Here is a 72089-nt window from a genome sequence, read left to right on the forward strand (position 1 = left end):
ATGATTGACTCTGCTCTGGACTGGTTTAAACATCAAATTGTCTCAGCTGCTGATGTGTGCAAATCCCTCTTGTACACATTTAGATGTCCCATTCATTCAAGGAAACAGGGGCACCTGATTTTATATTTCAAACCCAACTCCAAGTGCTCCCCTTCTCAGTAGCACAGTGCACCCTTCAGTGCAAACATTACACTTGGCTCCAAGTGTGGAAGCTTTAGGCATTGTAGCATTAAATTGTATCTGCCTGAATCCTTTCCCAGTTCTTAAGACAAGTGACTCTGAGCACTGTATTCTCCCATTCTCCAATTTCCTTTCACTAGAAAAAAGTTACAAAAATTGCCACAAGATTTGGATTATTAGAAAAGCCATAAAAAAAGTGGCCACTCTGCTGCCTGCATAAATGAATAGAAGATGCATATGAGTTCAGAGAAAAGGAAATTACTCCTAACACCTGTGCAGGATGTATTTCAAAGAGTTTTTAGGATGATTTCACCTTGGAGATTAATGTTAAAAGTGAAATGAGTGGTTGAAGGATGGAAATATGATTTGTGAGTGTTATGCAGGATGGAATCTTTCCGTTCAGGAAAGAATTGTAGTATGCCAGGGCAATCTTAGAGCTATTTTGCACTCAGGTATCACACTTGTAATTTGATGGAGAAAAAATTATGGAAAAATGGGTAAGGAAATTATTTAACTTAGGAGCAATGCAATTATTGAGACATAATTCAAACAAACAGCATCCCTGTTATTGGCTATGCCTTTTGGCTTCTCCTTGTGGAGTATAAATGCATTTCATAAAACTTCCCTCCTCACCTGTGTTTTAAGAGGTGAGACCTGTAGAAAAGGTCTCTTCTTTAAAAGGTTCAAAGGTACAGCACCTTCATTGTGATAGTCACACTGCAAAAGGAGAAAAATAAAATGCTGGCCTCTATGGCAGACATCCATTTGAGTTTTAACATCTCAGAGGCTAAGTGCAGAGTTAGTTGTCTACTCAGAAAGACAATAAATAATGCAATTATATTTCAAGATTTCAGATTATTCATTCAGAGTATTCAGCAAGCACCAAGGAAACAGGAATCAGCCTGGAAAGACTGAAGACCATGTTGAAAAATATTTGCTATATGGAATAATTCGAAAGTACACTGAAAAGAAAGGGAATAAAATGATCAGCAATAAAAACATTGACTTAATGTGTGGACTTAGGAATACTCTGTTTTTCTTACCCGGATGTTCCATCCCTCTCACCATTAGACTGGACTGCCATGAGGGAGTGCTTGCAGACTGTTCAGATAATCCAAACACTTAAAAAACAGTGGTGCCTTACCTTGCAAGAGAAAATTTGCTGTTCCTCCTTTATTTTCAGTTTCGTTGTCTTTATTGCCATGATAAGGCCATGTGGTTCCTTCAGATGAGCTTACACGTGTTTTCTTTTATTGTTGCTAAAGCCCTCATCTGCTCTCAGGTTTTTAACCAGGCTCCCTGCCGCACTTCTCTGCTCATATAAAATACAGCTGCCAAAATAGCCATGTCAGTTGATGTGACAGGCTTGCTTCTGTTCTGAAGCTCTGCCTCCTTCTCCTGTTTCTTACTACATCAGAGTCAGCCTTTATGTTTTTGCCATTGTACTCACCTTGGAACATGTCCATCTTTATTCCAGCTGCTGTGGTAGCAAACACCTTTCAAGCTCCCTCTAGGTTGCCCTTTAATGCTACAATAGTTGATCTTGACATTAACAAGAAAAGAAAACTTTAAAAAGACCTAAAAAAGAAAGAGAGCACTCTGGTATGAATTCACTAGCAAATAGAATGGCTGATATAGATCAGACTAAGTTTTCTAAAGCCATTGAGACCTGCATACGTAAATGCATGAACTTCCTTCCTCTGTTTTATTCTTATCATTCTTCTCCTCTTTTTTTGCCATCATTTACCGTATCTTGGCTCAGGCAGAACATTTCTTGTGGCAAGTTTTCCACCCGCAAGGGAATGCTCATAATGCAAATACAATGAAATTTTTGTTTTGATGGAGCCCTCCAGGAGCTTGACAAAAGATATGTTAGTTCTATAATATTTTAGAAACTGCAACAAAGTATTACATTAACCAATTAAACTGCATTTTTTAAAGAAGTGGGTTCTGTGGTCATATAGTTTTGCAAAATATCAAAAAAGTTTGAGCTACCTGATGACCCAAATCAGCATAGTCTGAGATAGGCTCTGCCCATCATCTATTAAGCAAGATATCACTCCTAACACAAAACTGTAAGTCAGATTCAACTGAATAATAAAATGTATTGTATACAAGAAGAGTACTTCAGATTTTCAGTTTGAGCAAAAATGACAATTTTTCTTGTGATGTATATATCATAGTTTAGAGCCATCAGGAAATAACAACTTCCATTTCCAGTCTTAACTTTACTATCTTCCACGCGTTTTATAGTACAGCTACTATTTACATGAATTTAAGTATTTCTCAGATAATGTAATGCACTCTAACACTATCTTTTCTATTCATAGTAGCTAACATTTTCTTTAAAAGTATTTAAAACAGCAAAAAAAAATTAAAGCTGAAAACTCAGTCTTGTAGATGCAAGAACCTTACATCTAATTATTCCATCTATGATCTCTAAGAGCATTGAGGTTGCTCACTCAGTCCCCAAGCTCACATTTGCAGGAGGAAATTCAAAAACAGCTGAACAAATGCATATGTTAAGCAACCTGACCTTGACTCTGTACTGTGTACATTATGCTAGTGATGTCTTTGTAAACTGTTGTTTCAGCTGAGTTAATGAGTACAATTGCTAGACAAGATCAGACTGAGAGCTCAGGAGAATGCAGGTGACTCAGAGCTAATGCAATATCAGATGGAGCAAAAAAAAAAGAACAAAGACACAACTCACTTTTGATTTCCCTGAGGGGCTAAACAGAAATACTGAAAAAAATAGTCTATTGGAAGAGAGGGAGTGGGAAAAAATGCCTTTAGTAAGTGTAGGGTGTTAAGAGGTTTTGCGCTGCAATTAATTTTCAATATTTTGTGTAAAAAAACTTCTCAGAACATGCAGGAGAGTCTCTCTCTGGGAAATCTCACTGTAGCAAGTAGCTGTTGATTCAATTTTAAATTAGTATGTGTTCCTGAAGTACAACTTTGGCCTTTTAAGAACACATCTAGTGAATGCTTTAAGCCAAGTGCTCCTCAGCGGCTTGAAGGTAAGGGTGTGCAGCATGGTGTTTATCCCTGGAGCTGTACAACAAGGCCTGCTGTGTGTTTGGAGCAGGCCTAGCTGCATCCTTAGCACACCAGACAGTTTCAGTGCAGGCTGCAACACTCGGGTGAAATCCTTACCCTACACACCAGCAAGTTGGGAATATTCAAAAGGCTTTGACCCAGCTTTGAAGGAGAATTTTGCATACCCCAGAGAAAACCAGAGGCTGATGAAGAGGCATTTTACTGAGAAAGTCAGTGATAGTGAACTAAGAGAAATGTTTTAGTGTATGAATCAAAACAAAAATCAAATTCTTTTCACATTTTTTAGCTTTTAAAAGCAAGAAGATTTTTTTATTTAGGTCTGGAAATACCCAGACTATAACTGAAATATTTAATGGAGTTGAGATAGCTAGAAGAGTGGGGGCGGGGGGGGAAAGCTATGAGTACAAAATAAGAAACTTCATGTTTTGTGTCTTTGGGTGGTTACCGTGAAGATCAGACTGTAGGGGTGTGACAAATACGTGGGATAGCTGGACAGAAGGACTTCAAAGAAGAATAAACATATTGTGCCTTTTTGATATTCTAATTGCATTTCTTCCTTCTGCTTCTTCAAATCACATCTGACACTTACATAGTTAGATTAATCTGATAAATTGCAAATGCATTCCAGGGTTGTAAATGCATTTGGCACATTAAAAATATAATCATATTAGTAAAAAATATCCGCATCTTGTCCTTCTAAGGGCATTCAAATTTTTTTTACCAGTAAGTCATAAATTTGGGGGGGAGAGGGGGGGTGGTAGTATAAGTTTGCACTCTTACTTTGCTCAAAACATTATTTAACATACTTGCTACATGGCTTAGATCTGTCATTTTCACTTGTCATGCCCAGTGGCTGTGATGTCCATAACTGTCATTCAATAACATGAAACTGTACTTTTTTGCATCCCTCTATTATTTTCTGTGAATTTAAGACCAGTCATACTGACAAATGTTTAATTCCCCTCAAGCCTGATAGAAGAGATTACAGTTCTGTCCTGAGAAGGCAGTTTTCCTTCATCACAGTACAATTTACTTATATTTTTGCATGGTACTAATACAATTTTAAGTTACAAAGATTAAATTATTATTTTAAAAAAATAAATACAATAAATAAGCAAATAATAAACAGCAATCTTTATTTCATATTTTCTAATTATTTTATTGTGTTATTTCCTTTACCACAACACTTTCACAAACCATTTTTGGATCTATGTTTATTGTGGACAGTTTTTATTTTCCTGGGGGTTTTTTTATTTTGTTTTGTTTGTTTGATTCATTTCATGTTTGTAAAGGCATGATGGAATTTATATCTTGAGCTTGCACTTGCAGTATTCAAATAAAAAGCTCTTCACTCTATGCAGCATCCTAGGTAGTGACACTGCCCTTTAGATTTTTATTTTGAAAGAAGGTAAAGAAGACATGTGCACACAAGAGTTCTATATACACTCTTTTGCACCCTGTTTATAACAGTTCAGGATCTATAATACAACTTAGTCTATAGTCAAGGTATAGAATGTTTCTGATATCATTGCATTTTATGCTACTCTTCATGAGAGTACATCTATGCAAACACCACAGAGCAGGATTAAATGTAGATGGGAAAGTGTACTAATCCCCTAGTTTTGTTGTGTTGTTACATATTTTGTGTGAAAGAATTTTCTCCATGCAAAATAAAATCATCTTTTATAACCAGGAAGGATACATGCACCCTCTCCTAGTTTATGATGACAAATAAATCAGGTGGGAAGTTCCACTTGCTTAGCTGAATCACATATTTAAAGAAGTTGAAGATCTTTGTCAGCACACACCAACACAAAGTAACAATGCACAAAGTAAAGCAAATAATTACAAGAAAATGTTTTCGTTAAAAAGACCATTAACCTCTCTCTGTTGGAAATTATGTAGGAAATTTTTGAAGATATTTGTTGGCAATTACTTGTTGATTCAAAATAGCAGTACTTGTTCATCACAAGTATTACTCTGTAATTTCTCTGAACAATTCATCAGCATCAATTAGAGTGCATTTGCTATCTATATAGCCTTTTTCTTGTAACTACTGCTTGAGAGGTTTGCTTAATATTCTCTCTGGGGTACCCAGATCCAGCAGCTGTGTGGGCCAGACGTGTGCTTCAGGAAGTCATCACCTGCAAAACAAATCTTTTTTGCTGCCCATGAGTGTATTCACCAGCTCAGTCAGAAGCAAAAAGTTGTGGGGTTTTTCCGTTCTCCAGGACCTGCATGCTAAGCCTGAAGACAATGAGCTCCATGCTGATTTGGGGGAGTTTTAAGCCATTAATTTGCAGGAAATATATTTTACCTGGAAGACACTCTTTACTTATCTTTCTGTTGAACTGGCAGGTACAAGCCATGGAGATAGACTTGAACATTATCGTTCTCTACTGCTTTTGAGTGTAACTTGGGCATTAATTACATGTAGAAGACCTGAGAAGGATTTTACATTTCTTGCTCAATACATTTCAGTCAGGGTAGTTGTTAGATACAGAGCTATAAAAAGTAAAGATTTTTGTACGATAAAATAGCTGGGTAAAAATATCAGAGCTTGGTAATAGCAAAAGAATGTTAATCATTCATCACACTCTGCAATCCTATCTGTATTCTCTCAGAAGATATAAATACTAAACTATTAAGGCCCACAATCTCTCAGCAAGTTGACTCTCATTATTTCCATTTTATAGAAAAACTGCAGGGCACAAAAATTAAATACTTTGGTTAAGGTCACAGAGTAAGTCTGCTGAAGATGTGCAAATAGATTCAAACTGCTGATTCCCATTTTGGTTTTTTAACCGAATAAGTTTTTTTCTGCAACATTTCTCCCACTCATTAAACATCTCTTGCATAGTTTAAATTAGGATCATCAATAAGAAGTGAAGTTAATTACCTTCTCTCTTTTTTAAAACTATTTGCTGATTTTTATATTGATAGATTCAAGCAGGTTTTCTCGTATGTTTATAATGGTAAAATATGTAAACACAAATATGAAAATAATCATGCTGCTTTTTCATGTTTTCATGCCAATAACACCCACAGCAACTTTATTAAGACAAAGATTATCAAATATAGAGGTTTAATTGGATTCTGTTTTCAAATATATCAAAGCCCTAAAAGACTAGTATTTACACTCTCCTTTATTTCTTCTTTATAGGTAAGCTTGATGTTATGAAAATTAAGTCAGTTGTTTGAACCAACAAAATTTCTGCATTTTTCTGGTGAAATGGGAAGGTAGATTTTCACAGTATGTTATAAAATAATTTCTAAAATCTCATTTTCAAAAGCAAGTACAAGGCATGGAGAAGGCAGAATTTGAAGTTAGGAATGTTAATTTTTTGTTATAATACCCAGAATCTTAAGTAAATTCCCCCTGCTGTATTATTTGAATTTTTAGGTCCTGACATAAAAGTAAAACATTTGACCTACAGGCATTTATGGAAATATTTCATATAGAGCCTACAGAGCCAAAGTCTCTTTGACGAGGACTTAGGCAACAGCTTCATATTAAGTTCAAATGTTTAGGCACCTCTGGGACATTCTACCCTCTCAGCTGCTGTGTAAGCTTTCTGTCTCTGGAGACCTCTTCATCCAAATTGTTGGTGAAGTCTCCAGCATAACAATCCACACATTGGCTCCTTGGCTCTGAGGAAACCATAGACCTTTCTACTGAGATACCAAAAGCCTGGGGACATCTCATTACCCTCCTACGATTCTCAAATCAAAACATGTTCTCCCTATAGTTTGTCTTACCCCCTCACGGTTTTTTGGAAGATTACTGAACTTCAGTTAAGTTTATAAGTCAGCATGGAGAGTGAGAAAGGAAGGATAGCTAACTGACATGTAGCTGAAAGCTCTGACTTATGATGTCACAAGATATCCTTAAAATGTGTTTTGTCTCATTTTAAAACAGATATTTACCCATTCTGCAATCTGTCACATGAAGCTGCTGTATTCTAGGATGCATCACAGATGGAAGATTTTGTCTCCACAGCCACAATGTTCTGGTGAGAATCACATTCTATTACAGTAGTCAAGTATTTAAGTCTCACCTGTGATGCACAAATACCTTAATTTCTGAATTCCTCCTTACAGCTTAGTTGTTTCTTTCCTGGAAGATAATAACCCAAATCAAACACAGAAGGTATTTGGATTTGATTCTCCTATTTCCTAGAACAGCATTTAAGACATGCTCCTTATATTCCCCACCTGCCAATCCAGAAAGAACTGACCCTACTTCATCCACTTGACTCTAAAAGAGGATTAATAACTCTACATCCCTAGAGGAAATAAGAAATAAGCATCTAATCTCCCTAAAAGACAGCTATTTTGTGAATTACTTACTGAGCAGTCTCCCTCCTTTAATATGAAAATAGATTATGCAAACAATTTAGAAAATATGCCTAACTTTTAGAAGATTGAAGTCCCAATTAAAATGTCTAGGTTAGTTTTGAAAATATTGATGGATTTTTAATACATATAGATGTCAGGTGATTTTAAAAAGCGTGACCTTATTCCTTTCATTAATAGGTTGCCAGTGCATTTCACCAAGCTTACCATTTTGACTTGGGACTCTGTAGAATTCTGAAATATATAGCTCAAGCTTAAATTACACTTGTTCTCAAAACCATTAGAACATACTAAACAAGGAATTTAATGTGCCCATCATTATTAGACTCGCATAGTAAGAGTTAACTTTTTTTCTGTGTAGAAGAGTTAATTTCATTAAGATTCTTTATATCTATTAAATTTCTAGTCCAAAGTTAAGTGATTTTTTTATACTAAATGTAAAACAGTTATAAAATACTTTGCAAGAAGCTTTAAAAATCTAATTTTGTATATGTCTTTGCAGAGAAATGGAAACACTTGCTGGCACTTAATATTTAATCTTCTCATTTTCATAACACCTTTTTTTAGCTCTTTTTTTTTCTTAGCTTCAGCAGAGAATGGATTCTGAAAGAAAATACAAATAAGAGTCTTCATTCATCCTTCTTATTCTTATACCTAAGTTTATAAAACAATATTGTGAGCTTACTAAAAGCATATTAAAGTTATAATAGAGAAAAAAATACCTGCGATCACTTTGGTAATTCATATGTCATTAAAAAGATAGCTCTTAATTGGAAATCATGTTTTGGGGAAATAATTTGAAGTAGTTGAGAGAAGAAAACAGAAGAAGAAATTTGGGATAACTTTTGCCTCAGAGACAATGGAGTCCACCACAAACAAAAACTTTTAAACTTTTAAACCTGAAAAATAACCTTTGTTAATGAGTTTTAATAGCAACATGCTACAATGGCATAACTACACTAATAATGCAGTAAGAAAGAAGTTAGCATGGGACAGAATTCTATAAATAATTTTTATTCTTTTTTCTGTTGTGTAACTGCTGAAGTCTACGTGTTCTTACTGATTTCTTTGGGTTTAGATCCATGCCAGCTTAAAAATCATTTGAAATATCTCTGAAAGTAATGAATGGATGAACAGAGATTGCTAATTCTACTCTACTATCAAGTCTCTAAACATACAGTATACAAAGGGAGAGAAAATGTAATAATAATAATAGCTCTACTGCATATCAGCTTGGGGTATATTTGCCTAGTCTGCTTTTCCTCTGTGCCCATCATGTTTATCCTTCTTCATATCACCTTGAGACTAAAAACTGCTTTTTCCAAGCTTTGAAGTCATACTAGAATAGGAACTGTATTTTCTCAACTTAAAAAACTTGTTGTCAATAAAAGAAAGTGCATTACAATCTTTCAAACAGGAAATCCTTTGCACACAAGACCCATGCTGTGTATTACTATTACCTGTACATGCCTCCTGTGAGCAAAGTTCTGATCCCATTGCCCTTTTGTGTAAAGTAGTAGAAGTGCTAACGAACTGTGATTCATGAGGACTGACACAAGCTCTGTGCTGCATAAGATCTTTGCTGCATAGTGGATCTGGCCATACTCAAGTGACCCACCTCTGCTCCATGTTTCTTTTCAGGGCATCAGTGCAGTCAAGTCCCCCCACCCCACCCCAAAACAATGCTGAAAGGTTGGATACATCAGCTCAGGAAAATTGCAGCTGGTGCTCCCATGATATCTGAACAAAAATTATTTGTTTTGGTCTTATTTGGAAAGCAAACACATTGAGGCTATGATCTGGTGATCTGGACCTACCAGAGATGCAAATCAGAGTTTCTTCTGCAATTACGACACCCTACTTTGTGCACTTGGCATGATGCTGAGATTAGGAAGCAATCTGATAGATCACTTTTTGATTTTTGCTTTTCCAGTCTGCTGAATCTCATCTGCGCTGATTTGCAAGCCCAAAGCTGTCACAGATCCCAATTACTCACTTAAAAGAGGATTCAGTCAGTACAAGGGAAACAGTTACATGACATTAGTTACACGATAATTTCTGTATCTACTTTCAGAATGCTGTACAAAGAAGGTGAGTCTCTTTAACTCCATTTTCTGTTTGAGGAAACTAAATCAAGGCATAAGATCTGACTTGCCAGTGTGTCCATCAGCTCTTTCAACATTCAAGAAGACCAAGTAAAATGTCATCAACACTCAAGCTTATAGTAGGTTGCTCTCATTTCTGTCAAAAGTGCCAAAACAGCTTCTCTTTTATGGTAGTCTAAAGTATAGTTGTATATGTAAAGGAATTAAATGATATATTTAAAGTGTAAAGAAGTTTACAGTGAAATAAATCTCTTCTTTTTAGCGTAGAGGGAGATTTTATTTATGTAGCAAAAATCTTTCATTTATAGCAAAATTTAATACCAGACCAGTCATTATGCTTTCTGCAGTTTCTTAAAAAAACAGGTTTGTTTACAGGTAACATATCTGGCTATACCAGGATTTCCAAACCCAGGCAATTGCTGTAACAGTCAGCAATCCTTTGAGAGCACTGCTGAAAAGTGATACCTTGATTAAGTAGTAAGATTGACAATCTGACGAAAAAACTGTGGAAGGGACTAGAATGTGAATGGAAGCTCCATGTGCATTTGGGAAGACTTGTTGCAGATCAGTGCCCTTTTCAGAACAGACAGCTTTGGAGGTCCAGGATGAAGTTTTCACTCAGGAACAGATTCTAGATCTGAGAGCTGTGTAAGGATCCTATTTTTTTTTTTTTTTTTTTTTAATAACAGAATAAGGAGACACTTTTTGCTATTTATAGCATAAGTAGCTCTGAAACCTTTTTTTAGACTTATATATATATTTCCACAGAAATAAAAGTTTTGTGTATTTTTTGCACAAAATAAGTGCATTCTTCATATTTCACATTTTAGGAGTAAGGACAGTGCTGGAAAACCACAGTCATTGTTTTCTTCAGCAAATGTGCAGACAGCAATGTGTATATCCAAGTTTTTGTTTCACTAGTGTTCTCACTGGTAGAGAAGTCAAGAGAGGATAGGAGTGTAAAATTAATGGTTCATTTTAGGAGAAAAACAAAAAAAATAAAATGTGCACAAAATACCACACATGAGAATTTACATAGCCCTAACATGCAGTAAAACAAGACACAAGCATCTAATCATTGGTAAATGTCTCTGAATTAGAGCAGTCATTCTGTAACAGTAATAGAGTTAGGGCTGTTCAGACCATGTTCATTCCACATCTCTGATGAGTTCCAAATCACAGAGAGTATCACTCAAATATTTTTCTACTCTGGGTCTACTCAATTGCTAAAACAGTTCCTAATGAAGCATTGTAGCCAAGTGTATCCAGCCCAACTTTTGCTCCTGACACAAAATAGTCCACAGTCATGGTTCAGACACATGTGACATCAAACTAAGAAAAAAAATTAGAAAAGGTAAAAAAGCGCATTTGTTCAAGACTATTTCAAATCTTCCATGTTAAGAGCTCTCTGCCTTGAAAGACCCAGCAGCAAGTTCTTTATACTCTATAGGAAATAGCAGTGAAATTTAGGAGCTGCTTTCCTACAATCTCCTAATAGGGTTTTTTGCAATCATTACTGTATTTTTGTTCTTGGGGTAGAGCATATTACTTTTTCAAGCCTTGCAGTACAATTGTGATTCCTAGAAATGTATATCCTTGGGAAAACGGAAGCTCTCTGAGCTCCTGAAGAACTCAGGAATCTCAGGCTTCCTGGATTTAGGTTTACCATGAAATTGAATCAAAATACAATGGTGAAAAAATTTTTAATGATTTTATGGTGTGGGGTTTTTTTGTGTGCATGTGAATTCCTATGCATCTATGCAAGCATACAGGAAAGATACTAAAAGACAGAAATTACATTGGTTATGCACTTTCTTTAGCATCCTTCAATGTTATAGGGTCCCAAGAGTGAGGTGCACTGAAGTCTGGCAGTTCTCATCCATGTTTAACTGCTCCTCAGCAGCTGTCTAATCCAGAGCAGTTCACAGCATAGGTGTACTTTCCTGCCAAGTTTAGGTGTTCAGATCTATGTTCTATATTTTGTCTGGGAAGTTGAACAAGCTAGGATTATTCAGAGTTGTTGTTCAGCTGTTTGATTGCAGTAATGCTACTTCCCTCATCACAGACATTTTGATTGGAAATCTGCAGTGAGAGTCACAAAGGACAATGTTGATGTAATTAGGATGCTAAAATGACAGTGACAGAATGTTAGTTCCGTCTAGAGCTGTGGGAATGACATTCAAATAGTGGGTTTCATACTCTGTATTTACCACCGAAATACACCTTCAGACTTATGATGCATGATAGCAAACATCTGCCAACCTTATTGCAGAGAAAGCAGGGCTTATTATTCAGTGAGTAACAACAGCTTTCAAAGCAAAAGGCAAAGTGCTGATCATTGAAGACCAAGAAAGTCCATATTTGCGCTTCCTCTATCTTTTTGTCCTTAGAAAAAAGTCTATCTATCTATCTATCTATCTATCTATCTATCTATCTATCTATCCTAGCCTATCCTATCCTAGCCTATCCTATCCTATCCTAGGAGATTTTTCCATTAAAGTTAAAGGGAGAGGGCTAAGAATTGCCTTCACTGTATCATTTATTTATTAATCTTCTCTTGCTTTGCTTTATCTAAGTGATTTAATTTCTTGGCAGCTACAGAAGGAATTACTTTAGTGTGTTGTACTCATTTAGATAATAGTTTCTATGATGTAGAATCTAAATGATTCTACATCATTCTGTGTTTGGTTTTTTTTATTATGCTGCTTTTTATGGCATCACAGCTTGACCAGTTTGGAGTATAGATAGATCAGGACTAGGTAGATGTTGGGCCAGATGCAGGGTCTGGATCAGGCATGATGAGGAACATGGGAAAAAGCAGCTTGGTTCAGAGCATCATCACTGGTCACGCTGCTGTCACCTGCAGCCAGTCTTCCAGAATATCTGAGAAGCAGGACAGTGAGGAAACTGGGTTTGGGAGCAGACAGAGCTGAACACAGACAGAAGAACATAATGCCTCTTATTTCAAATGAGGTATTTGCATGGCAATCTACACAAAGCCTTCAATCACAGGTCCAGAAAGTGTGTGCAAAATAAAGTGTTATACCCAAATTAACGAGGTTTTTAATTCATGTTCATTTACTGGGTGACAATTGCACCTGGAAGTGTCAATGATTAGATCCTGCAGTAATTTTTAATTTGGATTGTCTGGTGTTGGGGTAATGTTGGGGGTTAGGTGTCCTTTTTTTTTTAAGTTCTGTCTTGCCCGTGGAATTTTTACCCATTACTTGTGGGGACAACCTAACCGTGGGTACTTGGTGGGTGCTTGACAAAAGACAAAGAGTTTGGCCCGGGGGATAAGGGGGCAGGAAGAAAGGAGGGTGGGTACAGTTTGGCAGGCTTTGTTCAGCTTCGGAGAAGGACACGCTGGGTGCAGAGCTGTTGCAGTGGGGAAGAGGGAATTTCACCACCACCCAGACGGAGCTGCTGCTTCTTCTCCTTCTCCCCTCTTTGTTGGTGGCCTCACACCCCCTGTCCTGCCGGGACGTGTGGCAGTGCCAGGCACCGCCGCGGAGCTGCTGATCCACGTCATCCACCAGCCCAGGATCTCAGCTCATCCCTGCTGATCCACCTCATCCACCAGCCCAGGATCTCAGCTCGTCCCTGCTGTTCCAGCTGAGTGTTCCTCAGAGCCCTGCAGGAGCACCAGGACTGACTGCCCGAGGAGTTTGTGAAAACAAAGCCTCTCCTCCATCCCGTCTCAGCCAAGAAAGCTGTCATGGGTTCTGTTTTGTTGTTGATGCGGTAGTTATTGTTGTTTGCTTGCCTGGCTATACTAGTAAAGAACTGTTATTCCTATCCCCAGATCTTTACCTGAATTTGATCAAATGCCCTTGATTTCAGAATTATAATAATTCGGAGGGAGGGGGTCTACATTCTTTCATTCCAAGGGAGGCTCCTGCCGTCCCTAGCAGACACCTGTCTTCTAAAACCTAGACAGGTAACAAGGGCTAACTAGTAATGAATGAGTAGAGTGAGGCTGGTATGAAATGCAGGTAAGATTAAGAGACTACACAAAATGTCAGGGATGTAAGGCACCCTGCACCTTGTCTCCACGAAAGCAACTTTAGCACCCTTAGCGTAAGCACTCGTAGGCATGAAAATTAATTCTGCATAATAAAAACATAGCAAAGCCACGATTCTTCAATTCTGTTCAATAATACAGAATAAATAGCACAGTAGGACACATATCAATTGTGTCTTTAATAGAAAAATAACTATCAAGAAACTGCCTCTGTTCTGCCATGTTTACTCTGAATGAGTCTGGAGATCCTGTCTCTTCTGCAAATTCTCGAAGTCTTAATGCTTCCAGTTCTTTAATATTCCTTGTCTGACGACTGAAAATGTTTCCCCTTTCTTAGAGGAACAATACACAAAGGAAAGAAAATTAAATGCTTCCAAGTCTTTTTCTCCCTTTTCTCATAGATCTTTATTCCACCAATTTCCATGTATGAAATAATTGTTGTTGGATTAACATGCTGGGCCCTATCAAGAGCACTCAGAGTTCTGCTAGTGTGTCTTAAAATATGGAAATGCACAGTAAATAAAAAAACTCTAACTGATGACAAAGGATAGGAAAAGAGGAATTGGCAGTGTTATTTGGATACTTCAGTGAAGTGGTTTGTATGTTGCTGGAGCGGACAGATTTCCCTAGCTGTTTCTAGCTCTGAGAAATTGAAAGGTTCTGACATTGCTCCAAAAAGGAGTAAAGATGAAAAGAGGGTCAGAAGAATTATGAAAAGGGAACAGTAGAAAAAAAATAAAGGAGAGGCAGTTAAGAGAGCAGATCAATCTATTAGTAAGACCATGACATTTGAGGTTACAGCCATAAGGAGACTCAGAAGCATCACACATGTGCGAGTTCAGGTATAAGCTCTTTAAGGCCGGTCCTCTGAGGTGCCTTTACCTGAAATCTTAGGGGACACTGGGAAGCCTGGGGGATGCTGATACTCCTGCAGGCACTTTCTGCTAGAGCAACAGTTCTTGGATTGTCTCCTGCTAGAAAATACTAATTACTCAGGCTATGTCTGTATCAAGGTGAGATACATTTCTTCCCCTCTTACTTTCTTTTAGAACGTGATTCAGTCCTACAGCTCATGAGAAGGATGTGATGCTGTTGTCATATCCCATCCTGGCAGCATATGATGATGTGTATCTCTCCCCCAGGCTTGACAGCAGAAGAAATCTTGCAGCCATTTAGTGAACCTTAGTGATAGCTGGGATGATTTTTTTGTCCTCTGCTAATTTTTTGTGATATTGAAATGTTACCTTTTTGTTCAGAGCAAAATTGAAATCTTTCAAACTAATCTCTCCCTAATGAGTTACTACTGACATTAAAGCATCTTTGGGCTTCCGTGAAAATTTATTTCAAAAAAGACAAAAACCATCCCTGAGAAAATGTTAGCAAACTCAACTTTCCCAAGGTAGATTTTTGTCCTGACAAACTGATAGAGGAAAAGAAAAATTAAACATTTTGTGGTCAAGTTCTTTGAACTTTCATGGATCAAAATACAGTTTTATGCACAATGCATTAAAAAAATCATTTGAGAAGCAGTTTATGAAGAGAGAATAGGGAACAAAGGACACAATTCATCTTGTCCAATGAAAATAAGAAAGTCATTTCCACCATAGTTTATATCTTCTGTCCAGTAAATCTGAGTTTGTCTTCCACTGGCAGAGAATAGGTTATGCTCGCAAAATTTTGGAAAATAAATATTAAAAATTTACTCTTCAGTTCAAATTATAGCAGTGGAAAGATTTCTATTGTTCTTAAATTTTGTAAATCAATCTATTCCAAAGGTAAATTCTGATCCACATTTTCCTGCGTACTGTTATTTTTATGTAGTTTTCCTCATATGTGGCAGGAAAATAAAACAGTGATGTATAATCTAAAAGGGAAAATAAATCTAGCTAGAATAATCATATTATCAACACATCAGCACTGCAAAACTCTGTCGTGCTTCCTTGCATAAAATCACAATTTAAAGTATCTTTCCAGAAGTGTCATGGAGATTATTGCATTTTATTCTCTATTTAGGATTAAAAAAAGTCTTAGACAACCTATTTGAAGTCTCCTAGTGAAGTACTTACAGTTCAGTTCAGCATTATATGCCAGTTTCAGAGAGGTTGAAGTGTAATTTATTTCATTTAACTTTCATCAGCAAGTCAAGTTCATCCATCCAAAACCAGCTTTTCTGGATGCACACATTTCATTTGTTATCATTTTAAGTAGCACAGAGTGCAGTCAAATTCCAATATCTGTCAATCGCACACAAGTACTTTTAAGCAACGTTTTACTTTCTATTTAAATGCTTACACCATAAACATTGAATAAATGCTTGCTTGGCATTCAAACAAGCAGCTTCAAACAGAAAAACTACCTTTAAACTGTACAGAATTTTCTAACTGTTTGATGGGTATCTAAAAATTCTATTTTCCAGTTAATATTAAATTATTTGGAATCTATAAAAAAGTATTCTGCACATGTAGTTACATCTCTAAAAGTCCAAAGTAACTCAATTCTTAAAAATACTGCTCTGATCTTCGTAGCCTCCCTCTTCATTTGTTGTACCAAATTCTACTTACATTTAAGTCTTCCCTTTTGGCATTTCAGAGCATAATTTCAGAACAATAAATAACAAAACCAGATGCTAAGGTGTTGAACATGACATAGGAACCTGAATAACTCAAAAAATAAACAGAAGATATATAGAAAAACCCTGTAAAAGGCTTTATTCTAACATTTTCTTAGAATTTATTATTTTTTTAAACATGCTCATAAATCTTAGACATCTGTATTGGCAACTAAAATGAATCTACTAGAAACAGCTGGTTGAAAACAATTATGTTTGTCTTATCATAACTCAAAACCTTAAAGAACAGAAGACTTGAAAGAAACTGGCTGGTCATATAAAAGAAGTTGATAACAATTACTGATGCTGAAAATGCAGAAAGGGACAGAATACAAATGAAACTTAAACTGGAATTTAAGAATAGTTTATCTTTAAAGCTGTCTATTCATATCAGCTGTATCAATAAACATGCTTCTTTGCTTAATGGTGAGCAAATTCATTTGATTCCCCCATGACATATTTAATCAGAATTCTAGTCTGAGCAACTGCCTTTTGTTCCTTGCTAGACTTTTTCCAGAAATCTAAAGGCAGATTTCCCATCTCCAGCAGTTTATATAGAGGTTTCATGCATCTCATGCTGTAAATTATGTTCAGGATTGCGGGATTCAGCCTGCTGCTGTGTTTCTTGCTGAAATAATTGTTTCAGCGCAATATGTTCTTTCATATCCTCTGTGACAAAAGAGTTAAGGCACATTAGAAAGAAAAATATTTTATTTATCCTATAATAATATTACCTGTCTCTACTTTCTGTTTCCTTTTCCCATCTACACCTCCCTGGCTCAGTGCCCCAGTGAATTCAATGCTCCCTCCTTCTATTTGCCAGCGTTCCCCTCCTTTCTATTTCCCAGGATGGCAGTACTAATGAGTCTGTTGCCTTCTGCACCCACTATCTGTCACATAGTATGTCATAAGGACAATACAACAGTAGCACTTCCCATTGGGAGACAGCCTCCACCCAGGGCCAGCAGCTTGGGCTGTGGTGCCTAAACATTCATAAATTCGTTGTGCGGGTGTGTGAGGGTATGTGTTTGCATACCACATATGTAGAGAGGTAAGGATATGGATACAAAGAAATAGAAAGCATAATTGATAAATTACATTTCAGGGAATCTAAGGAATTCAGTGTGCTACGAATGCCACATAAATAGTGTGAGTGTGTATATATATATATATAAGTATACATAGAAGTATGTATTTATAAAATGTTGCAGGTGTGAAAACTGAGAAACACTTCAAAAAGGTGATTAAATCTTTCCTGAAGTTACAGAATGTGTGTGGCACTGTATGTGTGTATAAGGGAGGCTGTTTATTATTTGCACCTTGTTCCAGCTTTTAGATTCCTTGTGTTCTGACTTACATCTGTCCTGCCGTCTCCTGAGATGCCTTAGGATTTTTATTTCTAAGTTAACTTTAAGAAACACAAAGGAATAGCTTTTGAGCTCTCTTTTTTCTCTTCTTACATGTTGCTGCAATCCACTGAAAGAACAAAACCCAAACTATACTGAAATTAATAGGTTTTCCAGTATTTCTGTGAGCACGATTTCATCTCTGATACTTCTTGTCTTTCATCAAATCCAGCTTTGCTGGTAGAATTTCAACTGTAGTTCTGCAAAAGGGTTGTGTTTTTTCTTATTTTAAAGAGGAAGAGGTCATTGACTTTAATTGATTAAATCTTCCATTTCCTGTACTAATTTACCTCACTCAAGAAGATATGGATATGTTTTCAGAGATTTGATACCAAGATACATAAAAGAGATATCTGATCTGAGTGAATGTGATATGACTACCTTCTGGTGAAGTTTGTTTGAAGTAAAATATTCTATCCCACAGATTCAACTGTTTTGATGCAGATTTAAGAAATAGTTGTCAAATACTTGTTCATATTTTCATGATATTGTGAAATTTATTTATCTTTCCTGAACTTGATTTCCACCCCTCTTTTACTTCACATAAAGCAATTTCAGAAATAATTTTTCTGACTGTGCTGTGATTAAAACTTTATGCTTACAAAAATCCAAGAGATTCTTTAGGGAAAGGCATTTCAAAAGTGAATGTATTGTTATTACTAGAGCAGCATTTATTTTGTTTCTGTGATACTCTTAATTGATAAATTTGAAAGTATTTTATTAAAGGAAAGTAGTCTCACACTATAAGTATGAGACAGAAAGTGATTAGTGCCCAACTCAAATTAATTTCTACTCAACTAAACTCAGGTTAAACTGATAAAAGAGCCAGGAAGTTCTCTACCACTTTGTTCTATGTCCTGTGTTTACCCGGGCATCTGCAGGCTCTCATTGCCCTGGTAAAACAGTGCTGTCCAGCAGACCAATGTGCTTTTCAGTGAAATAAAGATTTCCTAACATTATTATTATTTCTTTTGATTAAATTTCCTTTAGGAGGACTTACAATAGACATGTATTCTAGCAGAAATTCTATTCAATTTGACTGGGAAGAAGTCTTGTGGTACTTCAACATTTGTTTTATGTGACATTTGACCACAACTGACCACAGAGATCAAAAGTTGCCCTCAACAACCACCACATGCTGGCCATTAGGTCTGGTTGCTATCCCAAAAGCTTCATTAGTGCTCCTGGAGCACCTACCTAATGCAGGCAATCTTTTGGGCACCTACAAGTTCAAGACACCACAAACAGTGAAAGAGGCTGCACAGGACAGAACTGGGATGTGTCTTCCTCTAGCCCTCACCAAGATACATCCAGTGCTCTAAAGGACTGGGTCCTTCTTGGGATTCAGAGAGTCCTCCCTTGAGAGCAGGGATCTAGTCCCTTCCTTTTATGAAGAAGTTAGGAAATTACACCTTTTGAAACACAGCCAGAAAATTATTCACCCAAAATAAAGACCAGTTTTTGTGATCTTTCCAGCAATGGATATTTAAACCCACTCTTTCATCTTCTCTTTACAGGGTTGTAAAGTGCATGGGAAGGGAAGCTGATTCTACCTTCCACTTCTGCAGATGTGCCCCTGGGCACAAATCATTAGGGAGTCAATAGGCAGGAGAAAGGAAGAGGTCAAAAGAAAATAGTATTGTCTTGATTAGCAACTAGGCTTCCAATGAGGAGAAAAGAATTGCTCACGTCTATTCCTAAAGCTCTTCACACATTGTAAAATCAACAGACGTTGTCTAGGAGCTAGAAAATCTTTAAGGAAATTGAAATATCGAGGTCTGAATCACTTCAGGCTGAAGAAAGACTCATATCTAATAGGTCATAGCTTCGCTTTCTGCACAAAGGGACTTCATCCTATGCCTGTTTCCTTTAAATTCAAGCAAAAAAACCACAGCTGTTACCAGTGCATTTAAGATGGAGCCTGCTCCTGTAGGCACACCTATATCTTTAGGGCTGAGAGCTGGGGTAATAGCTAGTTTATCGATTTTGAGTGGCCCTTCCTCGTGAAGAATGAGCCCCTTCTGGGGATGTGCTGGCACCAGGCAGCTAAGAGCACAGGAGTCTGAAAAGTAGAGGGTCAGAGAGAGTTTAAGCATGACCAGCACTAAAAGACAAAGGAACAGAGGTTTTCAGGGTTGCAGGGTTGCAGCAGCCTTGATCCCTACCAGCAGAGCCTGTTTCTGGTTTGGGGTTTCTTAGGGCTTGGCATAGCCTAATCAACCAGGGATTTAGGTTCCTCTTAACATTTTTGTCATCAAATTAGTCCTACCCATATTTGCTAAACGGAATTAACTGCATGGATTCTCAGTCTATTTGAAAAGGCAACTGCTTGACATCACTTTTTTTTTACACCAATATATTTAAAGCAAAGGAATGCAGAATTAAGTGCTGCTGACCTCATATCTAGACCCCTTTTAAGTCTTTAACAGTTTATTTCCCTTGCTCTTTTTCTTTCTGCCTGTGTTTCCTCCCACCTATCTCTTCAGACTATCTTTAGAAAGTTACTTTCTGAGTAAGATTGCTATATAAAGACTTTCTTGCATTGTAGGAGCAAAGGAAATCTCTTTCTTTCCACTTTTTAAGTGCCTAGTTTTAATAGGCAGTTGTTCCAGAGAAAGACTATGGGCTGCAAACCTTAAGATGGGAAAAAGACTACTTGGAAAATTGTATTTCTAGGATACAGTAAATAATTGTACATTGAATTGTTACTGTAGTGGCAAAACATTCATTAATTCATTATGGAATTATTTTCTCTGTTAAGAGTAGAATAATGTATGACACTAAAATCCAGTAACTGAACATTAGAATCAAGTGCAAATTGAATATTAGAATTAAACTTAGACTGCAAAAATTTAACTTCGCTTTTTAAGATGCTTAAAAAGACAATAAGCTAAGAAACAGCAAATAGCTTGAGCCTTTTCAAAAGAAATATTATCTCTGGACTAACTGCTGGTCTGCTTTGTACAATGTTTTGTCAGCAGCCTGTGCAGAATATTCTTCATTGCCGTGTTCTAACCTTGAGTTGCTCTCAGAGGCATCAGTGTCTATGTTAACCTGGACTGTAAGTAGTAAAAAGAAAACACCACCTTAGAACATGTCGGTGTTTGCAACTACTGGAGGATTTTTTCAGACAATTGTTCCTTCAACCCATTCCTCTTGTGTATTTGCTATTTCTTCACTGAAGGACTTCAGTTTTTTCAGAAAAAGCCTCTTCAGTGACTTTGTTAAGCTTTGTATTTCTCAGCTTCTTATACTTGTAGTTCCAGCTGTCTGCTCTTCCTTTTGTTATGCACACAAAGAGACACTCCACGAAATTAACGACTGCTTTCTCTCAACTGCAATTTTGTTTTCTCAGAAGAGTGTACAGTTTGAGAGGTTGAGGGATTGTTAGTTTTGTTCGTTTTATACTATACACTATCTAAAATATATATTTTTTTAAAATATGCCTTAATTCTTGTTTTGTCACACTTTAGGTTTTAGGTGATTAAGTTTTTGTTTCAGTTTGTGTGCATGCATACATTTAAACTTATTAGAAAAGCTTCTGAATTTACTTTTTATGAATTTCTTTTTTGCTCTTTCTCCCTGTGTTTGAGTAAAAAGACACTTGTATCAGATCTTAAGTCTTCTGCTCTTGTTTTCAGTGTCCAAATTTTGCAGCATAGTAAAATCTTTATAGTGAATTACTAATCCTGCCCCAGCAAGACAAGTTTTTCATTCAAGAGCATTTTTTAATAATCACCTTCTACCTTATACTTAACAGCTTATTCTTTTGAAATATTTGGTACTACCAACACAAGTAATCTTGAGAACATAGCTCTTGGTGCAATGAAAATGATTGGTGCTGTTTTTCCATGCTTCCAATTAGTGCTGGTGTCCTTACACACACAAGTGCTCTACAATCCATCACTTATTTGAATTGCACTTTTCCCAGATGCAAAATAAGCAGCCATTGTTTCTGGCACTCATTATATTAGAATATGAAGGATTTGTATTCTCTATGCACAGAAGCTAACCTGAAGTTTTTGATGGGCTTTTAAGAAAGCTGGATCAGTGAGGAGTTCTGCTCAAGGCATTAAGACAACTAGAAGAACCTGGATGAGGACTCTTGGCTATCCTGAATCCTCTTGACCAGCACTTAGTTTCTTCTTGGCTCAGAATAGTCAAGAAACCCAATTCTGTTGATTGTGTTTGTAAAACAAATGCCCATCCTTCCATTCTGTGATGGGAAAAAAGTCTAATTTGCAAAGAATATGGACATATTTTTAAAACATAAACCTATAAATGATCACCTCTCTTCTCTGTTAATGTAGTAGTAAATGGCGTTCTCCAATTCAGCCACAGAGTAGATTGCAACAGATTTGAGCACTTCAGTACCTTTCTCTTCTCTCTAGGGCAGTTGTCTCACCAGCAACCTGTATCCATAGCACAGAATATTTTTCAAATTAAAACAAGAACATTGACCTGCATCCTAAAAATACCAGTTATACCAGGACAGATCACAAACCTAGAGGTATAATGAGTCTCTTATGGAAAAGGTGCTGGGTAAGCAGAGAAGTGATATGTTAAGCAGAGATCAGATTATGGGGAATTTATGGTATTTCTTAAAGGCCTCTCAGGCTTTCTTTCTTGGCTACAGAGCTATCTCACAAGTTGTGTTGCCACTGGCAAAATCCTCAGATCTATGAAGCTGCATCTGCAGAAAAAGGCAGCATTAAATCTCAATTAAATTTTTCGAGCTTGCTTATGCAGCAAGATACAGCAGCGTAACTACTGCACCTAGCCTCTAATCATATCTGCACAAACAGCTGGTGCTTAGAGCTCCAGAAGACTTGCTTTGCCACAGAACTAATATGCCCTAGAGTAAGTGTTCAATATTACAAGTAGGCATCCTATGCTTCTTCCTGATTCTGATTAATCTTCTTCGCAGGAAGAGGTGTTTCTTCACTATGCAAGGGAACTACACGTTAGGAAATCAGTCAGGAGCAACTGTGATTTTTTGATGGGGAGTTTAACTTGTGTGCACAGGAATGCCTATGGCTCTTCTCCTGCCACTTCATGCTCCCTCTCTGTTTGGCTTCGCTCACGTCATTTTCACAGCCACTGTGAGTTAATCAGGGCTTTCTGGTGGGCGGGTGGCCATCACAAATACACAGCTTGTGCAGGTATGTTATTCATATTTCAGCTGGCTGGCTGCAGTTTTACAAGCTGGTCACAAAGCTGCTGAAGAGCTCTTTCTGCAATTCTGGCAGAATCAGAGAGAACAGCAGTTTGCTGTTCCCAAACCACATGGAAAGAAGGGAGGAAGAGACCACTTGCTTTGGGAGCACTTTTCTTTGATCAGCTTCATTTTGTGCAGAGCCTTTTCAGGGCTTTTGAAAGAGGCATGGACTGGCTTGTGCTGCATAACTAGGATGAGCTTTATACTCAAGAAGATAAAAAGCTCTTTCCTGACAAGGCAGATAAAATTTGCTACTAAGCCACAGTGCTGAAGAACTCCATTTTCTATACCTAGCACAGTATGAAAAGCCACCAGCCCTTTTGCAGATTGCTGTCGGTCATAAACTAGCTGTGATGTGGACCAGCAAACGTGGAGGTTAAGGTAAAAAAAGGTTCTGTCTGCATGTTACCAAGGCTGGCAAAGCTGCTGAGGTTCTGATCACTTTGCATGCCATTTATTTTCCAGTTGTACCAAGGGAAGGAAAGGGTACCTCCTGTACCCTCTGAGACAAACTTAAAACTCATGATTAGAAAGCAATGCTGCTGCCATGTGGAGCATCCTGAAACTAACTCCAGATTGTCTGGAAAAGTTTCTTGCCAATAGGACTGTATTTTTTTTCATATGTGGCAGTGCTGGTGAATATAGAATCACTCCAATACGGACAGCAGTGCTTTAGCCATTTTCCCCTGCTGTTCTGAGAGACTCTCTGTCCCTGGCTAATGTCTTTTGCTGTACAGTTGGATCACAGTAAGAAACCACTGAGCTGTTGCATAAGCAGCAGGAGAGTGACAGTGTGTGACTGCTATGGAGAGAAGGAGAGGATAGATGACAATCAGGGGGAAGGCTCGGGGCTGCTGAGCCGTAGCAGGATGCTGTGCATTGCACAGCAATTTGGAGAAGGAAGCTGAGAACAGGGATTTTTTTTCAGCAAGCGGCTAAGATTCAGATATTCACAAAAAAAGCAGCAGTATCCCATCTAGCAACTGACAGGAAGGTTTAGGTTTAGCCTCTGAAAATAAGGACTTTGTAGTTGCTGTTGTCCACATAATTTTTTACTTTACATTTTCACTCTGTACCATCTGCCTATTTCATAGTTTGCAAGATAACTTTGAAGATGGGAAATGTTATTATTCATTCTGCAATTCTTTGCAGTTTTAGACTGCCAGTTTGTGTTCTTATTAGGTGCATTTTATAAGAATCTGTGTTTAATGTTATGAGCATAAGGGAGGAAGGAATCAAGTGAGGTCATTCTAGCCCAGCCCTAGGACCTGGGGGCACAATCTGATCTCTCATTGCTTAGTGGTGCTTGTCTAACCTTGTTCTTACCAGTCTCCAGTGATAGGTTCTGCACCATCCCTAAGCAATCTGTCTTAATGGCTACTTGTCCTTGGGGTGCTTTTAGGTAATTTTTCTAAAACTGTTCAAAGTAACGTTTACCACCACTGAATGAAATGATTCTATACTGTTCTCAGAGTGCAAATACACAAAACTGGAATCTGTGGAATTAACAAATAACTCGAAAACAAAGGAGGTGGAGAGGGGAAGAAAGAATGTTGTAAACAGTAGAATAAAAATATGCAGTCTGAGATCAGCAGCTCATTCAGTTTTCAGTCTTTTAACTCTGTGCAGCTCTGTTGAGCCTTTTCATGCTGAGCTGTTTTCAGAAATCTGTGGACAGGCATGGAAGTGTGTGGAAGCAAGCCTGTGTTTGGATGTTGGGGGGGGGAAAAATCCACTGTTCTGGTTGCAAGAGAGGAAGCTTAACTGGGAGCAGTGAGAACTAATTCAAATAAAAGAGAGTACTGCAGTTTCAGAGAGCTAAAGCAAAAGCACTTGGGGGCATGCCCATGCAGCAGTGACTTAGAGATAAGAAGTTACACACTGGCTATCCTGAGGCAATCAGGTTTTCTTTAATACTGCAGGTGAAAAAGCTCCAGCTAATTGGAAGTGTGCTTTAAGAAAATCCAGCTGTTAGCATAAATGCAGATATGCCATGGCCAAGGCTGGTAATACATGCTAGAGGACACAGATAGCAATCTCAAATAAGCCTTCTTTCAGACAATAACAATTGTTTGCTTGTGATTCCTATCAGTACCCACTGCATTCAACTGTACTTTTATAGCCCTGAAGTATCTACCTTGACTCTGCTTCTAGAGGTACCTACCTCTGACACCTCTGTTAACCTTCACCCACTCTGATGGCAGGAGTGATCCTCAGAGACTATCTTGAGGTTAAGTATTTCTACCTGAGGAATCCCGAGACCAACTTGTGGTGAACACAAGGATTAGCCCCGAATGCTTAAGAATTCTAAGGTGTGAAAAGTAACATGATCTATTGTTCACTATTCAGTGTCCATGCTTTTAAGAATCTTTGCTTCATTTTTATTTTAAAATACATTAAAATACATTTTATTTTAAAATTTTCCTTCGGAAAATCTCAGTACTAGACTAGTAATGGAAGTTATACCTCTGCAAGTAGTGATATATTTTGGGATACTGGCAAAACCTTGAGGAACTGGAGAAATTGATGCTAAAAATTCCAGAGAAATAGGCATCATTATTATTGACGAGAAAGGTTATATTTTCTCCCCCCTGCAGTATTGCATAATCAGAAAAAAATCCAAAATATATCTGTACCTTCTAGAATGACTGAGAAGTCCCAATTGCAATGAAAATATGATAAAATTGTTTCCATAAAATTCTCTTTTTTTTTTTTCTTAATAAACATAATGCATTCAAAAAATAGACATATTTTTGCAAGCCTTGCCTGGTAAACTTGGGGTTAACAGGGCTGATACCCCATTACTATCTCCCTGTTTTTGTTGCTGCTAAATGCAGTTGCTTGCTGATAGAATGCCAAGATTTGCACTTTAAAAGAAGTCTTGCTAAGTTTTGTACTGAGAAAAACAGTCTTGTACTGATGAAATACTATACTTTCAACTTGAGAACAAAAGCACCTAGAAAATACTTGCTACGCCACAACACTCTGAAATGCATTTATAACGAAAATATCAAAAGTACAGAATTCTTCCAGCTGGCAGAAATCTCAGTAAACACATCTCTTTGACAAAGTTTTCCTTTCAGACTCTGACATGCATGGGGGAGGGAATCACCAGAAAGGAAATTTGTGATTCTGTGGTGGAAGGAAAGACATGAAAGAGGAAGGGTGAACTAAGGTGACTTGCCTGGATGGCTTGTAACAAACGTCTCCTTAAGTGTCACCTTTATAGTGAGAATTACAGTGGGATGTTAATGGTTATCTTGGGCACAGAAAAGAAGGACATAAATAAATATGGAAAATACTACCCATTTTGGAGATTAATATGGAAAAAATAATCTATGAATTCTAGTGCACCATATCTTTTATGTCCTAGTGGTATACACAAGCTACTTCTCAAAAAAATCCCTTCCAACCCAAACCATTTTATGATGCTATGCAAATAATATTTGTCAACAAGTGCTTAACACATGCCTTCACTGTACTTACTGCTGCCTGCCTGTGCACAGGACTCAGTCCCAAAAGCAATGAAAGCAGAGTTTTCTGGTCCATTCCATAGGTCCCTCAATCTGCCTTGTGAAGTACAGAAATTATTGAGTCTGTTAGCACTTCGTCAGGAAAAATTGCTGCTATTCCTAGTATGCATCTTAATAGTTATTACTGTATTCCACAAAATGGAATACAAAAATAGAACTCCATGAAAAAATCGTGTCCAGCTCCTCAGGGTATAGCTAAGTGGTATTTTTAGGAGTCTGCTCAGGTCCTCTGCTTCCTTGCAAGACTCTCATTCAATTTTTTAATGGGCCTTGCTATTAGAACCCTTTTCCACCATCCCATTAATATTAGTTCCAGAGCAAAGCATGCCAGTGATGCCAGTGCATCTGATGGATCCGTGGGTCTGCATAATGAATGGTTAGTTCTCCGAATCCAAAGGATGCAGGACTGTAAAGGACTATACGGCCCGGATGCAGGTCAGTGTTTTGGTAAAAGGCAAAATCTAAGAACCATGATCCCAGATAAGGAACAGGGACATGCATTCACAGGGCAGCAAAGCCAGGAGAGGAAATCAACCCAGAAGAGCCAAAAATAGGTAAACTCATCTGTTTACCATGGTCAGATGTTAATATTGGTGCTTTGGGTAGCACAAACCACAAGTGATTATCCTCACTTTGGTTCTACAGTTCAAAACCTTCATACACCAATGCAACAGCCTGGACAAACTAGAATTTCAAGCAGAGAACAGAATACATAATATCTGTTCATTTCCTATGTAGTAAGAATTGTCATGTGATGATGCAGGGGTTTGTTATTAGTTAGCAGAAGAGCTTAGTGTAAAATAATCCCTGTCAAAGACTTGAGTCAAAGAGCTTTTAATTGGAGTGTGACTATGTTAACAGGCACAATGTTAAAATCCTTTTCTGATTTTTCATCATCCTTTTCAATCCCTAGAAAATGATCAGCTCCTGTGAATAAACATGTTTCCCAATCTATTGTCCAAACTCAGCTCACACTATCTGTTCAGTGACAAGTTATACCTGTTCTGTGTATCGCTTTCAATAGCACAAAAACAGAGAACAGCTTTACATGAATATTGGCTCAGCCTCTTATTTTTCTCTTGAGCTGCGTCTCCTAGAGCTGTTCAACCTAAATCCCTTCTTCCTTAGAGGTCCCATTCCCTGTAGGAAAGGAAGCAGTCTTAGGCACTCATAGGTCATAACCTTCCTTCTAGACATTTTTTCCAGCAACAATCAACATAGGCTATAAAAAGCCAATGCAATGTTGCAATAAAGCCTCATTTTTATTTCAGAGGGATTTAAACTGATGAGGATAAGTGGAAAAGCTGTGGACACGCAGTTCCCCTCCTTTACTCCCCTCAGGATCATTTTGCTGAAAGCAGAGAGGGCCTGCTAAACTATGTCCTTCAGCAAAAGGGCCTAGACAAAAGCACCAAATTCAGCACACCATATATTCTTTATAATTGTAAGAGGTGTTTGTGCCCAGCCACTGGCACCTGGGGCTGGCAGACAGCCTCTCCAAAGAGCAGCCAAGGCCACCCCATGCCAATTCCAGCATAACACACCCACTGCAGGGCATGGCTAAGCCACAAGGGGGTGGCACCTCTGGGAAAGTGTATTTAAGAAAAGCAGAAGCAGTGGAGAATTAGGGAGGAAACGTGAGAAACAACCTTACGAGCAACAAGGATGGGAGGACGTCCTTCAGGCACTAGAGCAAAGATTCCCCTGCAGCCCACAGTGGCCGGGGGAGGACCCCATGTCGGAGCAGGAGGATGTGTCCTGAGGGAACAGCATCCCATGAACAGCCCACTCAGTAGCTAAGATGTTTTTTTCCCCTGAAGGAACTGTATCTCATAGGAAGGACTCATTTTGGAGGAAGGAAAATGTACGAGGAGGAAGGAGCAGCCAAGAGGAATAGTTGTGGACTGAGCACAAACCTCCATTCCCTATCCCACTGCACTGATCAGGGGTGGGTAGGAGGTATAAGAGTTGGGAATGAAGGAGGAAGCTGAGCCTGGGAAAAAGGTGAGGGGAAATTTTAGTATTTGTCTTTGTTTCTCACTGTACACATCTATTTTAAATGACAATAAATTACATTATTCTGCCCCAAGATGACTCTGTTTAATCTATGACTGGTAAGTGATTTTCCTGTCCTTACTTCAACTCATGAGACTTTCATCTTATTTTCTTCCCATATTTTCTTGAGGAGAGATAATGAGAGAGTGGCTGGGTGGGTCTGGCAGCCAGACAAGGTTAACCCACCTCTATAACTAAAACCAGAATTAAGACCAAATGTCTTCCCAAACCCAGGGGAGATATTGTGGCACACTCCCTTTTCTTCAAGATACAGTGTTAAAGTAAAGCTAAGCATGATGTTGCCTCCTTTTTCCTTTGCTCAACAGTGAATGTGAAAACATTCCTGTTGTAACTGTAGTGCTACACTCACACATCAGTTTTTACTCTCACAAAGGCAGCAATGTGTTATTAGTGGACTTCTGAATCACATTCTACCTTGTCTTCATTCTGAATTTATTGACTTATTTCACAGGTAGGAAGAGATGAGCTATGAATGTGGTTTTAAAGGCCTGAAATTCACTTTCTGCTTCCTTTGACTTTAATTATACATACATACATACATATATATATATATATATATATATATATATATATATATATATATATAATTTTTTCTATGTATAAGGGTGGGGATTTTAATAATTTTTTTTTTGTGCGGCTATCTAGCCAAGGTAACAAAACACAAATAATTGAAAAATGTGAAAAAAAGACAAATTTTACAGTAATTGTAATGCATGGTAGAATCTACAGTGTGCCAGTAAATTCAGAGTACTTTTTTCTGGTAAGTGATTTCCCCTCCTTTTCCCTTGTGTGCCATGGTGCTGCATGGTTAACTTTTTCTAGTTTTAGAACATCTGTGAGTTCTAGGGCTACATTCAGGATCAAGGGTTAGCAATTAACAACCCCTAACTTTGTTAGGTTTTGCAAGAACCACATGGAAGAGTAGTTCTGGAAAGAGATTGATCACTTCTCAGGAGGAAACAACTAGAGACAAAGGAGGCTATATGAGCTCCTCAGACCTATCTCCCCATGGGGAAAAAAAATATCTCACAACAATGCGGAATATTTCAACTTTTTTTAAATTTTAGTACATAAACCCAAAATGAAATATACAAGGACATCTTTTTTATTCATTTCTGTTTATTTTTCTTTATGTGGGAAATATATATGTGGCTGCATAGGAAAATCCTCTATTGGTGCTTCCTCCCCTAGGTATTTTAGGAGTCCTCTGGAGAAGGCATGAATATTCAACCCTATGTAGCCACCAGACATGAACTAGTTTTCTAATAAGAGTCTTATTGATTACACAATTAAAGTTCTAGTCCCTTCCTTTTTCAGTCCTCTAATCCTGTGTCCTCCACATTCACACAAATACAAAAGCAACAAATCTGCAGCATGTTATCCTTTATGCAGACACAAGGATAGAATTAAAGGGCAGTTTTGTCTGTCTTCTGTGTTCCAAATGCTCGGCCTAGGTTCTAAGCAAAAAAACTTCTCAATATATACTGATTCACCAAGTATGAGACATATTAAAATCCTGCTTTTAATTTGTCAGTGAGCTTTTAATGTGGAGAAATATTGTCACTTTGTCATGGTGTGCACGAACCCATGCCCTCTCCACTCAAAGGAAATTTCTGAGGTGGCAGTTCAGTTTTATTGAAGTACTATCTAATGTGATATCTGACTGTTTTGACAGGACGTATATATGTAATTTAATATCTGATATTATTTTCTCTCTTTCTCTTGGTTTTTTTTTTCTCAGAGCAAATTATGACATCGACATCTAAAGGAATTTTCCGGCCATTTTTTATTATCTTCATTATCCTTGGTTGTTTCATGGCATTTATATTAATTTATATCAAACCAACAAATAGCTGGATTTCTGGTCCTATAGAATCAGCCAGTTCAGTCTTGAAAATGAAGAACTTCTTTTCTTCCAAAACTGATAATCTCAATGAAACTACTGTTTTGATCTGGGTGTGGCCATTTGGTCAGACATTCGATCTAACATCCTGCCAAACCATGTTCAATATCCCTGGGTGCCATCTGACTATTGACCGCTCGCTATATAACAGATCCCATGCTGTTCTCATTCATCACAGAGACATTAGCTGGGATCTGGCTAATTTACCTCAGCAAGCCAGGCCACCATTCCAGAAGTGGATTTGGATGAACTTGGAGTCTCCAACTCACACTCCACAAAAGAGTGGCATTGAACACCTTTTTAACCTGACCCTGACTTACCGGCGTGACTCAGACATCCAGGTGCCTTACGGCTTCATGATGGTTGGTACGAGTTCCTTCACGTTTGAAGTACCAAGTAAGGAGAACTTGGTCTGTTGGGTTGTGAGTAACTGGAACCCCGAGCACGCTCGAGTCAAGTATTACAACGAGCTTAGCAAATACATTGAAATCCACACCTACGGACAAGCCTTCGGAGACTACGTCAATGATAAAAACTTGATTCCAACCATCTCCTCGTGCAAATTCTACCTTTCCTTTGAAAATTCAATCCACAAAGATTACATTACTGAGAAACTTTACAATGCTCTTCTGGCTGGATCAGTACCAGTTGTACTGGGCCCTTCCAGAGAAAACTATGAGAATTACATTCCAGCAGACTCTTTCATACATGTGGAAGATTTTCTCTCCCCCAGAGAGCTGGCAGAATATCTTCTGATGCTTGACAAAAATAACAAGATGTACCTTAGTTATTTCAACTGGAAGAAGGATTTTTCAGTGCATCTTCCTAGGTTCTGGGAATCACATGCATGTCTTGCTTGTGATCATGTGAAAAGACACCAGGAATACAAGTCCATTGGAAATTTAGAAAAATGGTTTTGGAATTAATTTTTGGGGGCTGTGTGTGGGTGTGGGGGTGTGTGTGGGGCTGTGTGCATGTGCGTGCACTTTTTTGAAGAAGCCAGAAAGGACTTCAGTCCAAGTGGAGAGGAAAGGAAAAGAGAAAAAAAGGAAGGAAAAGAGAATCTCATGTCATGGTTTATCAGTTGTTCTCTCTTGGCTATCCTATTTATATTTTGTAAGAGATTTAAAAGATCAGCAGCAGCAGTCATCAGCACTCAGTTTCAAATTATAATAGACATAATAATTATGTGCACTGAAGAGTATTTGATTGCTTATTATAAATTTAAAACAAAATTTTTCACATTTTCTGTGAAACATGTCCCAGTCTTACACTTGAAATAGTCATTTTTAAGATTTTTTATTTTTAACATTATATTTGTTGTTTAACCTATTGTGAAAATTAAAAAAACATTTTTAAATGTCAGAGAAAATTTTTAAGAACATAATTTGCTGTTCCAGACAGAAATGTGTGTAATACTTCAAAAGACAGTAAAGTTTCATATGTTCACCTTGCATTTTAAGAGCACAGTAGAGTAAAATACCTAACTTTATGGAGGTGTGATTAATTGCCCCCTTTTTAAGGGTAATGAACCTAGAATTATAGTTTTTTTTAAATGTATTAGAATAGTAGACAGTCTTTGAGTCTAAAAAATGTTTCCTAACAAATGGTCCCATTATGTTGCTTTAGGAATATATTTCTTCCTGCCCTCTGAAGAAAAAAGAAGTCAGATTTAAAGAAAATTACCAATCCAGGTGACCCAAGCCCAGATTCACCCAATTTTTCAGTGTATTCAAATGCAGCACATCCTTGTCCTTCAATATATCTCAAGTATTTTTAACCTGAACCAGGGCTTTAAGTAGTGTTACACTGAAAGAAACAGATTTTAACAAAGGTGTTCAATTACATCAGTCTCATGCACTGAATTCAGCTGGTAATAATGGATTTTTAGAAGCAGTTTGCTGAGAAATTTTAGAAAGCTCTCTCATATAATTTCTTGAATAATAGTGAATTTTCACCCAATTCTGTAAAGATCCGTTGAATTTTAACTGCAGCTGAACAACTTGATGTTATGACATATACATGTGGGGAAAAAATTACTAAGCAGTCAATTTTCTGAAAGAAATTTGCTGAAATTCAGTAAATAAGCTATCAGGCTGACATATAACCTTTCAACTTATTAAGTTAATGAATTTGGAGGGCTGAAAATGTTATATATGAGAGGTATTAAAAATGCACTCTTTAGAGCAACAACTGCCATCAATATTTGATAATATAAGTAGATTTTTAAGTATTAAATTTGCTCTAATAGCAAATGCAAAATTGTGATGATTGTCATAACTGTTTAAAATGTCTGCTTTAAACATGAGTCATTTGATTTAACTACTTTCTTTCACCTAAGACAAATTTCTGATTGCCAATATGTGCATATGTAGAAAGTTGGTTTAATACCAAAAATGTATGTTTTGGTATCAAATGAAAGCAAATCAGTTCAGATTTTCAGATCGAAGTGCTGCAAATCACACTTGCTACTGGAAAAATAGAAAAAAAAAACCAGAAAGACTTCTGCTTATGAGATGTATAAGACCGTGGTCAAACAAAGTAGTCAATCAAGTAACTGAGATTAAATTTGCAGACAAAAATGTTGCTGCAGTAAGTAAATGAGAGATAAATGATACATATTTAGCAAAACACAATGCGACTTGTCAGATTTTTATTTTCCTTTTATTCCAGGGTGGAACAGAAACACAGAAGGTTAAAAGAATAATTAGTTAAATTTCTAGAACTCAAAACCCCATGGAAAAGTTATAGAATCACTTCTGCTCTCCCTGTGATTTCAAAAGCTGTACTTTGATCCAGCTAGTTTTCAATATACTGTGAATCACCTAAACTCACCAGCATTCTAGTATGCATCAAGATGAGCTTACCTTGAAAATTAATGCAATACAAGGAAACTGAGTCTTCTAAAAACAAACCTCTGACATGCATGTAATACAAGTAGTAGTTTATCATTCTGAAGGCAAGTGACTATAGCTTATCATCTGTCCTACAGGACATCATAACATTTTGTTTTCAGGAGGACTGTAAATTTCTCAGTGACTGAACATGCCACTGGTTTGGCTCAATAACCTGATTCCCTCAGTGCTGGAATTTGGAAGTTTTTTGCATTGACCTCAGTGAAAGGTGAATGTGTACAATCCTTTATTTCATTCCTCACTTCAGATCATGAGAATTGTTCTGTATGTTAGAAGGCCTTAGGTCAAATCAGACTGGTTTCTTGGCAGCAACTTCAGCTAAGTCCTTATAGTAATAACAAGCAAGCATATATAAGATATATGAATTGTTACTACAAATATTGGTCAGTGTATACACAGGAAAGTTTTGAAATAGATGCTGAATTTTAATCCTGTAAGTAATGTCGTTACCTCTGTAAGCATGGGACCCAGTCAGCATGGCTAATCTTAGGCTGAGTTTTAAGAAGAGTTTTAAAAACTGTGAAAGTATTTTGGTGGAAGTGGAAAGAGTGTTGTTCTCTTCACAAGAGAAGCTACACAGAAAGCTTGTACACATTTCATTCGGAGACATTGCTAAAATTGCTTCAAGGATTAATAAAACAGGAGAGAAATCTAATCCAGAATTATGCATAACAATCATTATCAAATCCTAAAAAAAATATACATTATGCCTAATGCCTCACTGGCATTCTTGAAGAGTAAGGGCTGGAACAAAATTGAGACAATTTTTTAGGATGTTAAGGTGATCTTCAGGTATCGGGCCTTAAGCAGTTCTGGCTATAAGGATCTTTCTTGACAGAAGATGAAGCATTTTTGGGCATGTCCAGCCTATGTAGAAGCAATGGAAATAAAACATCTGTGCTCCATGCATACATAGACTGCCTACCTAGACCTAGACACCTAACTCACATAAGGTTGCTTTCAGTCTGTGTATGACATTCAGCTTTGTGAGGTCTGTGCTTCTTTCATGATCTATTCTACATGAACAGCAAGCGTAAACAGACTCAAATAACAAATCACTGTGAAAGAGAATGAGCGAACTCAGCCAAGGGTGAAGGGTAAATTACATGGGACTAGATAAAATAGGTATTTTGCTTTGGTACCACTGGCAAACCAGTGGTACCAAAGATAATTGTATCAAAAAAGGGAACTAGAAATTGATAGATCACACCAGTTCTAACTAATTTCTCAACAAATTTCTTTCAGACATTCAGTTTATTGTGTTTGCCAATCCACAGCAGTTTTGAGTTGCACTCATCACAAGTTAACTAAGCAGTCAGTAAAGACAGGGAGTAACCACCATTCTTTCTTTTACAATGGCTTACTTTGGGTGTTTTAAGGCTCTCTGTCATACACTGAGCTATGAACATTACTGCCTTTCTCAGTGTGGAAAATAAGACCCAAACCAGATGAAATACTAACTGCACATGCATTGCTACCCCACTGAATGTGAATAGGTATAAGACAAGACTGGCAGCAGATCCTTCTAAAGCAGTTTTCCTTTCATTTCATAGGCAATACCCATAGGATATCTTGCTTAGTATGAGATTCCCAATCCTTAGTGAATCCTGCTGCCAGTTTCTTTGAATGCCTCTCTCCGTATGTCAATACCTACAGTGAGCAAGCAGCCTGAGGCCCACAGAAAGTGTGAGGCATCCAGCAAATATTTGTCTTTTAAGAAACAGATCAAGTAAAATGAAAGTTGGACTAAGAGAGCATGAATGTGGGGATTTGTAGAGTTCATGCAGACTGAGCAAAATATGGGAAATTGACACCACTGAACACAATAAAGAACAGCCTGCTCTCTCTAGATACTCATGTTTGTTTCTCAAAATAGGCTTATAAAAAAAAACCCCACATAATTTTCTCGCATCTCTAAACAAGCAGTTAAATAACCAATAACTGTTCCTGTTTATCCAAAAATAGGACTCCTGTTGGCCTTGCATTACCATTTTTATTAGATGCAGAATAACATTCAGGAGGAGAGAGAAGTCTGTCAGTAAGAGAATTATATTTCTTATCTAGATACAAGGATCTTTATTCTTATTTTCTTTTTTGATTTATAAGTCCTCATGCAGCAACACTTTCTGGACACGATTCAAAAAGACCTTAAGAGTATGCAGATGACCATGAGACTAAAGCATGTGATAATTTTAAGAACATCTTAAATGCTTTAATGTACTGGGGCTCCAGAGAATATTGCCTTTAGGAATTGCACCAGAGTGCAATCTATAGACTTCAGAGACCAATTTGTGTGGCCTCTTTTGCATCATGTACATAGTGAGCAAAGACTGGCTTAGTACTAAGTGAGTAGTCCACCGAAAACCTTGGATTAATTTGGTTTTGCGGTCTAACCAATAAATCTTGGCCCAACTCTTCTGCTTCAGCCTACTAAATGTGCCTACACCAGCTCAGGCCATCTCCTCAACACAGCACCTCAGCTTACAGCTATGCAGGGTCACTGAACTTACATAGGACATAAAGAAGCCAGAGTGGCTGAGGATGCTGAGATAGTATTTCAAGGACTCTCCGAGTATGAAAGCGTAAAACCTGGTCATGTCCTGGACCCCGTGTGCCCTACAGAGACAGTCTCAGCCAAACCTGATTTTCCTCTGAGGAAAGTATTTGGTTCATCCTAGGTGAGACTCTGAGTAATCACTGTGTGTGCAAAGTGGGAACAAGAGGTGTCTCTGTGTAGGCTGACAAGGAAGCTTCTGACCTATTTAAACCAAGCAGTAAAAATTAAACAAATACTCAAGTTTTTCCTTGGTCAATACTAATATGTTATTGAGAGGAGAGTCCAGGGGAAGTACTTGTATACCTACCTATCAGCTGGTGGGCTTTTTCATTAATTTTGCCTGACTTCTGTTTTGGCTTTTTTTTTTTTTTTTTTTTTAATAAATAAAAGGGATTTTAAAATGTTAGAAATCATTCAATATGATTCATACAAGATAGCTATTTCACCTTTATCTTTTGCTTCTTGCTTGGGCAAATCTTCTACCAGAGTTAGCAGGTGATTTGGGATATTCCTATTCTAGTAACAAAGGACTAAGCCAAGGGTGAAATGGCTTGAGTAAAAAATCCCTGTCATATTCATGGATATCTCCCTTCTAATATTTGAATATCTAGTTAGTGCTATGGCCAATTCTATGTTTAGAGAATCAATGTAAAAAGCATACTGGTTAGATAGCTCATAAAAGGTACAAAAATACCAATAAATTTATTTTTAAAAAAATGCAGTGGTAATTTTAATTCATAGAACTGTTGCTACAGGGTGATACAGATGATAAAACCATCAACTCATGAGAAAGAACTTGGCCTAGAGACATCAACCAGCAGTTTTCCTACTGGAACAAGTCACTTCATTACTCTATTGCAAATGCAATTAATTGGCAACCTTTTGTGTCACCATATTCTGTACACAATTGACTGAAAACAGTCTCTGTGCAGCAAATAGTTCAGATATTCGTTTTCATGTGGCAGAGAGCCTTTTACCCCCCAGGTTAACAGCCTGAATCATGAGTTAATTGGTACAGACTACTGTTGGGCACCCTCTAGTAGATGATTCTGTGGTCTCAGGTTTTGCATTGCTGCTTTCAGCCAAGGAAGGCAAAGAACTGAGCTGAGACTCATCTGACATGCTGTGCTTTTCATGGCACAGTCACAGGGTAGCTAAAGACACTCTCACTCCCGTAGCCTATTCCCTGTAGCCTGTTTACGAGAATGCAGAAGACTTTGCTATTCCAAGGAATAAGAGAATCAGCATTTTTTTGAGGTGTGGTGCCAGTCTGTACAAATGAATTACTGATACTTGGGGGAACTCCTCGTTAACATCCTTAAGTAAATAATTAGCAGGAAAATCATTTAATCACTGCAAATTGGCAGCAAAAGCAACTATTTGCTATTCTTTATTATGAATTAGTCCAGTGGAAAAGAGGATTTGATGAAACTTTATCCCCCTGGCTTGATATAGCCTGGTTGGATCCAGATATAGAAACACGTTTGACAGCAAAATTTGAAAACTATATGGTAAACCAACAGATATATATATATATATATATATATATATATATATATATATATATATATATATATATATATATATAAGTTGGGACAAATTTCCTATGGAACCATGAGACTGTAAATAAGCAGTATAAAAGTCACCAGATGGAAAATTGTCCCATCAACCCTTTTCTTTATAACATCATAAGAAAAGCCAGCCTGATATATGTTGTTCGGCAAATAATTACAAAATCTACATTTTCTTTGCAGCTTTGTAATACACATAAGAGCTGAGATAAAAAAGTTTGGAAAGGTAACTCCCTTGGTGCAATTTAATGTTTAAAAGAATTCATGGATACACTGAGAAGAAGCGAGTGAGAAGCTTTTCCATCTATACAAAATCCTAATGTGCCAAACTGTTTCCAGTGAATGAACAAAACAGTCAAATATACTTTTTATTAGGATTTGCAAAATCTTCTATTAACGCACTGTAATTTTGCACTATTTTGTAAAAAAATTTTAAAAAAAGGAAAAAGAAAAAAGGAACTGAAAAAGAAACAGAAGAAAAATCTAAAAATAGATGCCAAATGTATAGTTTGTAAAATACTATTTTTCTGATATAAGGTGTCATTACATTGTGAATCTAACTGTGTTATTGTAAACTGTGAAAAATGTGATGTTCTGTTGTGACACAGCCTATGAAGGGCCATTTCTAACACAGATTATTCACCTGGACTTGTTTATATGAAACATATTCATAAATCTGAGATCACTTTTATACTTATTTTTTGTAGACTATTTTTCCACATTTGCAACACAACTGTTATTTTATATCAAACATTAATTTTGCTTTAAAATATTATTTGAATAGGTGGGTGAGTGTCTTAAATGTGCCAGAGATTCAAATCTGTAACAGGAATAATTCAGAAACTACTCTTTGCCAAACTGTAATGCTACTAAAATCAATGATGTTTTGTTGAAAAATAGGCTCACTGTCAATAAACATAAGTTTCTAGTTCAATAATGATGACAATGTCACATTTTCTAGGATAAATGCCTGGTAGTTATGAGCTGCATTTCCCTGCTGTCTTTGTGTGTGTTTAGGAAACAAAACTGTGTGCCATAGTTGAACAACATAGATATTCAGTCATATAAATAACGTGCCATGGATTTGACCTCTGAGGTACATTAATGAGGATTAGGGAAAAAAAAAACAAAACAAGGTGTTTGTCCTGATTCAATGTGATGGGCCACATGAAAATGGGGTGGTTGTCAAGGCAGGACTGGGAGAGTAAGTTCCGTACATAGAAGCATGGGGACTACATTTACTGTGTTAGTGCAAGATCAGGACCAAAGTCCCTTTCTAGTACATTTGAACTTACACACATAACACTGAGTGAGATCTGATAGGAACTCTTTCTTCATGTTCCCAGCTAATGATATTCCTTGTACTGACAACTTTTATGTGTTTTATAGAGTATATATATATATATAATGCATAAATTCATGTGTAAGAAAGAGTAACCATGGCAAACTAAATCTTAATAAAAATAATATAAATCATTCTGACCTGTAGGCACATTTTAAGATGCCATGTTGAAAGATCTTGTAAAAAGCTGTATTTTTTATTTATTAGTGAGTGTATATTTTGCCCCATGATCTAGATATTTTATATCAGGGAGTCTACCAAAAACCATTTTTTTGTTCCCTTTGAACACAACCATCACCCTGAGATGCATCTGGAAAATGTAGAGGTCAACCACTGATGCTTTGTGGTATTTTTTTTTAATATGATGTTGTTGTTGAACTTTCTTCTGATTACCTATAGCTACATTCAGAGTTTTCAACATCATTTAACTGCAGACTGAAGATACCTACTGAATGAAACTACAGGTTACCATAATTATTTCAAAGACTTTCACTATTTATGTGAAATTAATATTTCAGAACACTGATTCCAAGATGGTTAACGAGCAGCTCATTGACTCTTATTTATTGAGCACTGGAATTCTCCCTAAAGGATAAACACTGAATCATGTAAATAATAGTGCTTAAATAATAAGCCTAACAAAATATTGTAATAGGCATATTTAAAATAAAAAGAGAACATTCCAAGTGTACTATAGTCTTTGATCATTATTTTATAGGTCTGATGTCACCCTTTTTCTTCTTGTGATACTTCTCATCAAGAGCCTGATCTGAAGAGTGTTGCTACTCATAACTATGACTTCTGGCAAAGATCTCACAAAGAGAATTTTGGTTCTTTTAAAGCTGTTGCACATGAAATTCCTGTGAGTGCTCAGGGTCAGACTGAATTCATACAGACTGTCATATGAGTTTAATATGTACAGCAACCAGCATAGATGAATTAAGATGATACTATAATTGAGGTTACTTTGCCTTGTTTTTAACAACAGTCTTTAATTTTTTCTGAGGAGTGGAATAGTAATTTACATTTCATTGCTTTATCTACTATTTGCAGAGATTAACTTTATCTAAAATAGAAAATGGTTAAAACAATGGTGTCAGTTTTATTTCTAAATATATATGCAAACAATGGAAATAGTTGCCATTGAAATAAATGTAATAAATAATGCAATATTTGCAGTAGAAAAGATCATCTGGTCACAGCAATTTCAGTTTATCCAAGACATAATATTACATCTGACTGCTATGCAGCTTGAAGAATAGGTTAGAGATCTTCAAAAATCCTTTTCCTTTCTGTCAGACAGGCAAATTTACTTTACTCCTGAGACAAAAAACCTTTGTTAACTTGGATACATTTTTTTTAATTTTAACTCTTGCCATTTACTTAGAGCAAAGTTATCATCACCTTGAGATCATCTTTGACAAGTACAGACAGACTTTTCAATAGTACATGTGACAGAAGTCTCTGCCACATTTCACACACACACACCCACACACACCCACATATCCACACCCACACCCACCTCTTTCATATTCTTACATTCAAATTCTACTTTGAAAATTCAATCTAGAGCAGAACATACAATTTTCTGTCTTTAAAACAGGCCTTTTTCCTTAAATTGTCCATTTCTACTTCCTCTCACAAGCTTCCTCTGGATATGCCAACAAAGCCTTGTGTGTTTGGAAAGCCAGGTCTCTGCCCTGAATGCCTGAAGCAGTCAGCTTAATGATATGCTTCTGAAAGCACAGCACTGAAGTGAAAGCTGAAAGAGAAAAGGGTCAGGCATAGAAGGTGTGCAGATTTCTACCCCTGCCAGCAATAGCGTGCTATTACAGACACGGAAACTACATCTCTGGGTGATAAGGCTGCTGTTGGCACAACTCCTTCATGCAGTGAAACAAGCAACAAGCTTTTCATAGGCTCTACACAGGCTGATACTTTAGCACAAAACACTTCATTGAAACTAGTGTGCTGCCAGTGAGCCTGAGACTAGGCTAGCACCACTCTAAATACAAGATACTCCATGACAACTCTCACACAGACTAAAACAGAAGCCTCCTTTCAAGAAATAGATCCTCTCAACATATATTTTAGTTCTGATAAATCCTTTGGATAGAATAACAAGTCTTTAGACCAAAGACCTGGTGGTAGCTTAATATACCTCAGAACAGGTTTCTACAGGTAAGTGTACAGAGGAGCATTGAATTTCTAAATTTCCAGTGTATAAAAGGTAGTCACAAGTTTTGAAAACCATGGGGTCTGAGAGTAACTCAACTCACCTACTCAATATTTTCATCTTTAATCCCATCTAAGATCACATTAAAAAAACACATAATCCCTTGCAGTTCAATAACAATTGTTATTACAATTGATTTTGATGCATAATGAATCAGAAGAAGGATGGAAAATAAAACTGCCTGTATTGAAATGTGAAGAATTATCAGGTTTCATTTTCCAGACAAAAGTAGCTGTTTGTGATGTTTTAATTGATGGTTTTACAAAATTAGTCTCAAAATTCTGGTCTTTAATCAAAAAATTAAGATTACAGTAACTGCTAAATAAAATTAATTAGAGAAATTCCATACTAATTTTAACACTTTTCCCTGAAACACTTCTTTTTCCTAATGGAGTCTGTTTTTCTGTGACAGGATGCTTGAATAAAGAAAATACCATCAACTGCATTTTTATTATTCTCTTAGCTTCTGTCATCTGAATTCTCTCATGTGTGAAGAACACATACTCAGTGGGATATAGTTAATCAGTATGGAAGAGTTGAAAATGGTTTTAAAATAATTTCTGCATAGTCACAGACTGTTCCTATACCACTATTATGTTATTCCTGAAACAGGAGCAATCATTTAATGACTGATTCCCAACTTTCAGACATACACACTGCCAAGTTATGAACTTCACTCTGCTTTTTAAGCTGCCCAGTCCCGTTACAACAGTTTCTGATATTTGTTGACATTCTGTTCAACTTATATCTATGTGGTTTCCTCAGACATATCATGCCCCGTCCTTCAACACCGACTGTGTATCCTTACATTCTCTGTCTGCATTTTGACGTTAAAAAAAAATAAATCTATTTCCAGCTACAAATACAAGGGTCTGTAACCTTGAAGTAGTGAGCCCTACACCCTCATGCCACTGCCCTTTCCTTGTCACTGAATTAGATTTAATTCACATTAAGTTTAACGCACTGGAATGAAATGTAACAAGGTACATGGGTAATCGGGTGATTTTTAATCAGTTCTGCTAGTCAAAAAAAAATATATTGCACTGCAATAGGCTGGATGTAACAATTACATCCAGAGTGATGCCTTTACCCTTGAAACCTTTTATTCAAATGTAGATCCAAGGTGTCATGTGGTTATACCATACCAGGCCGAGTCCTGAGCTCAAAGACAGCAAGTGATGCTGAAGGGACAGACCAATAGCACAGGATAATCATTCAGGCAGTTATAAAATACTCCCTGATTAAGAGGAGTAAATACATCAACCAAATACATCTAAATACAACCAAAACACATCTAGACATACCATATAATTTACTACAGTGATATCTACCTGCACAGGCTCTGCTTTTGTACAGCAGAGTTTATCAGCTCTGTCTCAGCACAGCTCTTGGGTCTCAGTCTAGGATCCGTCTGGCACTTCTGGCTTCTTTAAATCCTCAGAACTCTCCAGCACCCTGGACAAACTCCCCAGAGATAATGAAGTGCAGATGCATCTCTGAACATTCCTGAGAGCTGGATAACACTGCCTGGTGTGCAGGATTAATCCTGTAGGCCATATGAGAGCTAGATCAACAGGAGAATGTGTTCAAAAGGTGCAGCTTTCTTTGTTTCCATTATTTTTCATTATCTTTCATGTTGGATGTCTGAAAAAATCTTTTATCTTACTTTTTTTTATATTAAAAAGCTCTGTAAGCAATGGCACTTAATATGATCACTCAAAACCTCTTACAAAAATTACAGAATCAAAACCTTAATCTTTGCAGTGATTTTACATGTATCTGATGCATTAAATTTTAGTTTGCATGCAAGATGAATGTATTTGCAGATAAACATATTGTATAGCAAGACAGAGCTCATTTACCTTTTTTGTAAGGCTCAGATATGTATTTGTAAATCAAAATATAGTTTATGAGCTCTATCTTATCAGCAAAAATATGCAGGAATATGCACCAAAATAATTCTCGCAGCCACCAGTCCCATTCAACCAAAGAGATCAAAGAGCTGTTGAAATAGATCTGACCCTTCAGCATCTATAAAAATGTTTTTCTTTGATGTTGCAAATTGTAGGCTTAAATTGTTTTGAGACTTTTTCCACACTTATGTAAAGCATCTGCACGAGTGTTTTCAAAATTATGGCTTTTATTTTCCAGAAAAACTGGTGCCTTGCATAAATATTTTATTTTATAAATAAATTTTCTTTTTATATAAAATTTATTATATAAATATCATGTTTTCATCCTTGCATTACAGAATGGAGGCAGAGTTGATGAGTGACATTACATTTGAGCTGTCTGGGTTGTCTGCACAGCCCACTGCAGTCATGAGCACAGTGAAGGAGCTCAGCTGTTGTACAGCATGGCTGTACAAAAATACAAATCCCTGTCTGCACTGGCCCAGCCAAGCAACCTCCCTTCAAACCATTGCACTTTTGCAAGGGATCTGTTAAACCTTTCAACTCTTAAAAATCTCTAGAATCATCCATGAAAGTTAGTCAGAAAACAGGCTTTAGGCACTATTCTAAATTTCTTAATCCATAATGAAAGGTGTGCCTAAGTCACCTGGGAGCACCTCCCTGGGGTGGGTATTAATGCATACTTTTACAGTTCACCACTGTAACATTAATAAAGATGTCTCAAAATTCTTCTATTAAACTCTCAGCACAATCCTTTTAAGACAACTATAATGTGTCATCAGTGCAACATTTAAGGTTTTGGAAAACCCTTAGTGAAGAAAGAACCGTCTTCTTCCTACCAATTGGTTTCCTATTAGACTTCTGTCTTTTTTATACAGTTGCTGGCAACATCATATGAAAGTTTTAAGACTTGACTGGAAAGGACACATCCTATGCCAGGACACCCAGAACTAGCAATTCTCAGCAAATCTGAGTGTACAATTCACACTCAAACTTAAAATTACTTTTGAAAGTGTTTTGCTGCTCTGAAATCTCAGTTTCTTAAGTCAGAACATTCCTTCTCATGAAAGCCCATCTCATCTTGTGAAAGAACTGCTCTTCATCTTAGGAGGGAAAATACTTTACTGCTCCCTTAAGTTTAGGCTCATGATGTGCTTCCATAGTGTTGCATCCCATCTCCATTTTTAGTTTATTCTTCCATTTGCTTTCCACATCATGGGTTTGCCATCTCCTGATATTCTTAGCTGCTAGGAGGAATTTATCCTTCCTGAATCTGAGTGACTGGACACCTACACAGTGCTTAAGACGCTTGGTTATACTAGCTTCTATATTTCAAAAATAGTTGATAACTTTACCATCTTCCTCCTCAAGGGAGACCCTTATTGGTGGTGTCTTGGGTCCTGTAGTAGTTTCTTATTGTCTCCCCATGGCTGATTGCTTAGTTTGAGGACGTTGCTCAATTACATTCCTTTAAGAGTTTCTCAGTCACTTATTCCCACTACAGGAGAATTCCCTTCATTCATTTACCAGCTCAGCACCCTAATGTTATCTAAAACTATTAGATAGCTTTTGCTTTCCCAGTTTAACATATTAGCATAATATAATTGCAATTGCTTGTGAAGTCCAGAAACATTAATTTCAAGACATTGTTGATTTCATTGTTCTAATATCTTCATTGAATGACGCTACACCCCATGGACAGAAGAATACATGGCTAATAAACTTTGTTATCTCCTCTGAAGCTAATTGCTTCTGTGGGTTTTCATTCATAATGTGCTCTGGTTTTAAAAAGTTTCTCAAAATATCCCACTTCACCATTATTTTTTTAAGCCAGACAATATGGTTCTCTTCCTCACTCTGTTTACCAAAAATAACAATGTCCCTCCCCATGAGTCTTTCAGCAAAGCTTATCAGCAGCCCCATCCTCTTAACAAACATATATTCCTTTTAAGATGCTCTAGCAGAAGAAGCAATGAAGCCTAGTTTATGAATTCAGGTCTTGTAGTTGGATTCTCTAGCATATAATTAGGCATGATGTCTGATTAAAGCTTTGCTCACAATTAGGGCACTCATAATAGTTCTCTACTGTGGATTCCCTCATGTCTCTGGGGGGTTGCATTCATAAATCAGGTTCTCTTTCAGAAAGGAGACTTTAGAGGTCTGCTTGGAGTATTCCATTGTCCATTTTGATGAACATAATGTGAACATATTATCTTTTCGTCTACTAACACCACAAAATCATCTGATATGCTGATAAGTTACGAAGTGTGAAACGGTGGCAGAAAGGCAAACACACGCAGACACAAGCAGAGAAGGAGAGAAAGTAATCACTCAAGCCTCATAACCTTAGGGAATTTCTAATATGTCTAATTCTGATACATATCTCCTTCTACCATACATCAGTATAAATATGTGCCATTTTTACACATTTAGAGAAGTGCACGTTCAACCATTCACCTTCCATGTTACATGAAAGACAAAGCCAGGCTCTGTGCTAAAACAACTGCTGCTTCACTTGTAACCCAATTTCAAACCTTTTCCTTCTTCTTCAGACTGCCTTGATTTTGCAAATTTCACATAAAGCTCTTTTCACACAATATTTTTCTTGTCTCACGTACAAAAGCTCTGTTTCTCAAATGTCCAGATAAAATGTTTTAAACATGAGAATGACAGCTAAGAATTTTTGCTAAAGGACAACCATTTCCCAACTGTTCACTCAAACACAAGCTGCTCACAAATAAGCATTCAGCCAAACAGCCATTTAAAAATGATTCTTCAGCAGCCTACGATATTGTACATTTGGACATCTGCTTGTGTCTGTTCCTGGAGACAGCCCACCCGGCTGGAGAGAGTCCTAGTCTACCCAGTTTGATCCTTCTTATGTCCTCACACAAAAGGCCCATGGTGAGCTTTCCATGACAGCATCTTAAAACTGCCCCACAGGTGGCCAGTGCTTTTCATTCTGGAGACCAATGTCAGCACCATGCTCACTGGCCAACTTCTAAAATCCTTGTTTTATTCATATTATTCAGCAAATATTCAGCAGTGTGCGCTTCTCAGGCAATCCCAGCAGCATCCACCTCTTTTGGACAGCCTGGGACATGGAAGCAGGTGGCAGAACTGTGTAACAGCATCGTTTATGTCAAAGGAAGTCTCTTGAGTGAGTCAATTGAAAGCTTACCTGCCTGCACCTGCAGAAGTGCTAAACAACTTGCTGCCAGGGACAAGCCAACTGCACATCTTAGAGACAGCAGTGTGTGGATAGAGTTGCCTCACTGCTACTGTCAACATTGTGACATTGTTGGTGGAATCATCAGTAGAATTCTTGGTCCTTTTCTGTAAAATATGGGCCTGTTTCTGTTAACTAATTCCAGAGCCAGCATTAGCCTCCTGGAGCCATAGATGAGTGAAAGATATTGTTCTCTCAGTCCTCTCATAATTGCCAGAAGACTCATCCTTGCTTGGCTCTATGGACTTCCACAACTTTTGACCCCACAGAAATTCTTTCCCAGCCTGCACCTAAAGCAACTGAGGAATGCACAAGTCTCTCTTAAATCTGTTTTTTGGTGAAACTATGGGCCAAATATTCAAATGTAGATACAGACAGTGGGAATCAGATACTCAAGGTCACTTTTTCCATCACATCCCAGGCTTTGTAGTATGTCATAAAATCCAGGTTGATGTATATGTTACATTGTTAGAGGGATCTAGATAACTACGTTATTAGAGTGAACCCTGCCCCCACTTATGCTTCAGACTACCTGCTGCCCTCCCAGTACCTCCCTAGCACATTTCAGGAGTCATCTCATGCCAAGAGGCGCTTAATGTGTGACTATTCTCTTCTGGAGGATAGATTTGATTGGTGTGGACACATATATGGCTGCTGTAGTTAGTCCAAGAGAATGGTCATGGAGATATTTCTCTAGTAAAATGCAGATAAATTTAGTTATACATTAGATTTAAGCATTTAATACTAGGTACCTATTTAAATTCGTGAACAGTCATTCTCGTGAACTAAAACAGTATCACACCCCACCACCTGCAAAAGACATTGTCATATTCTCTGGGAATGGTAATCATGTTATGCTAAAAGAACCATAAACTCAATTTAGGAAAAATCTTTTTCCGTTCCAGTTCAATGCATGATCAGTTTGGCAGAGTTCTAACAATTTACTTTCCTGTATTTAACATGAATTTCCTCCTTTTTAGTGGCAATTCCTCCTTAATAAGACCAAATTTTTTTACAACTGGCATGACATAAAATGTGAACTTAATCTATGTCTAAATTTTGTGCTGTTTGATGACCTCCCTCACCCTGATTACTGTGAAAGCCCTCCTGCAGAGTTGAAATGGGCAAGAGTGAACTCAATCTTTTTCAGGTATTTTGAGAATTCATATCTCTTGATTAAATAGTTCATTCATTAAACCCCAGCACACAATATCTATCCAGGCAAAAAGGATAGCTTCCATATAACTGAAATAGAAGGCAAGATTCTGTACATATTTCCAAATACAAGCTGCATAGAACAGGAACTGGTAGTCAAGAGAAATATCAAAGCAAGCAGAAGAAATTTGGCTTTTCTTATAAGTATGTGCTAAAATTCCTTGAACTTCGGGACACATTTTTAGCAAACTGGGACTGAATATATTTGTAGAAGCATAAGAGAAATACACCATGGCAGATCAGATGCCCAGCATGGAAGAATTTTAATGAATCAAATGAATATTTGCATGTCTGCAAACACAACTAAATGGATGTTCCAAGTTCACCTGTTTCACACATATTGCATTTCACTTTTCAGAAGGAAGTTAAGATATTAATTCATTATTTAGGTCAATATGTTTCAAAAATTCCATACCATTCAGATAAAAATCCCAAAACAGAATAATATGATATACATTGTTTTGGTTTGATTTTTTTGAGGTTTTGAGTAAGGAATATGAAACCTAGTAGATCTAAAATTTAAGATCTAAAAGTCACACAGACGGCTTTACCTGTCACACAGACAGATAAAGCAGTTCTAGCATATTTACAGAGCCACCACTTTTTTCTCATGTTCTAATTTTCACTACAATAAAAGAAAATAAGATTCTTCATCCAAAACTCTTGACTGGCACAGCATTTTTCTCTAAAGTAATGGGTTATGACCTCATCATCAAAACTCACTAAAACAAATTTGCATAACAACACAGCTTACACATAAACATAAGAGATGGTAAGAACTAGCTGAATGAATGTTTCTTACCAAAAAAAACAGGTTATGCTGAGCTGAATTTATATCAAATATCCCAAGCTATTCTGAATCAACTTCATGGCAGCAGGATGATACCATCAGATATCTTGGCTGAGTGTGAATGAAAGTTGTATATTTTGAAATGTTATTTATTCTTTTTGTTTCTACCTCAGATCCTGTCTTTCTTCCTCCTGTTTCTGGCAGAAACCTCAATAAGCTGACAAGACCCTTCTATTTCATTCTTGGGATGGCAACACTCAATTGTTCCCATGCTACTCATAAGCTTTGGCTGCAGGGATAGGTTCACTCACCTTTTTTCCTGAATGGACCTTATTGACTGCAACAGGATGATACCTCTGCACAATTTTAAACCTTCATGCAACTGCAGGCTGATTATTGTAATTAAGCTTGTTTACTTTTTAATATCTCTTATATTATCAAGGAAAATACTTTACCCCTCTTTTGTATTTTGCCATGTTCAGTTTCCAAGTACAGTTCGCATCTGAACTCAGTGGTAATATCTACAAACAGAATTCCTTATCAAAATATTGTGACCCAGTAGCCTTTTTAGGTGAATGTCTGGTTTGTTCACTGAAGAACATCACTATTCTAGCACTCAATTAGCACACACTAGACTATTCTGCAAGAACACTAGACCCACGAGGCTCAACAAAGAGTCTGCTGGAGAAAAATCTATTTTAGTTCCAAAATTCCATAAAGCTAATTTCACTGGAATTTGTTCTAAAAATACATCAGCGTATCTTTTGATTTTAGTCTGTTTTCTAAGTTCTTCTGTGTTGATTTTCAATTTATATCCACTGACTTACCTACAAAGCATATAATCTATTAGTAGAACTGGCTCTGCATATGTATGGCTTCCCAGCTGGACAAGGCTCATAGTCTGGTAGGCATAAATTATAATTTCATAGACACATTGCAAGAAAAAATCCCTTCCCATCTGTTTCATCCGTCAACTAAATATTTTGGAAGGAAGTAATTCACCTTGGCAAGATTCCACAGCAAATTATGAATAGAATAAATAAGCTTCCATGTATTTCTGTTTGTACTTGCTTTGTCTCTCAACAATTTATATTCATCTCTTTTAAAACATTTTCACAGTAAGTGAATAAAGCAGCCACTGTTCTTAATGGCTGACTGGTTTCAGAGATCACGTTATAGAACTGAAAGTATTTTTGTCAGTGAGAGAACTTAAGAACTGAACATGGTATCTGGAGGTAAACTGGTTTTAACTACAATTTCTCTGGCCAATGAGGTGCCAGAAACCACCCAGGAAGGACCTTCTCATCCTACAAAGGAGGTATAAAAGTGTTTTTCCTCTGACTAGTAGCATCTTCCTTGCTGCAAAGTAAGTTTTCTCTTACCTCTGATCACTATGGAGAATATCCTTATACTTACATTTTGGTAGACACTGCCTGCTGCCATCTTCCCATCTGTTCTGTTTCTAGATCAAGCAAACTCAACTGCTTCCCAAGTCCTTTTTCTTTAATTTCAGTGGTCTTTCTCTTGGTTTATATAGATTTTTCTTTAAATCTCTTGCCCCAGTTCCAATTTCTCACCAGCCCTTAAGAGAGGAGCTAATTTGTTCCTTTATACACCATTCTTGCTAATACAACACACAATGAGAGATACTTTTTCTTCCATTATAACATCTCAGCAGGGAATCATGTTTCATTTGTGATCTGCTTCAACTCTCAGCCTTCACTGCAGTATCTCTGACAATTCAGTTATTACTCATTTTGTACTTACACCTTTGATTTTGCCTTCCTGATTGCTGAACTTCTATTTAGTGAATTTTGCCTTTTTAATTTCAGATTATTTCTTCCATTCATGAAGAGCCATTGTATTTTGATCTTTCCAATTTCTTGTTGAAGTTATTTGGCTGATAATACAATGAGCTGGACTGGATTGCTGTACATCACATACATTCATCAAAGGATCTGTCCTGTGAGGTGATCAATATAGGGTGGTGGGAGGAGAGAAACAGAATTGTCACCCACCACTATCAGTTTGCTCATGGGCCCAAACTCAAAGCCCAGGAACTTTACAAAAAATGTACTGGTAGCAGAAACATGAATAAGGTGGAATGGCTACAACTATATAAGGTACATAGGATTTTCTCTCCTAATGTCCCACCACGTGGCAAGGGAACAATTCTACCTGCCACATCCTTCCCCACATGTGTGGGGTTGTGATGCATGGCTGTAGCTAAAGACATTTCCCTGCAGCACCTTTCCCTGCAGCACCCCTGCTCTGCACCAGATCCCTGCTGCTTGCAGAGCAATTAAAGGCATTGCTTTGGGCTGGAAACACAACTATTTCAGTGTTGTAACAGCAAAGCAGGAAACGGGACAGAATTTCACTGCTGTTCTAGAAGAACTCTAAGCAGAAGGAAGCAACCCTGGGAAACTGGGTTTTATTACATAAAAGATGGGGATGAAAATGATTGAAAGCCTGAGAGGTTCAAAAAGAAGCATCTGTGAGGGACATGTAAAGCAAATAAAATGTTTCTTACAAATTACAATTCCCAATTCACAAAATTTGCTATGGTTAACTTATGGATTCAGCTAGAAAAAAAAAAAATAAAAAATGAATGAAAGAAATACTTCAAGAGAGGGGAACAAAAAAGGCATACTTTTACTGGCTTATATTGTGCTGTCCAGACTCTTGCATTTTTATTAATCTGTTTCCATTTATTTTCAAGGAAAAAATAATAGAGGGCCAATGCCTGTTATGATACTCCACACATTTCTTCTGCACACAAAATTTCTAGGGGTATTGAGACATCAACAATTGTTAAAATCAGAGATCTCAAGAATAAAAAATCTAGTTCATAAGCAATGTGAAACAGCTGAGTAGATCTAAGCAACCCTGAAGAGATCACTTTTTCTAAAATCATTACTACTTTTTCATGTTATTTCACAGCAAGTCAACTATTCATCTGATGAGAATTTGGCTGCTTTTCATCTCAATAGCCAGCAAAAGATTGGCTGGAAATATGTTTACACAAACTGATTTGGCTTGGAAGAAAAGAAAAATAAAAATCAGGAATTAATTTGATAATATACAGGGACCAGTGGCCTCACAGCTGGAATAAGCACAAAGGAACCAACTAGATTTTTGGTAAAGCTGTTTTATGTCACCTAAGTTCAACTGTCCTAAGGCTGGGAATATAGTTTAACATCTAAGTCTTGACACCTAGACTTTCTCCTTTCAAATATCTCCATGGAATGACTAATAAGATATGTATTTTAGATATTTAAGATCAATATATACTTGAAGATGCCTGTCTCTCTCCACTAACTGTAAATGAACTTTAGGTAAATGGCTGAAAGTATATAATATAAATATATAAATCCTGGGATGATAAATTAAGTGAAGCTTATACTACCTCAGAAGTCCAGCATGAAATAACATTATTTTGATTTGCACAGACTTTTCAGTCTTGAATGATGAAAGAACTGTTGTAGTGTGCAGAGAGCATTAATGAGTGTAAAGGGAGGGGAAGGGATTATGGTGTGTGTAAAACATAGAGTAAATTGTAGAGGAGATTTTCTGTGGGAATGTTAATTTTCTGGAGCAAGGGCTAGAATCAAGATACAAACAGCTTTCTGCTTGTTAGTTTTGAAGGGTAAACATGAAATGGCTAGTTATACCTGAGAGCTATTTAGAAACTAGGAGAATCCACAATTACAATTATAAAATTTAAGATGAAGCCAAAAGAAGTCATTACAAAATGAAACATTTTTTGTGTTTCACCTTGACACTAAATCACATATTCTGAATAAATGAGGTTGGAGTTTTGCTTTGAATTTCAGACAAACACATGTGGGATTTGAAAGTCAATGTGTGCTATTACTAGAGATACTAGAAAAGCTGCAGGGAGGCATTGTGATAAACAAAACACTCTACTTCTGGTGGCTGAAATCATTTAAGTATCTCTTCCAGGACCTGCACTGAGTTTTAGAGAACTGACTTCTGTCATTGCTATATAATGAGCAATAAAAGGTCACCTAACATTATTATCCAGGTTCTGTGTTTAAATACAAAATTCAAAATTATCAAAAACCACTAGTTTTCAGAACTTACATTCAAATAAATTAATGGTGATGAAAAGGAAACCTAGCTGACTTGCTGTACCATTTTTGTAAGGCAAAGTCAAGTCTTTCCAAGTTTATTCTTCCTAACTGTTTTTTTTTTGTTTTTTTTTTTACATTGGCTTGATCTCTAAAACATCTTTGAGATACAAAGCTGAATGGGTGCAAATCTGTCCATAATTTGTACATTTCCTCCAGACTTATAAAACTGCAAACAGCTGCAAGCTATACAGAACAATCCCATTTTGAAGAGCTATTTAAAAAGTTTGAGTGGCAATATCCTTCATATGGCATATGAAGCAATAAACACAGAGCAGTTGATTTTTGTGTACTTCACTCTTAAATTATAAAGCACTTTTCTTGCAGAGATGGGCTTCTATTTCATTCTTTGCTTAGCATAAGTCTATGCAAAGCAAAGCTGCCTGATGGACACTTGACTTTTATTTTTCTTCTTGTTCTTCTTTAACTTAAAATAAAGGTAACTAGTGGGGAAAGACTGTATGTGGGGAAAGATAATTCCAAGTACATTAAAATAAATAATACTATAATCCCTATTTAATTCTTTTGGTTGAAAGGAAGTTCTTATTGCTGCTTCTAACTTGAATGATTTTTGCTTTAGCAGCATTTAAAATTTATTGTTGCTTTAAAAGTGCATTTATGAATAAAACATTGGAGTTCTAAAAACAGCCTGGCTTTGCTGTGTTGTGAATTGAGAGGAAAAAATAACAACTAATCGGTATGATAGAATTTCACCTGGTATTTTATGGGCAGAAATATTACATCTGATTTAATAAATGAATCATCTTAACTGCAGGGGTAGCCTTTAGAACACCATTAATAGTTTTGAATGGGTCTGATTTAATTCCTAGCTTTCAGTTTAATGTAGAAAGATTTTTCATGGCTCCACTTCAAAATTCTACACTGTTAGAAGGAGTATTTACAAATGGATTGCAAGGAGGGCAAGAGATATTTGATACAAATTAAATATTACAAAAAAACCTATTAATTAGGTATTACAAAAAACAGGACCAGTGTATTTTTGAAATAATTACTAACTCTGGAGACAAGCAACGTTAAGGCAAATATGGAGTTTCTTTTCCCTTTATGGAAGACATTATGCTCTATTTATTCAGTCTTAGATTAGCCTGAGTTTCTTCAACTTTGATTGACTTTGAGATGAGATATAGACATCCAACATATCACGAGATGAAATCCTTGCTATCATGTGGAAGTAAATTTCTCCCTCAGTCTGCTATACGTGTGCCTGTGGATTTAGGGAAAGGTGCAGGTTGCAATTAACTTCAGTGAATGCTCAGGATTTCTGAACTCTACAGAAAAGATATGAAATCACTGTGAGATAGAAAATCCCACTCCAAAGGGGCCCCTTGTATAGTCATAGCGAGATCATTAGGTCTGCACCAACACTCCTACAGCTCATGGCCAGGTCCTAACAGTAAAAAGGAAAGGTTAATTCAAAGAGCAAACTTAACAAGGACTCATTTTACATTATTTTCTGTCTCAGTCTGAACTACTGTCATTACCAGTTGTTGCTTCTCATTTCACTTTCAGTACCCACACATAAGCAACCTAAGTAACTGCTTCCTGCTTTCAAAAACAGAGCTTGTAATGAATACTATCCACCCTCAAGCATGTGATACTGGCCAGCCAGTGCATATATTACAAGAAGTGAAAGTATGGTCTAAACAACATCCCAAGATACAGTTCCCCAGTTTATATGTACTAAAGTGTTATGAACATGGTGGGTAATTCTAAATAGACCTCCTGTCTACACAGAGTTTCACTTAAGAGATTAGTCCTTGTATGTTGGAGTCTGTGATGGAAGTTAAGTTTCACAAAACATTCAGGTTTCCTTTGCAAGTCCTCCTTTTAAGAACTGGCATGAAATTCAAGGGAGACACAGAGCGAAATAGCTCCCAATTCTGTGAACACCAGCACGGTTAATTGGAAAGTTGTATATCAGAAAATCCAGGGGCTACCCAACAGAAGAAATTCATTTCTGTCTAACACAGCAGTTTCCTTTTCAGGTGAAGTCACCATGGAGACAAGCACACCTACCAAAGCTGCCCTGAGGCACCTCCTGTTCTGCAGCTGGAGATCAGCAGCAGGAGAGGCACTGGGCAGGCTCTGCTCTGAATTAGAACCAGCATGAGATTAGACTTCCAAACTTCAAGGTTTGGGGTCCAGGTATGCTGTCAGTCCTTGTGCCTGGACACAATGGGCACTGAGATGAGGCAGGATCCTAGCTCTGAAGTGCATATTCTCACATAACCTTTCTGCTAGCCAAAGAAAACATTCACATATTACTCTTGCCCACTCCTCCCATCAAGTAATGTCTTCATTCCCTGGCAAAAAGCTTATTCCTTTGTGCTCAAAAATGTCATTGTGTTCTTTTCTGAAATGTTGTAGACTTTGTCCTGTGTGGCAGGGGTTTCTGTCTGATTTTCATGCACTTTGCTCTGTGAGAGGCTTCTGGGAAGGAGAATTTCAAGACTAAAGAGTGGGGAGAAGGAAAAGGAGGAGGAACTGCTAGGCAGCAAAAGAGTTCTTGCCACAGTTTTGTTTACTGCTTTATTGACTGTCAGTGTCAAATAGTTAAGCAGACAACCTGTGGCTCATTTTCTTTTTCATTCTTTGTGATGCTTTAATATGGGAACATCCCTGTGGAGCTTCCTCAGCTTGACCTCAGCTTCTCCAAGCTCAAAGATAAGGTCTCTTCAAGAATTAAATGTCCTCTTACACAGAGGTATTGTAGGATGTCCTAATCTCCATACCTTCCACTTATGTAGATGCAAATGTGGCATTTCCCCCAAGACATGGTCCAATGTGCAGGAATACAAATGAATAGGAAAATTTTCATTTAATTATATAAGAAAAAGCAATAGTCAAAAGCAGCTGGTTACAGTCCTTGCTGTGGTGGTGATTTAGCAAATCCAAAAAAAAACTTTACAATCAGTGTTGAATATACAAACAGTTAGTTCATTTAATCTGGGACTATTTAATGTTTCAAAGTTAAGCAGATGCCTAATTGCAACATTCGCAGAGCAGTAACAATGCCTGAAGTTAATGGTCCCTGACAGTTTTTATTAGAATACTTATTTAATATAAGTTTTTTCTTTCCCATACATGATTTATAGCTGGTGGCTTCTTAGAAACCCAGTGATTTATAGATTATAAAGTCAAATTATTCTAGCCCATTTCTTCAAGTAATGAGTGGACGAGGTCAAGCAAGTGTTAGGTACATACAGCAAAGAATTTAATTGGACCTAAAAATTTTTTTGTTTCCCTGGCCACCTAGCTCACAGTGCAGGTATGTTTGTGGCAACTCTCTCAGTCCTGATCCCTCATTGTCCAAACTGGAGAATATAGGAATGGGTCTTCACCTCAGTAATACAAACCTTCTTTTAATGGAAACCAGGGTCAGGCAAATGTATAAATGTGGTCAATGCCTATCTTCTTTGCCAACAGAGAGTGAGGTTGTGGCTTGGATGTCATCAGGAGCTGTGAACCTGTCCCAGATCCCACAATATTTGTATAATAAAGTGTGAACTATTTTGGTGAGAACAGAGGACATTCTCTGGCACAGCCTCTTATCCCCCAACCATATTTCATGCTATTTCGGTTTGTAAAAGGTTCTGTGAAACCTCAGTGTATTGCATAACTGTGTTAACAATAATGCAAGAATTAAAGCACACAAATTCTGAATTCAGAATCAAACAGCCTAATACTTAATGGCTTATAAGCTTTGACATTTCATAGGTCTTCGGGGACACTTATGAAATATCCATCTTCTTGTGTGAAACTCAGCTGAATATTTTACTGCTATTCTGTATTAGCATTTGGTACTATTTGAAGGTTTCCTCAAAGGATTTCAAAGGATTTCTGGTAGGCTGCACATATAATACTTCCTCCCTCATCCTTGTGTTTTATAGCTGTAGTATAGACAGGCTGCTTACAAACAGTGAAAGGTTTACACTAAAGGACATAGTCATCATAAAATGTAATGAGCCAAAATTCAGAATTCCTCCCTATGTAGAATCAAGTGCCTGTAGCCTAGTAATTATTCCAGTGCAAGACATTAAGTCAAAGCTTCTAAGAGCTCCTTCTTGTAGCAGCTGCTAAATGATTAATATCACATTGGTAGATTTCACAGGAGAATCTGTTAAATAAAGGAAAGTTCAGTGTATATGCAAAGTTTCAATTCGGCACAATTTGGTTTAGAGTCAACATACAATATTGCATATTTCATGGTTTCAAGAGGAGTGCAGCATTCATTAAGAAAATACAGATGGTCTTCAGATAGCTAACAAGATTTCTCAGCCATTTCATTTCCCCCTGCTGTGAAACCTGGAGAGAAAGTAACAGTAACAATGAACTCACTGTGGCTGAACCTCAAGGCTCATTTCTGCCAAAATATCGAAGTCCTGAATTGATGTTAGCAGTCAAGTTCCACCAAGTTTAACAGAGCTATTTACAGGACTTTGAAATGTGTCCCTCTTTTCTTTAGCAGTACTTTTTCTCACCTTGAGAAAATTCAGCATTTTTAAGGGTGAGAATGTCAATTTATTGTGAGACCAAATTGCCGGCAGCATGCAGTTGTGCTGCCCCAGGAGCCCAGCAATCTGAATCTTCAGATTCAGGGAATGAGAATTCAATTCTTGGGAGATGTCTCCCTTTAGAAGAAAACAACCAAAGCGGCACCACAGTCACAGAGACTCCACCTTGCCCTGCCATGCACTGCCCTGCACTAATGTGGGGTGGAAGGGAGGGAGGAGTGAAGAGATGAGGGTCAAACCCCCTCAGCTGTGCTTCTCAGCACAGCAGGACCCAATCGTGCCTGCAATCTGTGTTCAGCAGGCTGGTATCCTGTGGAACTTGGGGAAAGCAACAGATAACAAGCATGCTTTGCTGGTCTGAATCTGCTCGGGAATAACTGATTTCTCTCACAGTTTTCTTGGCTAAAAAATAAGGATTTCAGGATTTCTTCCCACATGATTTCTGCCTGCAGTAAGAGAATATTTGATGAGTGATGCAAGTGTGAACACTGAAAGACAAACAATAGACTATCAGAATTTAGATCAGGAAGTTAATTTTACCTTCACCTTACACTCTTTAAAATATTATGCCTTCTGCCTCTAGTGTCTGTGTTTGACTTCCCCTCTGTTATTCTAATGCATTCACTATTTTTCTCCTGGAGCACCTAAGAATATGAAAAAAATACATACCTTGAACATGCAAACAAAGACAGATATTCTTACTGCCCCAAAAGACTTTCCACACTAAAATAAAATTGTGATATATAAAAACTTGAAAATATTTGAAAAATGATGCTTCTTAAACCAGTGTCTCTTTACCACTGCGGTAAGCTGGTTTTGTCTGGAATGGGGTTGGTTTTCCTCACAGCAGCTAGTATGGTCCTATGTTTTGAATTTGTGCTGGAAACAGTGTTGATAAGACAGGAATGCTTCCATTATTGCTGAGCAGTGCTTGCACAGTCACAGCATTTTCTGTTTCTCACCCCACCCCACCAGTGAGGGGGCTGGGGGTACACAAGAGGTCGGGAGTGGACACAGCTGAGACAGCTGACCACAACTGACCACAGGCATATCCATTGCCATACAGTGTCATGCTCAGCTTATAAATCTGGAGGGAAAAGGAAGGGGTAGGGGACATTTGGAATGATGGGGTTTGTCTTTCCAAAGCACTGTTATGTTTGATGGAAGCATCCCCTGCTTCCCTGGGGATGGCTGAACACCTGCCTGTCAATGGAAAATATTGAATTAATTCCTTGTTTTGCTTTGCTTTTGTGCATTGCTTTTGCTTTACCTGTAAACTGTCTTTATTTCAGCTCATGAGTTTTCTCACTTTTACCCTCCCAATTCTCTCCCCTGTTTCATCACGGGGAGTGAGGAAGCAGCTGCATGGGGCTGAGCTGGCAAGCACCCTTGAGTGCATCTATGCTGTATTCACACTCTAGGATCCAGCACTGGGCTTACATACAAGCACTCCTCATTTAGGTGAAAATACTAACTTAGGGCTACTGTTGCTCAAATACAGTTTGGGGTGCTCTCAAAATAGGGAGTTAGACATTATTTAAGTTTTTGGTGTAGAGCTTGTAACTGCTTAATTTCAGATCTGCCAGATCTTTTGCAGACAGCCCTTGAGTTTGTTCTGCTTGTATTGGAGCTGGCCGGATGCAAGCAAGGTCTCATCCAGAATTCCCATAGCTTCCTTAGGCAGCACTGTGCTCTAAGCAAGGCTTACTGTCTTACTCCAGGCATGGTGCTTTCTGTTTAAAGCTGGCAAGTACGTTGTTGACTTACGGTACAGGTGAAACAAATGTCTGTAAAAGTACAAAAACATCTCTGCAAAAGTAAATGTTTATAAATATTTATTGTCTTACACTATTAGCCAGGATGTCAGGCTGCAGGCTCTCACTGATATTTTAAAATCCTGCTTGGAGCACAAGCTTAGGGCAACAAAGCTGTTATTCTTAGCTGTCGTGCAGAATCTCACACATGCAAATACAGAACTTGTACTGCAGACAAGCTTTTCCACAAAATCAAAATCATTGTCTACTTTGTGTTTATTCTATCTGAGTACAACGGCTGTCTCTACATTACCGGGCTGGTGTCCACATCTGCATTTATCCATATTGCTTACCTAGGGGAACATTCTTGCAGTGGTTTTGCAGGAATTATCACAAGAGGTACTATAATTTTTGAACTATGACGCCGATTTATTTAGTGTCTGAAGGGACCTTGAAGCACTGGACCCCATTGACTTAGGCCAGTGGATTGGGTAGAGACAGTGTCACATGATCTTCCCAGCTATGTCAGTTTCTGTGTTCTACTGTACGTTAACATGTAAAGCCTATATTCTTATCAAGTATTTCTATTTTGTTATATCTCCAGACTGAAAGAGTAAAGGGGTACTGCAGACTCTCTTACAACTGGCTATACATTAGTTATGGTTCTAGTGAAGTCTCTACAGAGATGAAAACCTGTCTTGCAAGACTTCTGCTGCAGTATTAATGGAATATTTAATATTTAATATTAATTATATATATAATACTAATGGGATATTTTATAGGCAGCATATGTATAGCATATACTTGTGATACATTTCAAGATTTTAGTGGAATTTTATCCTATAACTTTACCTTTAAAGCCTTCTACTTGAAAGCAACTGTATTATACTGGCAGAAAAAAAAAAAAAAAAAAAAAAGAATGAAAAAAACCCCAACAAACACCCAAACAAAAAATCAAAACTTGCCAAAATGCTTAAATCTAAATATTCAGTGAATTCTTCATTGGCTACAGTGAATCACATTTCCTGTCTCTCTAACATACACATGCAAGGTTACTTTGGTTAAAACCTCATTGATGAAACATCCAAATTTATTTTATTTCTGAGAGTATATGTACTTCTTTTGGAAATTTTCCCTTTTATTTCCCATTTTTGTCTTTTTGCATTTCTTTTTGAATTATTAGTTTGTATGGCTTGAATGTGAAGATACCTATACAAGTGGCAACCACAGGTCCTCTTAGAACTCCTAAAAATCTTTGAAGCTTTCGTTTCTCTGTCTGGTGTATTTTAACTCAGTGTGACCTGAGTGATTGACTTTTTGTCTGATTACCCATGAGGGATTCAAACACTGAAGTTGCTAAAACCTTTAAACCTCATCATGTCATCCTTATGCAATCTCCTTATACACTTTGTTCCGATCTAGATGTAAGAAAAACCCTTCCAAGAAATAAAAATCCTATCATTTGTTGCCATGTTAAGCAGTCGTGTTGTTAAAACTTTTCTCATCAAGCCATGACAGGAATTGTGCCTTTGTAAAAAGGAATTTGAGACCCAGAATGAATGTTTTGAAGCCAAAACAGAGATCTGCTGTTTTAAAGGGAACCTGTCAAGAATTCTAAATATGCTGAATGAAATCATCCTCAGTCTCTCTTCCTTATGAAGCACTCGACTTACCTAGAAAAATACTTAACTTTGCTCAAGGAGGTATGCAAGTCTTTTACATCCATTTGTCTTTCCACTAAAAATACAAAAGTCATCTTGATATTGCAGTAAAAATTATTCTCAAATAGACACAAATTCTTAAAAAATAAAAGTTTGATCTTAGTATATCTAGATAAAGGCAAATTACCCCAACTCAATTTTTGGAAATTACCCAATGAATAATAGCCTGGAATAAAGCAAGTAAAGTCACAGATTTTTCAAGAGCAACTTTGTGTTACTGAAATTTTTACTGATAAGAAAAAAAAAGAAACAAAAAAACCCAACTAAAACCACTCACAAGCAAACAACTAAACCCCAAACCAAAAACAAAACAGTAATAGATGTTGTATTATATCAAACATTTTAATTTAGCTCAACATTTAGCTTACATTTTTGGCTAGCTCAATGAGTTCATCTGGTATTAGATTTACTAATATTTAGTATTAGCACTATTAGTACTATTATTACTAATATTTACTATTCAATAAATTGTTCAAGTGCAAGTCATCATCAGAAAACCTAAAATAATTATGATACAGAACAATTGCAAAAATATATTCCTTGGTTTTGTTTTCCAAATTTATAATATAAGAACTCTATTGAACTCTATTGAAGTGCAAGATACATTGACTATGTTCTGGAAAGACAATGAGGTTAAAGAACCTGAGTATGTGTGTCAATAAGTAATAAAGAAAACTATTAACCTCTTTTGTATGGGTCATTTTTTCTGCAGTGATATCATCTGTGCATTTTTATTATGGCAGTTATGCTATTGCCACCGGATTTAAAATCCTATATGCCTCATATCGTTATTATTTTTAATGACAATTATATAAATACACACAAAGTTAAAATTACCAGTTTGTACAACCATAGCACTAACCATCTAGATTAAGTAACTAACATTGTGACTGTGAAAGTTTAAGCTTCCAACAAATAATTTATATATCTAATTGATTCTCCCTCAGCTTCACATGTGCTTGAATACCACATAATACATGTGCTGTCCTACCTTCACAAGTTTTTTGTATACACATACACATTGTCCAATGTGAATAGACTGTAGCTTGAAATAATTATGGACAAGAGGCTGTAATAGTAGTCTGCTCATCACTGTGTTATTTTTGTCAAGAGCAAAGAAATTGAAACTGAGCAGTCCTAAAATTGCTCAGAATGACTCATGACAGTGTGAAAGTAAATTATATTCTCCTCATCTATTGAAATGAGGGTAGTGATATTTTACAGTGTCTGGATTTTTTTACGAAGTGGTTTGGAGATGAAAGGTTCAGTTTCACACTGACTCCTTCCGTTGTGCCAAAAAAGTGTCTTGCATTTCCTTTCTGTGGAGCATATGTCCCACAAGGGCAAAGCTTTGAGTGTCAAAGGGCTCTGCAGATACAGTCCTTAACATGATTATTAGGTTAATAAATATGTGAAGCTGCTGTGACAAATTAGAGCACAATCTTTGGAAACAATACTATCCTGAGTGTCACTGTATATATACATATTTCCCTAGTATTAATATTACCTTCCTGTCTGATGTAATTCTGTTGCTGTGTTTTTATTTAAAGTTTTAGGAAGCATCAGAACAGGATTTCATAAAACCAGTGTCAGGAACATATCATGAATGTATATGAATTCTGACATCTTTCAGCTCCAGAAACAGAAGTCTTCAAAACAATTTTAAGTGAAAAACTTTCTGTAATTGTAAGTGAAAGTTGTCTCTTATCCTTTCTGTGGAAAAAACGCCAGAAGGCTATATAGCATTTTCAACCACATATCCTTAACTGCGGCACATTACACAGTGGAAGTACTGGCAGCTGTACCACCTTCTCAGAAATTATGTAGTCTGTGTCTTTGTCTCAGCAGATGGTATTTTTATGACCCACAGTTCCTATCCTATGCTCAGCAAGTCTAGAGGAGAAAATAGAAACCCAGCAAAATTTGGGATATAATTCTCATTTTGCATTTCAAAAGACAGTAACCAAAGTTTTTCAATCTTAATAATAGCCTTAACATTAAGAATTATGTGACTAAATGTTCTGTTTTCAGAGATACACAGTAATAGTAATTTTCCTTTAAATACAGCTTTATGTGGAAATCCTGTCCATTTATGTAGGTGCCCTGCCAAGTATTAGTGACTTGGGCAGAAAAACTTCAAGGGAACAAGTGTTGTTCACAAAGAAAGCCTGTATATGATCCTGGAAAAACACACCACTTCCTGCTGCTCACTTTTTATAAGGCTGAGTTCCAGCAGGGGCTTTCAGCATCCCACATCAATTCTATATATTATGGTTATTTTAATGTATGAATAACAGACCATATCAGATTGTTTCACCTCACAAGTATGGATTTAATCAATCAAGAATACCAAAATGCATGCCCCTTTTCATTTTTATCTTATCCCAACCTATATGCTTAATCAGGTTTCATTTTGTGCTAATTTTGCCTGGAGTGGAGTCAATTTCCTTCACAGTGGGTAGCATAGGGTGCCATAGGGTGTCATCCTCAGCAAATAAAGCTGAAAAAGGAAAAAGGAAGATGGGTGTGACCTCCAGAGCGATGGCATTTGTCTTCCCAAGTAACTGTTGTAAGTGATGGAGTCTTGCTTTCCTGAGGATGGCTGAACAGCTGCCTGCCCATGCAAAGTGATGAATGAATTCCCTGTTTTGATTTACTTGAATGTGCAGCTTTTGCTTTAGCTGTTAAACTCTCTGTATCTCATCCCCCAAGTTCTCTTGCTTTTACTCTTCTGATTCTGCCCCCATCCCACTGTCAGAGAAGTGAGAGAGCAGCTGTGTGGGACTTGGTTGTTGGCTGCATTAAACCATGACACATTTTTGAACTGATATTTTGAAAATGGGATAGATGATTCAAAATTAATCATTTTTTATATATTCAGAGATAAGCAACTGAGCTTAGCTGTGATAAACAGCAAGAAGACTTAAAACATCAAAAGACTTAAAAGTAGCTCCATATATTTTAGTTCATTATAAGTATGTGAATATTATGGTTCATAATGTACACCATTAAATAAATGCCTTTCCCTAGATATACAAATACAGATGCACCATCATGCACTCAGTTCTGTTCTTTGTACTGCTGTAAATCTACCATAACTCCTCACTGGAAATCTCTTTGGATTTTTATCAGTATGACTAGAGGACAAATATGGCCACCCTAATTGAATATATTTCATATGATCCTCTAAAACACTCAGAAAACAAAACTGTGGACAGCTTCTACCCCTTGATCAGCTTGCAAGAAATTGAACAAAGCAAACAATTTCCCAGCTGTAAGAACACCTAAAAAAACTGTCATTCTGATAAGTCACAGAGTACTTTTTGAGTAAACAAGTGTTTACACTTAAAAGCCACAATGTCATTCTAAAGAATTCTTTCAATCCCACTCATTGCTCATGGTTAGAGCTAATTGGAAGCCGTTTTCTCAGTCTATTGATGATTAATGAGTAGCATTTTGGTTTTTTAAACACAGTATTTTTTCGTCCAATGTACAAAGGCAGAAGAAATTAGTAGCTTCTTAACTTAAAATTTCAGAGCAGAGAATAATTTAAATGGTGAGAAGGCAAAGGAGAGGACACACAAGCCTTATTTAAACAAATCCCCCACAGAGAGCTAGGAGAGTTTGGGACCACAAGTAGTAAGCAAAATCAATTAGTTTTGGACTAACTCAAGTAAAGGTATTGATTTTATTTAAGGATTTGATCTTCCATGCTTGTTAGTTGCCAGCATGAAAAATTAATCTCATTTGACAGGAGAGCATTGAATGCAGAGACTGCAAGACTCTGAGTTAAAAAAGTAGAGGGTAAAAGACACCGTATTTATATACTCAGAGTTGCTTGGTGGTGTGTGGGATGTCTTTCATTCTTTCTTTTTAAAAAAGTATAAAACCATGAATATCCATACAAAGTTTAGCTTTCTTTCCAGCACTGTACCTCCTTTCATGCTGTCAGCACAAAAATTATGACCTATCCATGTGTTTGAATAGATGTCTTCATAGGCTCCTCAAAGAATGATGAATAATACCATTCACATTTCTATAATCTACAACCAAACTAGAAAATAATGGTCAAAAGATGTGTCCAAGAAAAAGAGATGATAAAGAAAAATACAAGTTATAAAAGCAAAATGTTAAGCGAACTATATCCTGATGGAGCTTCAGGGATGATACTGCTTCTAGCTGCCTCTGGAAAAGGGAAGTCCACTCTAGCTTTTGGTCTTAAATTACTGAAAGTAGCAGATTTCAGATCAAAACCTGGAATTTCAGCTCCCAAATATCAATATAGTTCAGGAGTACTAACCATATCATAGAGATCTTGGCCTGGATTTTCTGTACATTCTGTACTTGACCTCCAGTACCTCTGAATGATGTAGATCTTGAAGAGAGGTCAGCAACAACCTTGCCTTGAAGGAATAATCAATCAGAGATGAATCTTTGTATTTGTGCTTCAGGATTGTGAAAAGGCACTCTCTTCATTCTCTGATGCCTTGCATTGTGTGAAGTCATCAATATTTCACCTGTATGGAGCAATATAAAAATGTTCATAAATGACAAGCATTGATAGAACCTGCCACTTGAACTAGGCATGAAAACAGTGAGCAGGAGGAAGCCTTATAAAGTTTCAAAGATAATATTGGTGCAGACTTTTCCACTTTCATTCATTAGTTTTTATTTGCTCCAAGTAAATTATTTGCTCTGTACTGCTGTTGTACTAACTTCCAAAGCTATTTGAGGGCAGGCAAAGTCTTTGTCTTATCACTTGAAGTGTAGATAAAAGATTATTTATTATCAACTTGAAAATATAAATGATAGCTGATGGTCTGAGTAATCACCATAAGGCAGATATTCTTATAATAAACACATTCTCACAGCAACTAGATTATAGTGAGACCAGAAAACAACAGAGCCTAGTTTTCCCTCTCAATCCCAACAGCAACCTCTGCTTTCCCATGCTAATTCAGGGTAACAGGCCACTGCCCAGGACCTCATATAGAAAGCAATTGTACTGCTCCAATGTGAAGCAAAATATCTCTTACTGCACGCAAACAGAGCAGACCCAAGACCCCAAGCAGGCAGATGTCCCAGGCAGCACATTGCTGAGAGCAAGCTGGATATGGCTCACTGCACAGCACAGCTATTCCAGAGCCCTGGGAAAAAAATCAGCTTTCCTTGCTGCTGCCATCCAGGAGAGGCTGAGAGGTGAAGGCCACTGCTTATGGTGCTCTGACCTGCATCAAAACTGCATAAAAAACCTGTGCTCTGCCATTGCCATCCCTCTTGTCTCAGTTGAAACAGCAAGCTGGTTTCCTCAGGATTTCTTCCTTGACACTTCATCCACCTCTGTCCCCTTTCTTCTGTTTCTCGTGCTGCTGTGGCAGGAATAATCCGGGGTCGGTCAAAACCTGAACTGCCTTTTTATAGCAGCATATTAAATTTTGCCAATAATGCTGAAAATCACTGCACTACCTCTGAAAAAACATAAGCTCAGAGCCATGACTTACTTCTGTGCAACACAACACTGAATCCTGCCCTGACCTTAAAGTATGTTCTAAACCTCCTGTCTTCAAGCAGATTAGCTGGGTTTGAGCATACACTTAATTGCTGTCTTGAGCTAGGCTAGATTAAACCTCTAGGTCTGTCAAAACAGAAATATTTTAAAGTGCACATGAAAAAATAATCCAAAAGAGGGACACTGTGAAATTCCATCAGCCAGAATTATTTTTTTTCCTTCTGCATGTAAAAGTGAACTGGGTCATTCAGCATTCAGTGACTTTTTTTTCTTGCATGCTTTACCACACACAGCGATTACTTCTCTAGATTTAGATCACAGTCGCAGGAGGTTTAGTAATTTAATATTTTATAATGAAGTGGCACTTCAATTAAAGGGGCACAAATACTGTTTGAACATGGAAAATGCTGATCATATAATTACATGGCAATTAATTTTCATATGGTATCTGTGCGATTATGAGATAAATATATGGCTTTTCTGTCTTCCAAACAGCACAGCAGTTTACCAGTTAATTACTTTTAGATCTGCTTAGTGTAATTACACACTGTAATCCACAAAAGTCTGTACATATTCTGTCATTACTTCTTGTTTACTAATAACAGCACACAACTGCATTAGGTCAAATCTCATATTTTCCTCTTCAGTATCCTGACACCTTGGCATGGGTGTACTTCTTCTACAGAGGAAAAGGAATGCAGGAATTTAGGCAGACTTCTTGGGTGCTCCACATCTTATATACTATGTGCAATGTACTCTGGTTCTGCTAGGATTTTTCGCTCTGCAATGTAATGAGATTTCCAAGATCATTGCTAGAATTTGAATTTTGTTTTTTTGGACATAAGATTGAATAGAGGGGCTGAATAGCTTTGCATCCATTCAACTACATTTTTTCCCTGAATTGCTTTATTTAAATACAACAATTCTTAACGTTCTCTGTGCTTCTTCCAAACTTCACATATCACATATCAGTTCATGAAAGTATCTCAGTGTCTCAGACAAAGAAGTAATTCAGTTGAAGAAAAATAATCCAAAACTCAACATCAAGCAACTTCTCCATGTCCAAGAGAAAGATCCTCCCACCTGCAGCTGGAAAAGAAGTGAGGGAAGGGCAAGAATGTGCAGTTGTTCTCTGTTCTCACTGGTGTTCAAATTTAGCAGGCTGCTGTTCCAGCATGAGAGATTACAATGATGAGCATTATCCCACATGTGATATGAATGAAGAAAAGACATAATAAAACTATAGTAGCTCTACATAACTTGTGCCCTGTGGTTTGAATATCTGCTATGGGCTCAGTCTGTGTGTATTGTTCTAATTGTGTAAATGCAACTTTTTGTCAGGGGGAGAGAAAATGCTGCAAGGCATTTAAAATTACATTTGCATTTACATTTATTTACTGGATACCCTAATTCACACTCATGCTTAGATAGATATGTAACTTAAGCTCCCCTTGGTGATTAACATCTTACCTAGAGCATTGTGCATTACCATGTTTTGGTAATGTTGTTTGAACATGATATGGAAAAAAAAATGGGCTGAAAGACAGCATAAATAACAATGGGACTATTTAATCTATTATTACATCAAAGGGGTAGTGTTTAGGAAGTTCCAGATCAAAATTTTGAGAACTAGGAGATACCCTTCCTGATGAAAGCAAATGCCAAGAGAACTGGCTTTCAACAAGCTATGTGAGAGAAATTCTTTTCTCTAGAGTCATGATCCATAAATCATCTTCAAGGCAAACCATTGTGACTTCTCTGTGGTGGCACTTTCAGCATCACAAACTATACATCATTCTAAAACAAATGGCAGCTTGCAATGTCCTTGTTAATGGCACAGTAATTTTAGATTTTTACTCAGATAATGAATTTTCAATGTACCCAAACTTACAGCATCAGACTTCAGAAAATCCTTGTTATTATGTTTCACTTGCTAAAGTCAACAGTGTTTTGAAAAGGCTTTTAAAATGTTAATTTATGCACTGGTAGTAAGACATGATTCACCATCTGTCACAGAAGGCCACTGGTTATATTTGGATCCATTAATAAACTCATAGGTTGCAGATGAGTAAAGGTGAGCCACCCCCCCAGTGGAAGAAGCTGGCCCAAATCTTTGCCTTGTTTCAGGGCCAAACTGTTAAAGTTCATTCTGACTCAGAGAAATTGCATAGTATGGAAAAGATAAGTTAGTCACTTTGTCTGCAAAACAACCCACCCAGATGGATCCCTGTTGGATTGCAGGTCAGGCCATGCCAAGCAAGCAGGATAACGCCTTACTTTCCTCTGCCTGTGGAGTTCAACATGAGCTTCAGGAGACTCACAGAATTTTAAATCTTCTGAGGGTCTTTCTGAACAACTCTTCACTCTTTAAGTTTGAAGTCTGAAGTAGAATTTCTGACCTTTAGCAAGGAATTGACATCACTTGTGTCTCTCCCTGACTTTTCCTGATGCATCATTGTTAAGCACTTCTACTTCCCTTTGTGTTTCTAATTGGTTTGTCTGTTGGAGATATCTACACCAAAGGGAACTGCTTTTCAGCCTAGCATTGTCTGAGCAGCACAAGAGATCTCAGAGACTGCATTAGTGTTACTTAAGCATCAGTTCTCTGGGTGCATTTCAATGGCATTTCTGAAGTTTGAAGAGAGGTAATCTGAAGATAAGAGAAACTAGAGAGACTGCTCAAAACCTTATCCATTGTCCTTTATGAGGAAATTGACAGAGATAAAACTCCAGTGGGAGAAAGCTAAAGAGGGATTTGGGTGGTCTACTTTAGCATCTTAGTTTAAATCAGGAGTGCATTTTTTTAAACAAAATCTCCAGATTGTAGCCATTTACCATACTTTGATTCACAGTGCAAAGCAGACTCAAAATACAGAAACAGTATTTCTTTTACTATATGTCCAAAACAGGGACTTCTAAGATTAAAGGCACAAGCTGACATCAGTTTGAGAAGGACTCAATACACACCACAAAAGCACATGTATGCAAAAAAAAAAAGGTATTTAGATGTATTTTAAATTATTCTTTTTTCTCCTGATGGGAAAGAACATTCAGAATTTGCTGGAAGCAGGAATAGATCCTCCATTAGTCCATTATTTTGGAGGAATTGTGCTCCAAAATGAAGGAAACTGAAAGCTGGAGTCCATCAGGTAAGTAAACTGTAAAAACTCTGGCAAAATTCCAGCTGATGGCTATCTGCCAAGAATAACTCAGGAGATCTCTCCCACAGTTTCATTACAGCTTCAGAGAAGGCATGATATGGTGTCTCAATAGTGCTTCTGATTCCATATGAAGAATAATGCCTGTTAACCTTGTATCGAAGAAGTTAAGTGTATCTTTCTAGTTTATATTAAACTGGTACATCATGAAGCTTTAAAATTTGACTTAAAAATCTCCCTGGAGTTACAGATACTCATCTGTTTAAGTATCTGGAGACCTGTTTTTAAGAAAACTTAAAGAGAATCTAGATGAAGGCAATTTGAGGTGAATATGTTATGGAGATAAGGATTCATCTCACTCTTCAGTTTCCTGTGATCATAAATGACAAATCAAATTTGGTTTTTCGATGCTAATTTCAAATGGTTGGGCATATCATAAGAAATAAGGATATGTAGTTCCATACCATGCCTGACACCACAGTGAGACTATCACAAGGATATCTCATTAAATATATACCTGAAAACTGTATTGAATTTAGTGTTATTACTAATGAAAAATTCAATAAAAAGGCAAACTGAAAATTTTCAAAACATCAAACACTTTATCTTAAAAGAGAGCCACAATATGAGCCAACATATTCTTTGTTGCTCTTCATCATCATTTTGCTTTGTCAATCTTTAATGGCAATCTGTCACTGACAATAGCTGGCATACAAAAACCTACCACACACTTATATGTAAGACTGACTCTGCATGTGCATATATTGACATGAGTGGGAAGGAATCTCTTACACTAAAAGCCACATAGACTCAGATATATAGGTAATCTGAAGTGATTTGACAAGACTGTAAATAAAGTGGCATTTTCACTTCCTTCACAGGAAAGAAAGAGTGGGAGAGATTCAGCCTCAGAAGTCTCTCTCACTACATTTTGTCTTCCTGTGAAACTCTACCAAAGAATGAAGGAAATAATTTCAGTCACTTTCTCATTTGCTTTTTTCTCACAGAGTGCTTTGCAACCTGGGCTAGCCCATCCTCAGTTTTCTCCTATTTAGGTAGGTACTATGAATTCTTTCCTCTCAAAGCTCTCATGATATTTATCACATTGCCATTAGGATTATTCCATTCTTAATGATCAGTATCTAAGAGTGGGCTTTTCCTTTGCATCAAGGTTCATCCGTTTCTCAGCTTCATTTTCAGAGGAAGAGGTTTCTGTGATCTTGTCTCTTTGTGCTCATCTGTGTACCTACACTTGAAAAAAACTCAACTCAGAGGCCAGTTTCTACCAAACTTAACAAAGAGGCAAAAGTTCAAAGATATTCACTTCTGACATGCTTGAGGGTTGGGATGAGGACAAGGTAAATAGAGGAGACAGTTCCCATTTCCAGTGCAATGTAATTCATCCTGTATTAGATGTCAAAACAAAGAAAAATATCCATAGGAAATCCTGACTCAATTCTTATGAGGGAAACTTCTGTCACCAGCAGAATATAACTAATTTCTCTTACTGTGAACAGGGATTGTGATTATTTAGTTCTGAGTGCATAAAAAAAGAAACAAGAGATTCTAGCCTTTTTCTTCATGGGAATAAAACCTTTGTTTACCTTAGCCTGCTTCTGCAATGCGAATCTCAGAACATGAATTCTGCAAAAACCAAGGACCCTACAGTAAAATTCAAGTTCATCCTGCTCTAGAGAAAGTGAGATTTTATTTTATGAAGATACAGAAGTTACAATATAAAAAAGTGACTGGAAGATATACATGTGAGTTCGCTGCTTCTTTTGAGAGTTAACATTTCCTCTTTATACTAATCAAGCAATTCAAAAAAACCCTCAATATTTGTGAATAGTTTATCTTAGAGATTAGTAATAAAATTGTATATTGCATTGCATTTGTAGTTCATTTTTATATGTAAGCAAGCATGGCTTAGCTATGAAGTATATAGGCGCTGTGAGAGAACTAGGGATAGGAAAAGCCTCAGCAGAAAGGCAGGGAGAGGTTAGAGGCAGCTGAAGGAAAACAAGACTAGGTTCATTCCTCATACCCACATGCAATGACAGTTTATAAGAAGGACTGTGACTAGCTTTACATCATGTGTCAGCTCTCCTGCCTGCTCAGTCTTTATTGCTGTCAAATTTTATTGTTCAGAATGACATACAACTGAACACGACTTTAAAGGGTTAGGGCATTGTATTCAAGTGCAGTTCTAGCTGATTTAAATCAGGAAGTTGTAGCACCCCTGATTCCCCAACCTGATGTCTCCCCAACCCTTACAGCTTCCCAGGCACCAGTAGCACCAGAGGCAAACATGGGGGCTACATGACTGCAGTCACAAGATGGGACCCTAACATCCCTACTGTGACCAGTTTAAATTCTGGTGGAGACACTGCCTGCGAGCATGATCAAATATAGCTAAATGCAACAGAGGAGAAGAATGTCCAACCTGCAAGGGCAGTATTAAGTACCCAAGCAATTATGCTTAGCAGTATTCATGTCCACTGATCATGGTCATAGAATAATTGCTTTCCATCACAGATTTTTTTCAAGGATGTCTCTTTCTTTTCCTGTACAACCAAGATCTTTCCCTAAGAAGTCCCTGCAATAACTAATAGTTCCTTTGTGCTCTATCTTTGTAGTCACAAGGTTGGGATGAAGAAGTTGTACACTTTGATTGCCAGCCACACCCAGATGTGATGTAAAAGATATTTTCCTTACATTTACATAGAACCACTTGTGTTTCAGTTTGTGCCCCAGTGCCTTTGAGCACCACTGAAAAGAATCTGGCTTTGCCTTTTAACTCTGTCCCATCAGGTATTTACACACATTGCCCAGATACATCCATTCCGTGGGGCTGAGCAGCCCCATTGGAAAGGTCTTGCAATGTCAATCATCTTTGCTACATTTTTCTGGACTCTCTCCTGCCTGTCTCTTTCACGGTGGAGGAACACCTGGACACAGCACTCCAGATGTGTTTCACCAGCACTAAGTAGAGGGGAAGGATTGCCTCCCTCCTCCTGCTGG

At 37.2% G+C, this 72089-nt stretch overlaps 1 protein-coding gene across 2 annotated transcripts; it reads left to right on the forward strand.

The window, feature by feature from the left end:
- The first annotated feature begins 6414 nt into the window (after positions 1 to 6414).
- On the forward strand, positions 6415 to 31395 carry FUT9 (fucosyltransferase 9). 2 transcript variants are annotated; one of them, XM_058836121.1, is made up of 3 exons: positions 6415 to 6480; positions 7160 to 7253; positions 30308 to 31395. In XM_058836121.1, exons 2-3 carry the CDS (start codon positions 7187 to 7189, stop codon positions 31393 to 31395), a joined length of 1155 nt encoding a protein of 384 aa, XP_058692104.1. In that variant the 5' UTR covers positions 6415 to 6480; positions 7160 to 7186. The 2 variants fall into 2 exon arrangements, with proteins under 2 accessions (XP_058692104.1, XP_058692105.1); XM_058836122.1 differs by lacking the exons at positions 6415 to 6480; positions 7160 to 7253 and adding an exon at positions 22861 to 22901.
- The last annotated feature ends 40694 nt before the right edge of the window (positions 31396 to 72089 follow it).

This window comes from Poecile atricapillus, chromosome 3 (assembly GCF_030490865.1).
Source record: "Poecile atricapillus isolate bPoeAtr1 chromosome 3, bPoeAtr1.hap1, whole genome shotgun sequence".
Classification (NCBI taxonomy): domain Eukaryota; kingdom Metazoa; phylum Chordata; class Aves; order Passeriformes; family Paridae; genus Poecile; species Poecile atricapillus.

Bases quoted from the DNA above. Each gene is read 5' to 3' on its own strand.
- FUT9 (XM_058836121.1), top strand. From the start codon at position 7,187: ATGAAGCTGCTGTATTCTAGGATGCATCACAGATGGAAGATTTTGTCT. The intron at 7,254-30,307 runs GTGAGAATCACA...TTTTTTTCTCAG, and splicing joins TCCACAGCCACAATGTTCTG to AGCAAATTATGACATCGACA.